General features: G+C 43.7%; 2 protein-coding genes and 1 long non-coding RNA gene across 3 annotated transcripts in view; 1 reads left to right on the top strand and 2 right to left on the bottom strand.

Annotated features, from left to right (window-relative positions):
- Positions 1 to 5,414, top strand: part of LOC138970529 (uncharacterized) — an 11,005-nt gene extending 5,591 nt beyond the window's left edge. The window contains exons 2-6 of the mRNA XM_070342990.1: positions 674 to 876; positions 988 to 1,175; positions 2,873 to 3,167; positions 3,712 to 4,061; positions 4,584 to 5,414. Of these exons, the coding sequence (XP_070199091.1) occupies positions 674 to 876; positions 988 to 1,175; positions 2,873 to 3,167; positions 3,712 to 4,061; positions 4,584 to 4,834 (1,287 nt within the window). The 3' untranslated portion in view covers positions 4,835 to 5,414. The remainder of the gene's footprint in view (positions 1 to 673; positions 877 to 987; positions 1,176 to 2,872; positions 3,168 to 3,711; positions 4,062 to 4,583) is intronic.
- Positions 5,415 to 23,081: 17,667 nt separating this feature from the next.
- On the bottom strand, positions 23,082 to 58,810 carry LOC138972039 (mucin-19-like). The gene is made up of 19 exons (XM_070344879.1): positions 58,796 to 58,810; positions 57,572 to 57,682; positions 54,757 to 56,630; positions 52,182 to 52,455; positions 51,602 to 51,739; positions 47,415 to 47,545; positions 46,379 to 46,430; positions 43,451 to 43,684; positions 41,943 to 42,372; positions 40,616 to 41,545; positions 39,310 to 39,560; positions 38,776 to 38,901; positions 37,287 to 38,448; positions 36,527 to 36,606; positions 32,951 to 33,102; positions 31,223 to 31,358; positions 26,462 to 26,530; positions 25,751 to 25,804; positions 23,082 to 23,111 (listed from the first exon to the last, which is right to left on the bottom strand). The coding sequence occupies exons 1-19, from the start codon at positions 58,808 to 58,810 to the stop codon at positions 23,082 to 23,084; spliced, it is 6,249 nt and encodes a 2,082-aa protein (XP_070200980.1).
- An 11,662-nt stretch (positions 58,811 to 70,472) lies between these two features.
- Positions 70,473 to 72,089, bottom strand: part of LOC138970524 (uncharacterized) — a 2,247-nt gene continuing 630 nt past the window's right edge. The window contains exons 2-3 of the long non-coding RNA XR_011456979.1: positions 71,071 to 71,148; positions 70,473 to 70,683 (exon numbers count right to left, since the gene is read on the bottom strand). This is a non-coding gene — a long non-coding RNA (uncharacterized lncRNA). The remainder of the gene's footprint in view (positions 70,684 to 71,070; positions 71,149 to 72,089) is intronic.

The raw sequence follows: 72,089 nt of genomic DNA, 5'->3' as shown, positions 1-72,089 counted from the left end.
GCGAGAGGGGGAGAGGGAGAGAGAGGGAGAGAGAGGGAGGGAGAGAGAGAGGGGGGAGGGAGAGAGAGAGGGGAGGGAGGGAAAGAGAGACAGAGCGAGAGGGGGGAGAGAGAGAGAGGGAGAGAGAGAGCAAAAAAGAGAGATAGAGTGGGAGAAAGAGAGAGCCGGAGAGTGGGAAGAGAGAGAGAGGGAGAGAGAGGGGGAGAGAGAGGGGGGGAGAGGGGGAGAGAGAGCGAGAGGGGGGAGGGAGAGAGAGCGAGAGGGGGGGAGGGGGAGAGAGGGGGAGAGAGGGAGGGAGTGAGGGAGAGAGAGAGAGGAGAGAGAGAGAGAGAGAGAGAGAGGCAGACACACAGACAGAGTTAGAGATACAGAGAGAGAAGAAAGAGAAAGAAACAGATAGAGACACAGGGAGAGGGAGAGAGTGTGTGCTGGTCTCAGTACATTTACAATTGCAGCCTCACACACACACACACACACACACACACACACACACACACACACACACACACACACACACACACACACACACACACACACACACACACACACTCACGAGTGTGCGTACATAGTCACACTGCTTGATGGATGTTTTGTCAGTTTCAACCAAGCAAATAATGATACTGGCGCCCCACACAAAGATACAGTATTGCGTACATGTATGTCTCTGCTGCAGGCGGTGTGTCAGAGCCTGGGTGCGGCCAATGCAGCAGAGGCCGTTCAGCTTTGCTGTTGCTCTGACCAACTGTCCCAGCCTGCATCGTACTGGCACGTGACACCCGCCGTGTTATCACAGCTGAGCACCTGGTGGCAACACAGGATGGCCTGTACTGTGGACGCTCGGCTTACTGACCAACTTTACCTGGACATCGTTGCCAGGTGAGAGAAATGACATCCATGTCAGTTACGTCGCAGTGCTAAAATAATGTTGGTATTCGACGTTTAAGTATTAATTATCATTTATCATTATCTTAATTGTTTCTGCTACAGGTTTGTTGGTCCGGCCACCACGGTGTCTGTCCCCTGCTACAACGGTGTCCGTGTGGAGGTGCGGACTACAGGACAGGCGGTGGCGGAACTGGGGCGGAGGCTGGCACTTCTGGTTCTGACCCTGCAACAGCTCGGCCTAATGAACAGAGACCCGCCACTGGTCTACATTACGGGAGCGCCAGGAACAGGTGACAAGCTCACAGCTTCTCTGACTAGATTGTTTGTTTCTTATTTTGTTTGTTTGTTGTTGTTGGTCTTGCTGCCGATTTGCGACTGTTCTCTAAACGATTTTTTTTCGAAGCAAGATGGGACACTAAGCTCAGCCGTCTGTTTCGCGTTAAAGGCCAACATCGGCGCGCGGCAGATGCTACTCTAGTTACTCGTGCTGGCAACGCTAAATTTAGCTCTGTGGCCTTCTACTATAACAAGGTTCAGTCTCCTAGGCGCAGTCTGCTAACTAATTAATGCCTCCAGTGCATGTTCCGATGTAACCCTTAGATATATATTGATAAGAAAATTTGATGATTGTGTCTGCATGGCAGGAAGCAACGGCTAGTCCACTGTTGCTGTTTTCTTTCTTTACATATTTTTGATACTGTGACCACCAAGCCCCGAACCCCCCCCCCCCCCTCCCTCTAAAGCTTAAACATGTAACAACACAACAACAACAACAAAACTCCCCAAAAAGAGAATGATAAAAAATAAAAAATTAACGCCTCCAGAAAAAGCTGGGTCTTTGTTCAAAGTCGCACAGTTTTCAAAGGGAGATTTTTTTTGACCAGAAGTCTGCCGGCAATTGATCAAAATTCGCGTTGTCTTTTTACATGGTTAACTTCACGATTATTTTGCTGCACCAACTATTGTCTGCCTTCTTATTGACAACAATCGTTTCAAAATTGTCTGAAAGTCGCACATGTGAACATCACTAATAGGACATGACGTGAATGAGGTTACACCCTACACCTGCTGACATGTGTGTGAAGGGTGCTGTGTTAATACTGCTGCTATGAAGAGAAACAAACCCACCACCACCACCACCACCACAACCACAACCACCCAGCAATTACTTACACTGCTGCTTCTTCCAATAAAAAAATAAAATAAAACATGTTGGCAATGTTCATTAATCATCATCATCATCATCATCATCATCATCATCATCATCATCATCATCATCATCATCATCATCATCATCATCATCATCATCATCATCATCATCATCCTGAACAACAACAATAATTATCGTCGTCGATGTTGTTGCGGCAAACGATACTGACAGAACAATGTTTCTGATTTCCTGACAGTGCACTGATCCCAGGTAGTTTGCTCAAATGACGTCTTAGTTGAAGGATTGACGCAGTGTTTATGACGTTGTTTGTGTCCAGTTTTACTTTATCGTCATCGTAGCAGAAGGTTCGATCCAGTTTTGTTGGAGGACGGTTTGTATTGTGCTCGCTGTTTGTGTTGTCTGATTCCGTGGAAAATGTGACAACTGAAGGAAAGGCATCAGGCTGACACGGAGAACAGTTTGAAACTGACATGTTCATTTAGTCTCCATGTAATGTACTTTTCTAAAATAGAAATGTTCTTGGCAGTTATATCATTTATGTGTGCTTATTTCTATTTTCCTGATGCTGTGTTTCGCGTGCAACAGGTGAAACGGACTTGATGTAGAAAAGCTTGCTTCCACACTGTTTCGTAGTATATTTGTATGGTTTGTTTGTAAACTTACAGGTAAGACAGTTTGGTAAGGCAGGGGTTGAGGTGGCTGATCGTGGGCCCACGTCTTCCCTAACGATGTGCAAGTCGTCTCTACGTCAAACACTGCCTTGTTTTCACATTGTCCTGCAATATATTAACCTTAATATTGTTTGTGTTTCAACAGGTAAGACGGTGGTGCTAGTGCTGCAGGGGGTGAGGTGGCTGCGACAGGGGCACGATGTGCACGTCATCTCAACACAGGACAACACCCGGGCCGTCAGCACATCCATCAAACAACAGCTGGAGATGTCGCTGAGCGCGGGCCCGACGCCTTCCCTGACACCAGGCAGCGTGTCGTACCACCTGTACGATATCTTCAACAGGGAGGGAGATGTTGATCAGGCAGTCACCGACCTCGTGGCAAGTGTGAAAAACGGCCACCTGCACGTCTTGATCGACGAGGTGTCCTTTGACAGCAGGTTTGTTTTCATAGGTGTGTGTGTTTATGTGTGTGTGTGTGTTTGTGTGTGCATGTGTGTGTGTGTGTGTGTGTGTGTTATGTGTGTATACATTATATATGTGTGTGTGTGCGTGAGAGAAAGGGAGAGAGAGAGAGATTTGTAACTGTCTGATTCATGAGAGAGAGAGAGAGAGAGAGAGAGAGAGAGAGAGAGAGAGAGAGAGAGAGAGAGAGAGAGAGAGAGAGAGAGAGAGAGTTGTAACTGTCTGATTCATGTAACTCGCACCACCGTGTTACTGTATGCGTGGAATTGCATGTTGTTATAACCACAATGTGCGTACAATCCCAGGCTAATTATGTCCTCATTGGTAAAATATCAAGTGACATCTTTGATAAAGTTGTGGATAACGCATTACTATTATCAGCTTACCATGTCTCATATGTGAGTGTGACACACATCTCTGACAACATGTCTCGTGTGAGTGTGATACACATCTCTGACAACATGTCTAATGTGAGTGTGACACACATCTCTGACAACATGTCTCCATTCTGTGTCACAGGCGTCAGGAAGGTCCCCGTCACACACGCCTTGTAACACGCCTAGCGCAGCAAGTACCACACCTGTACCTGTGGTGTGCCGGTATCGAAAACACCGAGATACCCCCAGCACTGCAGACACAGGTGTTCGCTGTCCCCCTTCGCTCGGCGCCCGCCGTCCTCCGTGAAATACAGCCCGCGATTCACAGGTATCCTGTCCACGACTACAGCGACAGCGGCGTGCCTGCCCCTGGGGACGGGCTGAGCGTGATACGGCTGAGTCACCATGGCAACGCTCACACAGGTCGGTGGCCGGTGGACTGCGCACAGTGTGGTCAGGATATCGCTGTCGAGCTGCGCCGTCTCGGTGTGGGTAAGTTGTGTAACTGATGATGATGATGATGATGATGATGATGATGGTGGTGGTGGTGGTGTTGGTGGTGGTGGTGGTGGTGGTGGTGGTGATGATGATGATGATGACGAGGATGAGGATGATGATTGTGGTAGGTTTGAGTGAAGGGTAAACCTTCCCGCTGCCTAATGGTGTTTTACCCCCCCCCCGAGAATATAATTATGTTCAATCAAATCTAAAGTCTGGTCAGTCTGCAGGGAGAAAACAATGACGTCATTTGTATTGACGTAAAAGGCAAAATTACGTCATGACGTCGAAGTTTTGCTGTCTGTGTCGAAAATGTACAGACTTTGTGAAGATTTTATAACTCAGGTGTGTATGCAGGTTTGCGTGTGTGTGTGTGGGAGGGGGGTTGGGGGTGGGTGGTGTGTGTGTGTGTTTGAGAAAACAAATGAATACACGGATAGGGTGTGTCTAAAGATGTAACGAATGTTTGCTTACATACATGAATATTTAACTGTTCCAACGGTCTTTTCCCTGCAGGGAGGAGCGTCGCCAACAGTCCCTCCCGGCTGAGCTACCGCGACGTGTTCGTCCTGACCAGAAGCGGCGATCTACATGATGACGTCACGGATGAGACAGGGCGGGTGACGTCACCAGCTAGCGGCGTGGTGCAGGGACTGAAAGATGGTGGTGTACCGGTGAGTGTGTTGGGGGATCAAGACTTCCTACACAACAGGCGAGGTGGGAGCGAGCTGTGCAGGACGTGGCGGTGGCGGCAACGGACACAGTGACAGTAGCGGTGTATGACTATGTGAAAGGCCTGGAGCGGCGCGTGGTGGCCGTGTTACAGGACAGACATCAGGATGATGATGAAGAAGGGTGGACTGATGAGTTGATTGATCGTCATGACAGGCTTCAGGCAGTATCACGCTGCACCACACAGCTCATCATGGTCCGCACGCCTCCTGTCACAACCACCACCCCGCCATCCCTTACAACAACCACTACCCCCATCACCACTACCCACGCCACAACCTAATACAACAACCACTACCACCGCCGTCACCACCACAACCACAGACACCACCAGCAACGACGACTACCACCACAGCCAAGAGGAGGAGAGGCAGGAATTAGTGTGTCTTGTCGTGACATGCCCCGCATCAACACCATCGTCACCACCTCTACCGTGAGCTTCACCACTGTCTTCACCACCACCACCACCACCAAAACCACAGCATCAACAACAACCACCACCACGACAACAACAACCGCCACCACCATCACAACACCACCAACAACAACAACAACAACAACAACAACAACAACAACAACAACAACATTAGGTTTGCCACATGGTATCGCCGATTGTTTGGCTGACCGTGCAAGATTTCCAGGTTCTATGACGCAAAATAAGAATTGACGTCATCGTGCTTGTGTTTTACGTCATTCAGATCTTGACACGGTGACTGCGCTTCACCTGTGAGATGCACGGCTTTCTTTGATGTTTCACATGAAATTTGTTTAACCTTTTATCACGGGTCAACTGTTACAACATAAATGACAGGTACTGCTTATGAACCTTGTTAGTCTAAATATGTCGTTTACAAATGTTTACTGCCTGTTTGAAAAGTAGCAAATGACATTACTCAAAAAGCACAAACAAAAACACACACAATTTGTTGTTAATAAAAATGTTTTTGCTCTTCTACCTGTCTTAATTACTCTGTGTGTGTGTGTGTGTGTGTGTGTGTGTGTGTGTGTGTGTGTGTGTCATGTGTGTGTGTGTGTCATGTGTGTGTGTGTGTGTGTGTGTGTGAGTGTGTGTGTGTGTGTCATGTGTGTGTGTGTGTATGTGTGTGTCATGTGTGTGTGTGTGTGTCATGTGTGTGTGTGTGTGTGAGTGTGATGTGTGTGTGAGTGTGGTGTGTGTGTCATGTGTGTGTATGTGTGTGTGTGTGTGTGTGTGTGTGTGTGTGGATGAGTGAGTGAGTTTGTGTGTGTGCGCGCGCATGTGTGTGTCTGGCTGCGTTACACATTTTTATTCGAAGACAACTCAAACCTGACACACTTAGTGCTTTATGATCACTGTTGTCCACAAAGTTTGGTGACCTCCCTCAAATTTCAAAGTCTTCGCTTTCACAAAAATAAAATACACAAACGGTGCATTAATTCTAAACAATTCTACAACTGAAATGAAGTTAAGAAAACCTGTTCAAGCAAAGATATAATCAGAGACATAGATAGAAGAGATGCGAAGCGCTGTCTTCCCGCTTGCGTTATCCTCGCCTACGGCAGGGGCAAGTAATCCTCCCACTAGCGCCAAGCTGGCAATTGTTCGCGTACTCTTCGCCTACGACAGGGGCAAGTAATCCTCCCATGACTGGCGCCAAGCTGGCAATTGTTGTGTTTTTAAAGAGTAATAACTGTTTCATAGAAAATCATAGATAATAAAACATGCAAAATGTTGATTATTTGCACTCAAGAGAAACAGAAAATCACAAGAAGAAGACTATTGCATTATTTGGTGATTAGAAGATGAATCCTAAAGTAAGCAATTTCGCTCATTTCTCCTTAAGAACTTTTTATCCACATGCCAGTGTATGTGCGAGAACCACTTGAGTGAGACTTATAAACATCAGATTTAATTACAGCGCGTCAAAAATTATACAAACAGATTAATGTATACACCAGTAATGCATTTGCCAGTCAAGGGAAAGCAAAGTTTCGCACAAAAGAAAATATTAGCTCCCAAACATTGCCTCCACGCACAATGGACTTCGAAACAATGGCCGCAAGAACCGAAGGAACCGTTTTTGACTCACTTCGGGAAGCCAATCCTCTCAAATGCATTCGTGTGGACACTATTGAAGCTACAGAATATGAATCAAGTTTACCGTACACTGATATCTCTCGTCTGAAGCTGGATATACCCAAAGAAATATGACAGAAAAGCACTTCAAATCGGTGTCAGAGAGCAAGCGAACAACAACTTAGTACGGGATGGCACGAGGTCACGCTGACCGAGCGCGGCCCGCGTAGCCTAAGAGTTCACGCGAGCGGCCCTCGCTTCGCATCTCTGTATGTATGTCTCTGATATAATACAGTAAGTCACCATCTTGAATTTCTCTCCATCCAGAAGGGAGATAACTGCAATTTAATCTCACGTGTAAAAAAAGACAACCTCAAAATAATCAAACCAACAAATCTTAAACCAAGCACACACTAACAAACAAAAAAGAAAGGCGCACAGCTGGCAGGTTGATCTGTGTGATAACCCCAACACAGATAGACTGATAACGTTCCAACATTGAGGATACAAAAAACAAGAATTGTTGGTTATTGAAATGTTTAATGTTTGATACAACATGTCATTCACTTGTCTTGTTTTGTCAACGCGCACACACACACACAGACATACACACATCACACACACACACACACACAGAGACAAACACACACACACACACACACACACACACACACAAACACACACATCACACACACACCCATACACACGTCACACACACACACGCGTCACACACACATAAACTACATGGCTATTAGCTACACTATGGAACTATAGCGCTCAGAGGGCAAAAGCAGTTACAGTGAGCAGTATTGGCGTTAACCGGTAATTACCGTTATTTTACCGGTTGAAATGAGAACATACCGGAACAAAAATGGCTGCCGGTATCACCTACCGGTTGATATTTGAACTACCGGGGTTTTTTTCGCTGGTAAAACAACAAAACCAGTACTCTGAGTTGGACTCTTATTACTGATTCCAAAGACCAGCCTACCGTTTGTGTCTGGACTGTTTGCAGCATAAAAGTTTGCGTACAGGTTTGAAAAAATAATAGCGCCATCACTGAGTGAGGAGGTTTAGAAGTATTTAAAATGTAATGAACAAACTAACACAGATAAATAGTTCCACAACACATACAATTTCAATGTGCTGATGGACATAACTTTCGTGAGATATCATTACTTGGTGAGCTGCACACAATGTTTACAATTTGGTTTTCAAAAATGGAGAAAAAAACACCGCACAAAAATGTTCATCCTGTTTTTACAAGAAAGTGAAAAAATTATGCGGTCAGAAAAGATTCTTTTCACAGTTTCACAAGAGATACTGTCAGACAAGAGATACTGTCAGACAAGAGATACTGTCAGACAAGAGATACTGTCAGACAAGAGATACTGTCAGACAAGAGATACTGTCAGACAAGAGATACTGTCAGACAAGAGATACTGTCAGACTCGCATTGCTGGCACAGTCATGTTTACAGATGCACTCCACCTTTCTTTCTTTATTTGGTGTTTAACGTCGTTTTCAACCACGAAGGTTATATCGCGACGGGGAAAGGGGGGATGGGGATGGGATAGAGCCACTTGTTAATTGTTTCTTGTTCACAAAAGCACTAATCAAAAATTTGCTCCAGGGGCTTGCAACGTAGTCCAAAATATGACCTTACTGGGAGAATGCAAGTTTCCAGTACAAAGGACTTAACATTTCTTACATACTGCTTGACTAAAATCTTTACAAACATTGACTATATTCTATACAAGACACACTTAACAAGGGTAAAAGGAGAAACAGAATCCGTTAGTCGCCTCTTACGACATGCTGGGGAGCATCGGGGAAATTCTTCCCCCTAACCCGCGAGGGGGGGGGGGGGGGGGGGGGGGGGGCACTCCACCTCTCAACAACCAACTTGTCACATCGTTATGCGAAACACATGAAATTATTATATTCCCATTATTATAAGTCTGACCAGATCTTAGATGGTGAGCCGCACTGTTTTTGTGTGTCTTTTGTTCTGGCATCCCCTTGACATTGCTCTGCTTCAGACAGCAAGGGGGAAACTTAACAGGGGAAGTAACACCATCCCCTTGACATTGCTCTGCTTCAGACAGCAAGGGGGAAACTTAACAGGAGAAGTAACACCATCCCCTTGACATTGCTCTGCTTCAGACAGCAAGGGGGAAACTTAACAGGGGAAGTAACACCATCCCCTTGACATTGCTCTGCTTCAGACAGCAAGGGGGAAACTTAACAGGGGAAGTAACACCATCCCCTTGACATTGTTCTGCTTCAGACAGCAAGGGGGAAACTTAACAGGGGAAGTAACACCATCCCCTTGACATTGCTCTGCTTCAGACAGCAAGGGGGAAACTTAACAGGGGAAGTAACACCATCCCCTTGACATTGCTCTGCTTCAGACAGCAAGGGGGAAACTTAACAGGGGAAGTAACACCATCCCCTTGACATTGCAGACAGCAAGGGGGAAACGTTACAGGGGAAGTAACTTTGTGGTTTTCCTGATCGCACGCATGTTTACACTGTTACTTCCCTTGGACTGATACTGTTCCCGTGCTTCTTCTGACAGAGATGTTATGGACATTGCCGTGATTATCCCAGTCCACCGCCATGGATTGCAACACTTGTGATCGTTGTTCGTATAACAGAAACAGTGACACTGGCTTTTAATAGTCGATGAATAAAGACAAGGGCACACACACACAATCACTCTTTCTCATACACTATCTCCTTCTCTCTCACACACACATATTCTCTGTCTCACACACACATATTCTCTGTCTCACACACACAATTCTCTGTCTCACACACACATATTCTCTGTCTCACACACACATATTCTCTGTCTCACACACACATATTCTCTGTCTCACACACACACTCTGTCTCACACACATTCTCTCTCACACACACAATCAATCTTTTTCATTCACTCTCTCCTTCTCTCACACACACACACACATTCTCTCTCACACACACAATCACTCTTTTTCATTCACTCTCTCCTTCTCTCACACACACATTCTCTGTCTCACACACACAATCACTCTTTTTCATTCACTCTCTCCTTCTCTCACACACACACTCACACATTCTCTGTCTAACACACACAATCACTCTTTCTCATACACTCTCTCACACACACATTCTGTCTCACACACACAATCACTCTTTCTCATACACTCTCTCACACACACATTCTGTCTCACATACACAATCACTCTTTCTCATACACTCTCTCACACACACATTCTGTCTCACACACACAATCACTCTTTCTCATACACTCTCTCACACACACATTCTGTCTCACATACACAATCACTCTTTCTCATACACTCTCTCACACACACATTCTGTCTCACACACACAATCACTCCTTCTCATACACACTCTCCTTCTCTCTCACACTCTCGCTCTCTCACACACACATTTACACACGGCAGAAAAAGGACTGTTGTAGACCAAATGTTTGCACGTTTCCTTTATTTTGTCGTGCCGAAACTGTCAACAGAAAAAGAAAACAACAAAATGTTTTAAAATTGAGAAATGCGTTCAAAATATTACACTCGCAAAAGAGCAATGTACAGATCATTATTGTTGCATACACAGACACGCCCACAAAGGAAATCTATTTTGGCAGATTTCATAAACCACAAAAACAATTTTAAACATAATTACACTATACAGCAATGTTTCAAGACCGCTTGATGTGAGAAAAAAACGAAAGAGACAACACAGGCATACACAATGTCAGTCGTGCGCATGGAGTGGACCATCTCTTGCTTCCGTTATGCAGTCAAACAAGCTAAATTCCTGACAAACTGAAGCGGCATGTCCACATCCTTAAACCGGCATGGGAATTGATTGAAAGAGAAATCTTGGTGAACAAGGCGGGTCCCCTGGAATGTGTCTGAAATTTAGCTTAAAATCGGTGCGATCTGGCTTGTTTCATCAACTTTACACAGCTTACAATCGGTGCCATCTGGCTTGTTTCATCAACTTTACACAGCTTACAATCGGTGCCATCTGGCTTGTTTCATGAACTTTACACAGCTTACAATCGGTGCGATCTGGCTTGTTTCATCAACTTTACACAGCTTACAATCGGTGCGATCTGGCTTGTTTCATGAACTTTACACAGCTTACAATCGGTGCGATCTGGCTCGTTTCATAAACTTTACACAGCTTACAATCGGTGCGATCTGGCTCGTTTCATAAACTTTACACAGCTTACAATCGGTGCGATCTGGCTTGTTTCATCAACTTTACACAGCTTACAATCGGTGCGATCTGGCTTGTTTCATCAACTTCACACAGCTTACAATCGGTGCGACCTGGCTTGTTTCATCAACTTTACACAGCTTACAATCGGTGCGATCTGGCTTGTTTCATAAACTTTACACAGCTTACAATCGGTGCTATCTGGCTTGTTTCATAAACTTTACACAGCTTACAATCGGTGCGATCTGGCTTGTTTCATCAACTTTACACAGCTTACAATCGGTGCTATCTGGCTTGTTTCATAAACTTTACATCGCTTACAATCGGTGCGATCTGGCTTGTTTCATAAACTTTACACAGCTTACAATCGGTGCTATCTGGCTTGTTTCATCAACTTTACACAGCTTACAATCGGTGCCATCTGGCTTGTTTCATCAACTTTACACAGCTTACAATCGGTGCGATCTGGCTCGTTTCATAAACTTTACACAGCTTACAATCGGTGCGATCTGGCTCGTTTCATAAACTTTACACAGCTTACAATCGGTGCGATCTGGCTCGTTTCATAAACTTTACACAGCAAAAAAACAATCAAATTTAATACATGTTTTGTATTGCCAGTAACCAACGATCATTTTAATCCTTTAACTGAATTAATATTATATGAACACACTTACTCTTTGTTTGCAAAAGTGACTCAGGCGGGCGGCATCTCATTACAAGTGACTCAGGCGGGCGGCATCTCATTACAAGTGACTGAGGCGGGCGGCATCTCATTAAAAGTGACTCAGGCGGGCGGAATCTCATTAAAAGTGACTCAGGCGGGCGGAATCTCATTAAAAGTGACTCAGGCGGGCGGAATCTCATTACAAGTGACTCAGGCGGGCGGAATCTCATTAAAAGAAGGGACAGTTTCATGAAGGATAATGGTTTTTACCAGGCAGATTGTCTTTTTCAAATTTTGTTACTCACAAGAGGATTTTATTTTCTTGGAAATCCTCGGATCCTTGGAGAATTCCCATGCCTGCTTATTATAATGCTGATACCAGATTTAACAAGTGTTGACCACAACGTGTCAACACGCCGCCAGGGGGTGGGACATGGATACCGTCTCTGGGTCTGCTCAAACAGTTGGTCTGTCCCGGGCCGGATTCCAATCTGCGACTTTAAGTCACACAAAATTGTTTAGAGAGAGAGAGAGTAGTCATCGACAGAGAGGGGAAGCTAAGAGAAAAAGAATGCCTTTAGATACATGTGTTTAGGTGCAGCCAGCTGCACTTGTGGCAGATTGACCGAGTTCTTAAAACGTGGTGACATGGGGGTGGGACATGGATACCGTCTCTGGGTCTGCACATGCAGTTGTCCCTTGTCCATCCTAGGTACGTCGAGGATTCGATTTAAGTCATTTACGTCATGCAAAACTGTTTCAAATCACATGCACACACACACACACGTGCGATTTCTCACAAGCTAATATGGCCGCGGAACTGTTTCGGGAATTCCTGTTATGATCTGATCTAAAAATAATGGATCCATTAATACTTTTAGATGGTGTGCGAGAGTGATTGAGAAGTTTCAAACCAAGAAGTACGCGTGCACCTTCAATTGAAAACGTCTCTGAAAACAGCTCAAACGGATTGAAAAATATATAGTTTACTAGTTTACACACCCATGCTTCGTGAAAACACCCATGAATAAATGTCGCACTAGCTGTTAATGGATTCTAAATTGATTCTGCACATTTCTCTGACGTCAAGTGTTAGGTTGAGACGCGCATCCTCATGTGAAACCTTTAATTTGTTTGTTTCCCGTGGCTGGCCGAATAAAGGCGTTCAAAGCTCACATCTTCCATTTTACTACTGCTAGGAACCTATTTCCAAGCTACTCACCAAATTTGAGCTCAATTGACCCCAGAGTACCAGAGATACAAGTCTAGCTCAATTGACCCCAGAGTACCAGAGATACAAGTCTAGCTCAATTGACCCCAGAGTACCAGAGATACAAGTCTAGCTCAGTTGACCCCAGAGTACCAGAGATACAAGTCTAGCTCAATTGACCCCAGAGTACCAGAGATACAAGTCTAGCTCAATTGACCCCAGAGTACCAGAGATACAAGTCTAGCTCAATTGACCCCAAAGTACCAGAGATACAAGTCTAATTCGTTGACAAACAGACAGAGTGAAATCTATACGCCGCTGTACAGTTGTATTATATAAAGGCGGCGTAATAAGGTTTTAACAGGAGCAACAAGTGTTCCTGACACACGTGTCTACACAACATGCAATCTGACACACGTGTCTACACAACAAGCAATCTGACACACGTGTCTACACAACATGCAATCTGACACACGTGTCTACACAACAAGCAATCTGACACACGTGTCTACACAACAAGCAATCTGACACACGTGTCTACACAACAAGCAATCTGACACACGTGTCTACACAACAAGCAATCTGACACACGTGTCTACACAACAAGCAATCTGACACACGTGTCTACACAACAAGCAATCTGACACACGTGTCTACACAACATGCAATCTGACACACGTGTCTACACAACAAGCAATCTGACACACGTGTCTACACAACAAGCAATCTGACACACGTGTCTACACAACAAGCAATCTGACACACGTGTCTACACAACAAGCAATCTGACACACGTGTCTACACAACAAGCAATCTGACACACGTGTCTACACAACATGCAATCTGACACACGTGTCTACACAACAAGCAATCTGACACACGTGTCTACACAACATGCAATCTGACACACGTGTCTACACAACAAGCAATCTGACACACGTGTCTACACAACAAGCAATCTGACACACGTGTCTACACAACATGCAATCTGACACACGTGTCTACACAACAAGCAATCTGACACACGTGTCTACACAACAAGCAATCTGACACACGTGTCTACACAACAAGCAATCTGACACACGTGTCTACACAACAAGCAATCTGACACACGTGTCTACACAACAAGCAATCTGACACACGTGTCTGCACAACAAGCAATCTGACACACGTGTCTACACAACAAGCAATCTGACACACGTGTCTACACAACAAGCAATCTGACACACGTGTCTACACAACAAGCAATCTGACACACGTGTCTACACAACAAGCAATCTGACACACGTGTCTACACAACAAGCAATCTGACACACGTGTCTACACAACAAGCAATCTGACACACGTGTCTACACAACAAGCAATCTGACACACTTGTCTACACAACATGCAATCTGACACACGTGTCTACACAACAAGCAATCTGACACACGTGTCTACACAACAAGCAATCTGACACACGTATCTACACAACAAGCAATCTGACACACGTGTCTACACAACAAGCACTCTGACACACGTGTCCACACAACAAGCAATCTGACACACGTGTCTACACAACAAGCAATCTGACACACGTGTCTACACAACAAGCAATCTGACACGGATTCATGTACAGAACATACAGCTGCAATACCGAGCGCTTAGGGAAAAACATGCAAGATACTTATTGTTGTGTTGTTGAGCTTAAAATCAAGTCGTGACCTTGTGGGCTGAAACTCCCCCGTACACTCGTGTTTTTGCACACGTGGATTTTTACGTGTATGACAATTTTTACCCCGCCATTTAGGCAGCCATACGCTGGGCATTTTCGTGTTTCTATAACCCACCGGACTCTGACATGGATTACAGGATCTTTTTCGTGCACACTTAGTCTTGTGCTTGCGTGTGCCCACAAAGGGGGATAAGTCACAAGCAGGTCTGCACATGAGTTGACCTGGGAGATCGGAAAAATGTCCACACTTAACCCACCAGGCGGTCGCGGCCAAGATTCAAACTCACGACCTTCCGATGACGAGGCCGACGTCTTACCACCCCGCCACAGCGCCCGTTGGGAAACAACTGTCACGGTTTTGACTGTGAAAAGGGCCAATGAAACAGTGAGGCAAACACATGCTGGTCAGTGGAAACAAGCAACCCTTGCATCACTGTCAATAGTGAGACAAACACAGTCATGCTGGTCAGTGGAAACAAGCAACCCTTGCATCACTGTCAATAGTGAGGCAAACACATGCTGGTCAGTGGAAACAAGCAACCCTTGCATCACTGTCAATAGTGAGACAAACACATGCTGGTCAGTGGAAACAAGCAACCCTTGCATCACTGTCAATAGTGAGGCAAACACATGCTGGTCAGTGGAAACAAGCAACCCTTGCATCACTGTCAATAAGTCAGCGTAATGTTATGCAGTGTCCACATATCAGCTCAATATGTCAATTTCGATGATTAAACAAAAACAAAAAAGCTCATTGTAGTTCAGTATTCATTGCCGCTATGATTGTTTGTCTTCACTCATCAGTGACAGTGGCTGCGTGTGTTTGCCTCACTGTTTCAAGGACCGCAACTCTTTCACAGCCAATCAAATAACTGTCTAGCTGCATATAGACACAAGGCACAAACTGTGGCTGGATTTCACTGTCTAGCTGCATATAGACACAAGGCACAAACTGTGGCTGGATTTCACTGTCTAGCTGCATATAGACACAAGACACAAACTGTGGCTGGATTTCACTGTCTAGCTGCATATAGACACAAGGCACACACTGTGGCTGGATTTCACTGTCTAGCTGTATATAGACACAAGGCACACACTGTGGCTGGATTTCACTGTCTAGCTGCATATAGACACAAGGCACACACTGTGGCTGGATTTCACTGTCTAGCTGCATATAGACACAAGGCACAAACTGTGGCTGGATTTCACTGTCTAGCTGCATATAGACACAAGGCACAAACTGTGGCTGGATTTCACTGTCTAGCTGCATATAGACACTAGACACAAACTGTGGCTGGATTTCACTGTCTAGCTGCATATAGACACAAGACACAAACTGTGGCTGGATTTCACTGTCTAGCTGCATATAGACACAAGACACAAACTGTGGCTGGATTTCACTGTCTAGCTGCATATAGACACAAGGCACAAACTGTGGCTGGATTTCACTGTCTAGCTGCATATAGACACAAGGCACAAACTGTGGCTGGATTTCACTGTCTAGCCGCATATAGACACAAGACACAAACTGTGGCTGGATTTCACTGTCTAGCCGCATATATAGACACTAGACACAAACTGTGGCTGGATTTCACTGTCTAGCTGCATATAGACACAAGGCACTAACTGTGGCTGGATTTCACTGTCTAGCTGTGTATAGACACAAGACACAAACTGTGGCTGGATTTCACTGTCTGGCTGCATATGAGACTGTGCCAAAAGGTGACGTTTTCATGTCAGTATGTCCCAAATGACATCACCAGTACATTTTTCATTCTATCTAATCTGTTTTCGTTCTATTTTTTCTAATAACATGCGTTAACAATTGATTGCCAACTGGAATGGAAGAGCACAAAAAGTGTAACTTGATATGTAGTTTCTCTAGAGGGAAAAACATCTTCCACTTTCATGTCAGTGTGTCCCATGCAACATACATTTGCCAAACAGCTATGTGCAAGTAGATTATTTGTTAGTGGTATAGAAAATACTGATCAACAATTAAAGTCAGTTTTCACATTCATTTTCTACCTATTTCTTATTTGTTTATTCTGTTGGCAATGGTGAAATGTCAGCAATCGTGTGTCATTCGGGACAGTAGACATGACACCTGACCTTTTGGCACAGTCTCATATAGACACAAGACACAAACTGTGGCTGGATTTCACTGTCTAGCTGCATATAGACACAAGGCACAAACTGTGGCTGGATTTCACTGTCTAGCTGCATATAGACACAAGGCACTAACTGTGGCTGGATTTCACTGTCTAGCTGCATATAGACACAAGGCACAAACTGTGGCTGGATTTCACTGTCTAGCTGCATATAGACACAAGGCACAAACTGTGGCTGGATTTCACTGTCTAGCTGCATATAGACACAAGGCACAAACTGTGGCTGGATTTCACTGTCTAGCTGCATATAGACACAAGGCACAAACTGTGGCTGGATTTCACTGTCTAGCTGCATATAGACACAAGGCACTAACTGTGGCTAGATTTCACTGTCTAGCTGCATATAGACACAAGGCACTAACTGTGGCTGGATTTCACTAGTAAACTGAGTGAAGCCATGTAACAAAGGACAGCTCTGGCACGTTAACGTCCTCCCCTCGTAGGTGACTTCAAGTACACCATCAAAGACCTTTGCAGGCTGTCACAGTGATGGCGCTAGTATTTGTTCAAACAGGTACGCAAACTTTTATGGTGCAAACAGTCCAGAAACAAACGGTAGGCTGGTCATTGGAATTGGTAAGAGTCCAACTCAGAGTACTGGTTTTGTTGTTTTACCCGCGAAAAAAACCCGGTTGTTCAAATATCGACTGGTAGGTCATACCGGCAGCCATTTTTGTTCCGGTATTTTCTCATTTCAAGCAGTAAAATACAGGTAATTACCGGTTAACGCCAATACTGCTTCAGTTTCATTTAAAATATACATCATTCCTTGACTCGGTCACATACCCAAGTCCATTGGGCGACTGTATTGTTTGGACAGTGGATGTGTTTTGCTCAATTCATTTGGCAGACTTGACATCAGTATAACTTAAAGCATTACTTGAAACAAGAAGTAAATAGTCTGCACAGGAAGCAACAAGGCCGTTGAACCTTGGCATGCGTTAACTTAAATGATCTTGTCATCTAGACATGGCATGCGTTAACTTGAATGATCTTGTCATCTAGGTATGGCATGCATTAACTTGAATGATCTTGTAATCTAGGCATGGAATGCGTTAACTTGAATGATCTTGTCATCTAGGCATAGCATGCGTTAACTTAAATGATCTTGTCATCTAGGCATGGCATGCGTTAACTTGAATGATCTTGTCATCTAGGCATGGAATGCGTCAACTTGAATGATCTTGTCATCTAGGCATGGCATGCGTTAACTTGAATGATCTTGTCATCTAGGCATGGTATGCGTTAACTTGAATGATCTTGTCATCTAGGTATGGCATGCGTTAACTTGAATGATCTTGTCATCTAGGCATGGCATGCGTTAACTTGAATGATCTTGTCATCTAGGTATGGCATGCATTAACTTGAATGATCTTGTCATCTAGGCATGGCATGCGTTAACTTGAATGATCTTGTCATCTAGGTATGGCATGCGTTAACTTGAATGATCTTGTAATCTAGGCATGGAATGCGTCAACTTGAATGATCTTGCCATCTAGGCATGGTATGCGGTAACTTGAATGATCTTGTCATCTAGGTATGGCATGCGTCAACTTGAATGATCTTGTAATCTAGGCATGGTATGCGTTAACTTGAATGATCTTGTCATCTAGGTATGGCATGCGTCAACTTGAATGATCTTGTAATCTAGGCATGGTATGCGTTAACTTGAATGATCTTGTCATCTAGGTATGGCATGCGTTAACTTGAATGATCTTGTCATCTAGGCATGGCATGCGTTAACTTGAATGATCTTGTCATCTAGGTATGGCATGCGTTAACTTGAATGATCTTGTCATCTAGGCATGGCATGCGTTAACTTGAATGATCTTGTCATCTAGGCATGGCATGCGTTAACTTGAATTATCTTGTATCTAGGCATGGCATGCGTTAACTTAAATGATCTTGTCATCTAGACATGGTATGCGTTAACTTGAATGATCTTGTAATCTAGGCATGGCATGCATTAACTTGAATGATCTTGTAATCTAGGCATGGCATGCGTTAACTTGAATGATCTTGTCATCTAGGCATGGCATGCGTTAACTTGAATGATCTTGTAATCTAGGCATGGCATGCGTTAACTTGAATGATCTTGTTATCTAGGCATACGTTTCAGTTGAATGATGTTCTAATCTGGGTAAAATCAGGTAAAAGCCTGAACATATCTGTCATGATGAAAAGAATCATTTACCAAGAGAAGGACTTAGTCTTTACATATAAGGGGTTCCGTCTGAAATGCTGTCCAACAGGCAACAAGTAAGTTCCGTCTGAAACTGGCAGTGACACATACCTTGATATGCCTGTTAGCACCGAATGGAATTCACTTCAATGTTCTTTTACATATTACATAATTAGCTGCAAGAAAGAAAAAAGAATAATGACCAGACTGATGGCTATAGTTTCACCAAGCTAAAAATGACCACACACACATGTAATTATAGTGATGCCACAGTAACAAAGAGGCTGGCACAGCAATAAGTGCACCGTGTTCACAAGTAAATACATCAACAATGCACACACGCTTCCACTGCAACACGGCCAGGCATTCAAGTTGTAACAAACTAGTATAAACAAAATTACAAATGTACACAATTTTTGTAAACAAGAAGTATTTTCCGGTAAAATTCTGAAAGCTGTCTTTGGCGTGAACCTTCCCCCACTGTGCAAAAAGTTTGGCAGATCTCACAAAATGAAGGCACATTTTTCTGTGATTTGAAAAAATATTCTGTGATTTGTCAACAGCTGATGCCAGGCGACACCCCTGAAGATGACATTGATGATTTCTACAAAAGAGCTCATAAAATTTTGAAATAAACTGTTGAATACCAAATGACATGGTTCGACCAAGGAAAAATGTCACAACCTAACTCTATAAGAGCTGACATTGAGGACTGTTCATAGGAACAACAATTTTATTGAATAGAAAAAATGACCGAGAACACTTTTCGTCAAACTGAAAACAATTCTTATCTTCAAAATAAAATTAAAACAATGAGAGAGTTGAACACACCAATTTCTTTCTCCACTTTCTAGCCAGGGCAGCCATGTTTTCTCCCTCACATTCAATAGGACATTCTCCCTCTGTGCAGTAAAACCACGTCATAACTTGAACACAAGAACCGCATCAACATTTGTAAAAACACAAATTGAGAAACGCACAGCACTTCCTGATAGAGATGCTATTTGCCCTTCCTTCATGAAAGAACACACTCTGGTGAAGTGTCAAATATAACCTCTCCTTTGCAGTTACTAGAGTCAACACCCATGATTCTTGGCAAGTCAGAACCAAGCTGTGGGCAGACTTTATCGGAACTATAACACATGTCAGCAAAATGATACTGCATACCAAGTTCAACACCCATGTTTCTTGGCAAGTCAGAGCGTCTTTATCAGCACAATATTAGCAGGCAATAATGTCAACACCCACATTCAGGCAAATCAGAACCCAAGTTGGGGAAGTTCTTATCAGCACGATGTTACAGGGTACTAATATCAACGTCCATGTTTGGCAAATCAAAAACTCAGATGGGAGATGTCTTTATCAGCCATATGTTAGCGTGTACCAGTGTCAAGGCCCACATTTAGGCAAATCAGAATTCAACTTGGAGAAGTCTGGGTCCCAATGTCAACACCCACGTTTGGGCAGGTGAGAGCCCAGCTTGGGGAAGTCCTTATCGAAGGGCGAGGGGTCCTTCTTAGCGAGACGAGGGTAGTCCTCCACCATGAGGACAATGTTGCGACAGATGGGACACGTACGTTCCCCCTGCTCCTTCACCCACTTGTCAATACACTGCACACACACACACACAACAGACGCTGTCAGCCGCGATCACAGAGATATATGTGTGTGTGTGTGTGTGTGTGTGTGTGTGTGTGTGTGTGTGTGTGTGTGTGTGTGTGTGTGTGTGTGCGCAGTATCTGTGTACATGAGTGTGTGTAGATGTATGTGCACAAGGAGTGTATGCGAGCGTGCCAGTTTGTGAGACTCTTCACGTTGCAATGGGACTTCAAGTACACTGCAACACCTGCCTGTGTACAGAACACGATGCTCACCTGTTTGTGAAAGGTGTGTCCACACTCCAGGGGGTAGCGACAGGCTTTAGTGAACTCCACCAGACAGATACAGCACTCGTCTTCTATAGCCTGCACACACACAACACATCCAGCTCATTGACTGGTCACATCGAGTGATAGCACAAAGCCTTAAAACAAATATAACAAGAAGAGCAAACGCTCGATCGAGTCACTTTCGCAGTTCTGAATATTATATGAGGCATCAGATGGACAGGAAGAAATTGCTATTCACAACACAATGAGTCACGTTCACATAAAATTTGAGCCCGGTCACTTTTATAGTTTCCGAGAAAAGCCCAACGTTAAGTTGTGTGTTGCCGAACAGAAAAGGCTAGTTATCTCCCTTGTTTTTCTGATAACGTTCGTAAAAGGCTACAGATGTAAATACTTTGATGTAAAGAATAATCCTACAAAGTTTCAATCACATCCGATGAACTTTGTCAAAGATATAAAATGTCTAATTTTTCCTTTGACGCTGACCTGTGACCTTGAAAAAGGTCAAAGGTCAACGAAACCATCGTTAAAGTGTAGAGGTCATTGGAGGTCACGACTAAACAAAATATGAGCCCGATCGCTTTGATAGTTTCCGAGAAAAGATATAAAATGTCTAATTTTTCCTTTGACGCTGACCTGTGACCTTGAAAAAGGTCAAAGGTCAACGAAACCATCGTTAAAGTGTAGAGGTCATTGGAGGTCACGACTAAACAAAATATGAGCCCGATCGCTTTGATAGTTTCCGAGAAAAGTCCAACGTTAAGGTGGTGTCTACGGACGGCCGGCCAGACGGCCGGCTGGCCGGCCGGCCGGACAGACTAACACTGACCGATTACATAGAGTCACTTTTTCTCAAGTGACTCAAAAAGTGAACTAATTAAAAGTGCCAACCAAAACAGAACTCAATTTCCTGACAATCTGGGTCTACTTCATCACAGACAATGTTAAGAAACTGACATTATAGACCAGTCACAAGTGAGGGATGTGTCTGAAACATGTGACATTATAGGCCGGTCCCTAGTGAGGGATGTGTCTGAAACACGTGACATTATAGGCCGGTCACTAGTGAGGGATGTGTCTGAAACACGTGACATTATAGGCCGGTCACTAGTGAGGGATGTGTCTGAAACACGTGACATTATAGGCCGGTCACTAGTGAGGGATGTGTCTGAAACACGTGACATTATAGGCCGGTCACTAGTGAGGGGTGTGTCTGAAACACGTGACATTATAGGCCGGTCCCTAGTGAGGAGTGTGTCTGAAACAGGTGACATTATAGGCCGGTCACTAGTGAGGGGTGTGTCTGAAACACGTGACATTATAGGCCAGTCACTGGTGAGGGATGTGTCTGAAACACGTGACATTATAGGCCGGTCACTAGTGAGGGATGTGTCTGAAACATGTGACATTATAGGCCGGTCACTAGTGAGGGATCGCGCTAGCTTTTTAAAAAACGCGTAAGTCATACGCAACGAAACGAAAAAAACGCGTCACGGACCAATATTTTTGCGTACTACGAAAACACGTACGGACACAAACAAAACACGCACGAAAGAGTTAAAGACACTCCTTATCTAAATACGGCGAGTTTTCCTGTCGAACTCCGCGCACGCCTGTCGAATAACACCCCTGCTGTCTCCAACCTTCGGGCCTTGCGAGTTTGTTTCCCGCTCTAATATGACTAGACACTTTTTCCGCCTTTTGGAAGCGCGAGATGGGAGAGCAGCTAATGTCTGTTTCATTATCCGACAAGACATTATCTGGTAATACCCTCGTTACGTTCGTTTGCGATACTTCGATGCAAAAAGAAACGGACTTTAGTTTTGACGCGCAGATTTCATGTGTGTCGTCACTTCTCGAGCCCTATAGTCAGTTTCAGGATCGGGTAATTATTAAGTCAGAGCAAAAGCGCTGCGTGAAGACAAGAAAAAGTTAAAATATTTTTGCATATGGCTTACGCGGCGTGGCGAAAAAAACGCGTCAGCGACTTTTAAAATGCGTCAAATACGCAAAACTCGTGCGTAAACGCGATCCCTGTAGTGAGGGATGTGTCTGAAACACGTGACATTATAGGCCGGTCACTAGTGAGGGATGTGTCTGAAACACGTGACATTATAGGCCGGTCACTAGCGAGGGATGTGTCTGAAACACGTGACATTATAGGCCGGTCACTAGCGAGGGATGTGTCTGAAACATGTGGACAAGGAGCAGGTGTGGAAAGCTTGCCTCACAAATAGCAAGAGGATTCACTTTTTCACAATCCATACAAACCCAGACTTTGTCACTCAAACATTCTATTTTGTATGTACGTCTGTGTTTGGTCCTGCAAACATCCTACTTCAAGTCATTTGATGAAGCCATTTTTAAAGGTACGTGCATTTACAATCCAGCGGATGCCTGAAAGTAGTATATGTGATATTTTATACACCTAAACTAATCCCTGAATAATGTAGTATATGTGATATTTTATACACCTAAACTAATCCCTGAATAAAGTAGTATATGTGATATTTTATACACCTAAACTAATCCTGAATAAAGTAGTATATGTGATATTTTATACACCTAAAATAATCCCTGAATAAAGTAGTATATGTGATATTTTATACACCTAAACTAATCCCTGAATAAAGTAGTATATGTGATATTGTATACACCTAAACTAATCCCTGAATAATGTAGTATATGTGATATTTTATACACCTAAAATAATCCCTGAATAAAGTAGTATATGTGATATTTTATACACCTAAACTAAGCCCTGAATAAAGTAGTATATGTGATATTTTATACACCTAAAATAATCCCTGAATAAAGTAGTATATGTGATATTTTATACACCTAAAATAATCCCTGAATAAAGTAGTATATATGTGATATTTTATACACCTAAACTAAGCCCTGAATAAAGTAGTATATGTGATATTTTATACACCTAAACTAATCCTGAATAAAGTAGTATATGTGATATTTTATACACCTCAACTAATCCCTGAATAAAGTAGTATATGTGATATTTTATACACCTAAACTAATCCCTGAATAAAGTAGTATATGTGATATTGTATACACCTAAAATAATCCCTGAATAAAGTAGTATATGTGATATTTTATACACCTAAACTAAGCCCTGAATAAAGTAGTATATGTGATATTTTATACACCTAAAATAATCCCTGAATAAAGTAGTATATGTGATATTTTATACACCTAAAATAATCCCTGAATAAAGTAGTATATATGTGATATTTTATACACCTAAACTAAGCCCTGAATAAAGTAGTATATGTGATATTTTATACACCTAAACTAATCCCTGAATAAAGTAGTATATGTGATATTGTATACACCTAAACTAATCCCTGAATAATGTAGTATATGTGATATTTTATACACCTAAAATAATCCCTGAATAAAGTAGTATATGTGATATTTTATACACCTAAACTAATCCTGAATAAAGTAGTATATGTGATATTTTATACACCTCAACTAATCCCTGAATAAAGTAGTATATGTGATATTTTATACACCTAAACTAATCCCTGAATAAAGTAGTATATGTGATATTGTATACACCTAAAATAATCCCTGAATAAAGTAGTATATGTGATATTTTATACACCTAAACTAAGCCCTGAATAAAGTAGTATATGTGATATTTTATACACCTAAAATAATCCCTGAATAAAGTAGTATATGTGATATTTTATACACCTAAAATAATCCCTGAATAAAGTAGTATATATGTGATATTTTATACACCTAAACTAAGCCCTGAATAAAGTAGTATATGTGATATTTTATACACCTAAACTAATCCCTGAATAAAGTAGTATATGTGATATTGTATACACCTAAACTAATCCCTGAATAATGTAGTATATGTGATATTTTATACACCTAAAATAATCCCTGAATAAAGTAGTATATGTGATATTTTATACACCTAAACTAAGCCCTGAATAAAGTAGTATATGTGATATTTTATACACCTAAAATAATCCCTGAATAAAGTAGTATATGTGATATTTTATACACCTAAAATAATCCCTGAATAAAGTAGTATATATGTGATATTTTATACACCTAAACTAAGCCCTGAATAAAGTAGTATATGTGATATTTTATACACCTAAACTAATCCTGAATAAAGTAGTATATGTGATATTTTATACACCTCAACTAATCCCTGAATAAAGTAGTATATGTGATATTTTATACACCTAAACTAATCCCTGAATAAAGTAGTATATGTGATATTGTATACACCTAAAATAATCCCTGAATAAAGTAGTATATGTGATATTTTATACACCTAAACTAAGCCCTGAATAAAGTAGTATATGTGATATTTTATACACCTAAAATAATCCCTGAATAAAGTAGTATATGTGATATTTTATACACCTAAAATAATCCCTGAATAAAGTAGTATATATGTGATATTTTATACACCTAAACTAAGCCCTGAATAAAGTAGTATATGTGATATTTTATACACCTAAACTAATCCCTGAATAAAGTAGTATATGTGATATTGTATACACCTAAACTAATCCCTGAATAATGTAGTATATGTGATATTTTATACACCTAAAATAATCCCTGAATAAAGTAGTATATGTGATATTTTATACACCTAAACTAAGCCCTGAATAAAGTAGTATATGTGATATTTTATACACCTAAAATAATCCCTGAATAAAGTAGTATATGTGATATTTTATACACCTAAACTAAGCCCTGAATAAAGTAGTATATGTGATATTTTATACACCTAAACTAATCCCTGAATAAAATTGTTTCCATTTCTCTGCATTCACCTTGAATAAAATGTTTCCTCCTTCGGTCGACGATTGCCAGCTCGCTTCAGATTTCTAGAGGAGAAAAAAACGAGCAAAATTATGCTGTCACAAACAGTAACAAGTCACACACACACACACAGCCAGACACAAGCAAAGGTCATTATTCCCACTGAGCATTCATCTTCCTTTCAAAAGATTTTGTTTAACTCGTGACAAAACATACTCATAACCTGCCACAGTAAAACCCTAGCGTCATACCGCTCAGTGCTACTCAAATCCACTACAGCAAATCACGTCATGTACGTCATTGGTATCATATCGTCCTGTGAGGTTATCCTCATGGAAATTCGGGCTGCTTTCTCCCTGGGGAAAGCGAGCTGCCATACAGTACAGCGCTCAACAAATGATTTTGTCTTTTTCCTCCATGCGTGTTTTCATCTGTCCAAGCCCTGCATGAGCCTTTTGCTGTGAACCTGGGGGTCTTCCCTGTGCTCGTTTCAGTTTGGACATCGAGGAGAGTCGGCACAAAGTTGACTCTGGAAAATAAATCCCTCGCCGAATAAGGGAATCGAACACACGCCGATAGCGACCACTGGTTTCAAGTCAGAACCGCTACAGACTGAGCAATGTCCCCGCCCCTAACATCAAGAACCCCACACAGATGTACAGGCAGATGGGCGGGCAGAATGACAGACGATGTGCAAAGGCAAACCAACATAACAACATTACCTTGTCAGCGACTGGCTTCTTGAGGTTGCCCTGCATGGCCATGCTGGTGAACACTGGCATGGCTCGATGCTGTTCACACACAAACAACAAAATAGTGTTAGGTTTTAGACACAACTCATGGCCATGCTGGTGAACACTGGCATGGCTCGATGCTGTTCACACACAAACAAAAAAATAGTGTTAGGTTTTAGACACAACTCATGGCCATGCTGGTGAACACTGGCATGGCTCGATGCTGTTCACACACAAACAAAAAAATAGTGTTAGGTTTTAGACACAACTCATGGCCATGCTGGTGAACACTGGCATGGCTCGATGCTGTTCACACACAAACAAAAAAATAGTGTTAGGTTTTAGACACAACTCATGGCCATGCTGGTGAACACTGGCATGGCTCGATGCTGTTCACACACAAACAACAAAATAGTGTTAGGTTTTAGACACAACTCATGGCCATGCTGGTGAACACTGGCATGGCTCGATGCTGTTCACACACAAACAACAAAATAGTGTTTGGTTTTAGTCACAACTCATGGCCATGCTGGTGAACACTGGCATGGCTCGATGCTGTTCACACACAAACAACAAAATAGCATGTGTGCAACTGCTGGAAAATGAAAAAACTGAAAAGGTCGTGGTCCAGGGGCCGTCAAGGCCCCGCCGGGGTGCAGGGGCAGCACCCTTGCTGGGGGGTCCAGGGGGGCAGCGTCCCCCACCCAAAAACACATTTTTGCATTTCAGGGAGAATTTGAATAGCCTCTTTTGACTAAATCTATTTCAGAACAAACAGGCTTTGCGGATATGCATAATATGAACAATCTTGTAAACCTGAAGGTATTTGTAACCACCCAGCCGAAAATGAATTTTAGCATTTTAAGAGGGACTATTTGAGCCTCTTCTGGTTTTAAAACTGAAAACAGCAACAACAACAAAATTGGGGGGGGGGGGGGGGGGGGATGCACAACATGAAAAACCTCTATACTTGAAGGTGTTTGGTTGCATGGGTCTACAAAAAACAAGGTAAACACATTTGAAGAAGTGTTTTAAAAGCCTCTCCTTGCTAACAAACTTAAAATTGGAGATGCCCATATTAAAAATCTTGTAAACTTGAAGGTGATTGATTTTATCACCTAGTTTTGTCTTTGATTTAAAAAAATGTTTACTGAATTAAAGGAAAATTACCATGCTAACAAAAAGTTTTCACAAACACAGGAAATTACAGTCACCTCCCTTGTATTACAACTTCTTTACTTGAAGCTTATGAATTTATTATTGCAGGAGGTAAATTCTCAAATAATTGTTGAACCATAGCTTCAACCAAATGAGAAACAAGTTTCAAGTCACTGAGTTTGTTTCAATTGAATACTTTCAAAAGGGCCAACTGCTCAGGTTAAAAAGAAGGTTTAGACAAAAACAGAAACCTCCAGAGTTATATCCCTTGCCATGCACATGCAATCTTCTGATGCTGCTTTTTCATTTTAGGAGTTCAATTCGCAAATGATTGTTGAATCATAGCTTGAATTAAAAGAACAATAAGTTTCAAGCAAGCTTGTTTTAGTTGCCAACTTTCTAAAGGACTCAGTGTATCTGAAGCAAAATACCACTGGTTCATAGATCAGGAATGCAAATTTTCTCTACCACATAAATCCCTGAAAGTGGGGTACAGTTGTATATAAGGAAGGCTAAATACACAGCACTTAAGATGCCACATTCACCAGTATGACATGACATCCCCCTCTTGGCACCTTTACACAGGCATGGTCAAAGGTGGCTGACCTCTCAAGCAACCCCCAACCCAAACACAATGGCCTTGCTCCAGAATTTTCAAAAAAACGGATTTTCCGTCTGCAGCCTCCTGAGAAAAACGGAAATTCCGTCCAGGACGGAAGAGTTGCACCCATGAAATAGTGTTAGGTTTTAGACACAACTCATGCTGTTCACACACAAACAATATAAAATATTGTTAGGTTTTAGACACAACTCAAATAAAACTACATGAAAACTAAACGTGCAAAAGCTAGATCCCTAGAAATGAGGCATCAAAGAACAGTGGAATGATATGACGGCTTACTAGTGCCAAAACCTGGGGTTACCCATTATCACGTGATAATTACTAATTAACGCTGTCAGTTACTGTTTTCACTCGTTAGTTACTCATTTTCACGGGATAATTAGTTATTTTCACGGGAAAATGACTAATTTTTAGTTTTGGCACTAGCAATCCGTCAGGAAGTGAGCCAAAACTAAAAATTAGTAATTAACAGGTGAAAGTTAGTAATTTTCCCGGGAAAATTAGTAATTAACACGTGAAAATGGTAATTATCAAGGGAAAATTACTAATTTTCCCTTGATAATTACAATTCTGAGGTTTTGGCACTAGTAAGCCCTATGACGGCTTACTAGTGCCAAAACCTGGGGTTACCCATTATCACGTGATAATTACTAATTAACGCTGGCAGTTACTGTTTTCACCTGTTAGTTACTCATTTTCACGGGAAAATTACTAATTTTTAGTTTTGGCACTAGCAATCCGTCAGGAAGTGAGCCAAAACTAAAAACAAGAAGGGCAAAGCCCATACGACTCACATGTTACTAAACCTAGCAATGACATCATACACTAAGAACTGCTTTACACATTTTTCCTACCAAAATACATGTGACCTTGACCCAAGGTCAAGGTCATCCAAGGTCATGCAACACAAAGCTGTTAATTCAAGACATAGGAAGTACAATGGTGCTTATTGGCTCTTTCTACCATGAGATATGGTCACTTTTAGTGGTTCACTACCTTATTTTGGTCACATTTCATAAGGGTCAAAGTGACCTTGACCATATGTGACCAAATGTGTCTCATGATGAAAGCATAACATGTGCCCCACATAATTTTTAAGTTTGAAACAGTTATCTTCCATAGTTCAGGGTCAAGGTCACTTCAAAATATGTATACAATCCAACTTTGAAGAGCTCCTGTGACCTTGACCTTGAAGCAAGGTAAACCAAACTGGTATCAAAAGATGGGGCTTACTTTGCCCTATATATCATATATAGGTGAGGTATTCAATCTCAAAAACTTCAGAGAAAATGTGAAAAATAGCTGTTTTTTAGACAACATTTATGGCCCCTGCGACCTTGACCTTGAAGCAAGGTCAAGATGCTATGTATGTTTTTTGGCGCCTTGTCATCATACACCATCTTGCCAAATTTGGTACTGATAGACTGAATAGTGTCCAAGAAATATCCAACGTTAAAGTTTTCCGGACGGACGGACGGACGGACGGACGACTCGGGTGAGTACATAGACTCACTTTTGCTTCGCATGTGAGTCAATTAGTAATTAACAGGTGAAAGTTAGTAATTATTCCGGGAAAATTAGTAATTTTCCCGGGAAAATTAGTAATAAACACGTGAAAATGGTAATTATCAAGGGAAAATTACTAATTTTCCCTTGATAATTACAATTCTGAGGTTTTGGCACTAGTAAGCCGTCATAGAATGAGGCATCAAAGAACAGTGGAATGAGGCATCAAAGAACAGTGGAACCCGTCGGTCAAGGCCTCCCCTTTAAGACTCCCCTTTAAGACTCCTCTCTTAAGATCCTGTTGTCTTAGACTTTCTGTTCATAACCTCTGTCAATTTACCCCCATTTTAAGACTCCTCTCTTAAGATCCTGTTGTCTTAGACTTTCTGTTCATAACCTCTGTCAATTTACCCCCATTTTAAGACTCCTCTCTTAAGATCCTGTTGTCTTAGACTTTCTGTTCATAACCTCTGTCAATTTACCCCCATTTTAAGACTCCTCTCTTAAGATCCTGTTGTCTTAGACTTTCTGTTCATAACCTCTGTCAATTTACCCCCATTTTAAGACTCCTCTCTTAAGATCCTGTTGTCTTAGACTTTCTGTTCATAACCTCTGTCAATTTACCCCCATTTTAAGACTCCTCTCTTAAGATCCTGTTGTCTTAGACTTTCTGTTCATAACCTCTGTCAATTTACCCCCATTTTAAGACTCCTCTCTTAAGATCCTGTTGTCTTAGACTTTCTGTTCATAACCTCTGTCAATTTACCCCCATTTTAAGACTTCTCTTTTCAGACCCGGTTTTCTTAGACTTTCTGTTCATAACCTCTGTCAATTTACCCCCATTTTAAAACTACCTCCTTCTTCAGATCTGATTTTCTCCCTTTTGTTATATCTTCATTTTGTCCCACTTTGTGTACTTAATCATGCTATGAAGCATATTTCATTTTATACACAGGGCTGGGTCTTGTACATGAATAGAGAGAAACTTGCTATGAAGCATATTTCATTTCATACACAGGGCTGGGTCTTGTACATGAATAGAGAGAAACTTGCTATGAAGCATATTTCATTTTATACACAGGGCTGGGTCTTGTACATGTTATACACAGGGCTGGGTCTTGTACATGTTATACACAGGGCTGGGTCTTGTACATGTTATACACAGGGCTGGGTCTTGTACATGTTATACACAGGGCTGGGTCTTGTACATGTTATACACAGGGCTGGGTCTTGTACATGTTATACACAGGGCTGGGTCTTGTACATGAATAGAGAGAAACTTGCTATGAAGCATATTTCATGTTATACACAGGGCTGGGTCTTGTACATGTTATACACAGGGCTGGGTCTTGTACATGTTATACACAGGGCTGGGTCTTGTACATGTTATCCACAGGGCTGGGTCTTGTACATGTTATACACAGGGCTGGGTCTTGTACATGAATAGAGAGAAACTTGCTTACAGGCGAGCGCAGTCTGTCCGGGAAGCTGAGTAGGACGACGTTACGGATGTCCCTCATGATGTCGCTGAACAGCTTGCCGTGGAAATGACCCCCGTACGATCTCTTCACCTCGTCTATCACACTGTTCACGTCATCCCTGTCACAAACACACAATGATCCACAACCCACAGTGAGATACTTCACTCAGTGAAACACACACACACACACAGCTTGGAAGGACATAGTGTGACATAATAAATCAATCTGAGACATCGTACAGAGTTCGAATCCAAGCCTCAGGAACTGCATCAGATGAAGGCTCCATCCTTTAACAACAGAATTCCCTTGCCTCCTTTGCCCCAGACTATTTTGTTATTCTTCCCTGAGCAAATGACGAAGTAGAAAAAGAAGAAGATTGGGAAGGCATGCTAGATATTTTCGTGTTTCCAAAACCAGACCTGTTTACCCCTAAAACATTGCATGTGTATTTTCTGGGAGCAAAATGAGGCAAATGTGTAGTTTTGTAATTGAATGTGTAGAATTTCTCGTCGACCTATCACAACAACAAGAACAATGATTGCTACTTTTTACCACATGTATTGATTGACTGACGGAAAAATGGGAATTGCAGACAGTGCAATGAGCATGATGTTTTCCTTTCCGCGAAGACAAGGCATGGGTAGTCCTGATGATATTTTGGCACGCACCAAACGACTGCTGGCCGAAAACATGCAGGCATGGGAATTAAAAATTGTAAAAACGGCTGAAAATTAAGGAAAAAAGAGGAAATATTTTTTGATGACCGGGGGGGGGGGGGGGGGGGTTTGTCACTAAAAGTAAAACACTACATATTTCGCACTAAAGTACGAAAAAAGAGGAATTTCTACTGCAAAAATTAAAAAAAAAAAAATAAAAAAAAATTTTTGTTTTTTGCTGAGAAAAAAAAGCGGAAATGCGATTTTTTTCGGCGGAAAATTAAAAAAAAAAGCGGAAATCCGCCAAACGGCGGACAATTCCCATCCCTGAACATGGATTGGAAAATGGATCGGTCAAGGGAGATGAAGAAAATTACGGATTGTGATATGCGTAGCCGAAACAATACCGTTTGCGTGCAGGGACGGGGCGGTGTGAGAGCACAACGGGACAAGGAACAGGTGTAAAGACGAAAAAAAAAAAAAAAAAAAATTTTTTTATTTTTTATTTATTTTTTTTTTAAATAGCGTTTGCGTAGAAAACGACAGACTTGCGTAGTTGCGTAGTATATTATTCAAATTCGTAGTTTACTACGCTCAATGTGTAGTGTAAACAGGTCTGCATAACCCACCGAACTCCGACATGGATTACAGGATCTTTTCCGTGCGCACTTTGTCTTGTGCTTGCGTGTACACACGAAGGGGGTTAAGTCACTAGCAGGTCTGCACATAAGTTGACCTGGGAGATCGGAAAAATCTCCACTCTTAACCTACCAGGCGGCAGCGACCGGGATTCGAACTCACGACCTCCCGATTAGGAGGCCGACGTCTTACCACCACGCCACTGCGCCCGTACAGGGTTGGAATCCAAGCCTCAGGAAGTGCATCAGATACAGGCTCCATCCTTTAACAACAGAACTACCTTGCCTCCCTAGCCCCACACCATTTTGTTTTTCTTATCTCAGCAAATGACGAAGTAGAAGAAGTAGAAAAAGAAGAAGAAGAAATAGTTATTCTTACAACAAAACTAAGCGTACAGTGCGTTCCCTTGACTTACGTTTTCAAGTGAGGAAAGTCCTTTTCAATGGTCAGACACAGCTTCCTGTAGGCGGTCAGTTTGGGGGCCGGTGCTGCGTGCGAAGCGGTCTGCGTCACCTTCTGTTCTGGTTCCTTGGGTCGGGCTCCCTCCGTCTTCCCCTTCTTGCCAATCTGGTGTGCACAAAAAACACTCCTTAATCACAACCACACAGCCCGCAAAGTCCAAAAAATGATGCACTCGCCTTTGGTTACTGATTCTGAAAATGTACTAGCCAGAGACCAAAATTTACTAGCCAAACCAACAATTTCTTTCAGCAACTTTACTCGCATTTGGCGAAAAGATGATCATTGTTACTTGCCAGTTACATGTTTCTAACACTCGCCACTTTCAGGCCTGCCAAAAAGCCTTCTTTACATCACCAGTGTTCATCCCGTGGTCTCCGGTCATTTATGTATCGACACAAAGCCTTCTTTACATCACCAGTGTTCATCCCGTGGTCTCCGGTCATTTATGTATCGACACAAAGCCTTCTTTACATCACCAGTGTTCATCCCGTGGTCTCCGGTCATTTATGTATCGACACAAAGCCTTCTTTACATCACCAGTGTTAATCCCTTGGTCTCCGGTCATTTATGTATCGACACAAAGCCTTCTTTACATCACCAGTGTTCATCCCGTGGTCTCCGGTCATTTATGTATCGACACAAAGCCTTCTGTACATCACCAGTGGTAATCCCGTGGTCTCCGGTCATTTATGTATCGACACAAAGCCTTCTGTACATCACCAGTGTAAATCCCTTGGTCTCCGGTCATTCATGCATTGACACATTGTTCTGACCCCAGGCCAGTCAAATGTTCGATAGCTTTGACACGGGGAATGTCTTTTGATGCAACACATTTTTTGCTGCAAGGACATTTTGACCGACATATATATTCTGAATCCATGTCCAACTGACCTATTGTCGTCTGTGTCTGAGAAATGACAAGGAGAACGTTTTCAGCACAAGGAAGATCTGTGTTGTCATCTGGTGGTGATGGCGACAACTTTCATCACACATTTACTCTTAATGCACATAAGCTTTTCTCTTTCCTACATACAGTGGAACCCCCCCTTTTAAGACCCCCCCTTTAGACCCTCCTTTAAGACCCCCCTTTTAAGACCCTCCTTTAAGACCCCCCTTTTAAGACCCCCCACTTAAGACCCCCCTTTAAGACCCCCCTTTAAGACCCCCTTTAAAGACCCCCTTTAAGGACCCCCAGGGTTCCTGTAGGGCAGAGCTGATACAATTCAATGAGTTTTCAAGGACATTTCCAGAACCAAATAAATGCTTTTCAAGGACATGATTTTCCCCAAAGCACCAAGCTTACCTTCAGTTTTTCAAGTCTGCAAACTATTAGTCATTCCGTAGTTGTTTCCCTTGCCAACTTCCGGGAAGGGAAGCAACTACGGGTAACTAGTAATAGTTAGTTCGTCTGCTTTCGTTTTCACTCGATCTTTTATTCTCCCAAAATGTGTGTACTGTATTTGACGAAAAAAAAAAGGGTGTTGCATTTTTTTAAATAAGACAAGCTGCTGACGAAATGTATAGGCAACAATTTGGAAAAAATCAAGTACTTTTCAATGACTATTTAACAAAACTCTATTTTCAAGCACTTTTCAAGGCCTGGAAAAGGTTTTCCAATTTTCAAGGAGTTTTCCAGGGTTCAAGGACTCTGTACGAACCCTGGACCCCCTTTGAAGACCCCCTTTAAGACCCCCCACTTAAGACCCCCACTTTAAGACCCCCCTTTAAGACCCCCCACTTAAGACCCCTTTTAAGACCCCCTTAATAAGACCCCCTTAATAAGACCCCTTTTAAGACCCCCCTTATAAGACCCCCCTTATAAGACCCCCTTTAAGACCCCCCCTTCAAGACCCCCCTTATAAGACCCCCACTGTAAGACCCCCACTGTAAGACCCCCCCCTTTGCTTTGTCAGATGTTCTGTTCATAACCTCGGTTACTTTACCTCTATTATAAAACTCAGACCTGGGAACCGGTGTTTTGCACTTGGAGTATTCTCAAACAAACTTGGCGTATTTTCAGAAAATCAAGTGAACTCCACACAACATTTGAACATTTCGCACGCGTCCGTTGCACCGTTAGTTAAGTTTACCAATACATTTAAAACAGCTGCATCTTTCAATGTGTAATGACAAAAGCTGTAATCATTGATCAAATGCAGACTTATCCAGCGATATTTCTTATCATTAATATAATCAGTGCCCCAGTAAATATAATCAGTGCCCCAGTAAATATACAGTGCCCCAGTAAATAGACAGTGCCCCAGTAAATAGACAGTGCCCCAGTCCATAGACAGTGCCCCAGTCCATAGACAGTGCACCAGTCCATAGACAGTGCCCCAGTCCATAGACAGTGCCCCAGTCAAGTCAATAGACAGTGCCCCAGTCCATAGACAGTGCCCCAGTCCATAGACAGTGCCCCAGTCCATAGACAGTGCCCCAGTCCATAGACAGTGCCCCAGTCAAGTCCATAGACAGTGCCCCAGTCAAGTCCATAGACAGTGCCCCAGTCCATAGACAGTGCCCCAGTCCATAGACAGTGCCCCAGTCCATAGACAGTGCCCCAGTCAAGTCCATAGACAGTGCCCCAGTCAAGTCCATAGACAGTGCCCCAGTCAAGTCCATAGACAGTGCCCCAGTCAAGTCCATAGACAGTGCCCCAGTCAAGTCCATAGACAGTGCCCCAGTCCATAGACAGTGCCCCAGTCCATAGACAGTGCCCCAGTCCATAGACAGTGCCCCAGTCCATAGACAGTGCCCCAGTCCATAGACAGTGCCCCAGTCCATAGACAGTGCCCCAGTCCATAGACAGTGCCCCAGTCCATAGACAGTGCCCCAGTCCATAGACAGTGCCCCAGTCCATAGACAGTGCCCCAGTCCATAGACAGTGCCCCAGTAAATATACAATGCCCCAGTAAATATACAGTGCCCCAGTAAATATACAGTGCCCCAGTAAATATACAGTGCCCCAGTAAATATACAGTGCCCCAGTAAATATACAGTGCCCCAGTAAATATACAGTGCCCCAGTAAATATACAGTGCCCCAGTAAATATACAGGAATGACAGGGATGCGCTTGTGAAGAAAAGTAGTCAAGGAATTTTTCTCGTCCTATTTTTTTTTTCACCCACCGTACTGATCGTAATTTTAGACAATCAGGTGTACAAAATACGGCGAAATCGTATGGGTTCCCAGGTCTGAAAATTCCTCACATAACACTTTCTACCCCACCTATGTTGACACATTTTTTTTTAGCCGAGAACAGCTGTGCTGCAGCAGATCACTCAGAATTGTAGGACTGTGTAAAAACTGTGTATCAACACACTGGAATGCAGGCGTTAGAACGACGTTACAGTAAGCAACTGAAGCCAACAGTCTGAGCGGATATATCCGTGCCTGGTCAGATAGAGCCATATGAGTGGGTACGGATATATCCGTACCTGGAAGACAATGACTTAAGACCTAATTTTGTCAGATTTGTGGAGGTCTTAAAATGGAGTTGCAATGTGCTACACCCTGCCTGCTTAGTTACCTTCTGCCATGCATCCTCCACAGGGCTCTCTGCCTGGCTCTCTGCCTGGCTCTCTTCGCCCTTTGTGTCCGACTTCCCACCTGCACACACGGCCACAACAATACAAAAATCACCCACAATTTTTAAAGCTTAAAAGCTTAATATGATACCCTTTTCTCTCAAAATTATACTCATAGGAGTTCACGATTCGTTGTGACAATGATGGCTTGCCCGCAGTGATCGCTGACATGTTTTGACCGAGGTCATTTGGGTTTTGCTTGAGGTAACGCAAGTTTAAGAAAACAAACAAGCTTAGCAAACAATGTCAGTGATCGTTAAGCAATCTGCGGTCAAGCGTGGCTCCGATGGATATATTTTTGAAAGAAAAGGGAATTACAATAGGCGCACGCTGCATAACATACACATCACGTAGTTGTTTGTCTTGACGCTAGGATAAAGCCTAGTTCTGAAAAGCTTGCATCAGTAAAAGGGGTTCTTACTCTGCCACGCTGCTTTAAAGCCCGACAAGGGTTTTGTCCATTAAACGTCTATTCTAATGAGATGACGGCAAAGTTTAAGTGCGAATTCCTCCTGGTGCCTGACATCTGTCAGTCCGTACCTGGTGTGAGCGAGTTCCTCCTGGTGCCTGACATCTGTCAGTACGTACCTGTTGTGAGCGAGCTCCTCCTTGACCTGTTGTTGGTGGGACTTTGTCAGTACGTACCTGGTGTGAGCGAGCTCCTCCTTGACCTGTTGTTGGTGGGGCTTTGTCAGTACGTACCTGGTGTGAGCGAGCTCCTCCTTGACCTGTTGTTGGTGGGGCTTTGGCGGCCCCAGTTGGACTGCTCGTTGTTGCTTATTAGCTGTCCCAGGAAGCCCTTGTTGACGTTGAGCCGCGGCCGACCTGAAGCCGACCCAGCATCGCACGCCCCTGGCAGCTTCTTGGAGAAGGAGAAACTATCGAGCTGAGGCAAGGCACTGGTCGAGGGGTTGTCTGCTTGGGGAACAACACTGGCACTGGCCGAGATGTTGAATTGAGGAGAAGTGCTGTCTTTGGACACGGCATTAGCTGAGGATTTGTTGACTTGAGGAGAAGTGCTGTCTTTGGACACGGCACTAGCTGAGGGGTTGCTGACTTGAGAAACAATACTGGCAGACTGGCCATCTTTACAAACGGCGCCAGACGCCAGGTTTTCTATGCGGCACAGTTCTGGGTTAGCCGGCTTCACCACCATGGACATGAGGCACGGGGGTCGCTTGGTTATCCCGCACCTGGTCCTGACCGGCTTTAGGGGGGCGGGGGGCCCGGGGAGGAGGGGGCGGGAAGGGGATGGGGGGTCGGTCCAGCTGGAACAGGCCAGGCGGGTGGGGTGAGAGGAGATCATGCCGCGCCTCACAGGGTAAGGGTCAATCTCGTCCTCCCAGTTCTCAGGCACGGGGAGAGGAGAGGCGCGAGACGACGCCACAGGTGGGGTCCAATGTGAGCTGGACACTGAGGCTGACACACCTGTGGGCGTTGTGCACTTTGCCCCGCTCCTACCTGTGACACCTGTGGGCGTTGTGCACCTTGCCCCGCTATCTGTTACACCTGTGGGCGTTGTGCTTCTTGACCTGGTCCAACCAGTGCCGCCCACAGGGGTGAAACCTCTGGTCTCTGACGAGGAAGAACTGCTGCGACTGCTGCGTGAGACAGAGGTCATGGGCGGGGTGGACCCTTGCTTGCGCTGAGGCTGGCGGGTAGACTTCCTCCTGCCCTCCCTTTTGCGGTGCCGTCTGGAACCGCTCACCTGCCAGTCGTCAGCGTCTCCCTCTGCTGGGTCCGACCCAAGCTCAAGGCCTGTGTCCCCAGCCCCCAGGCTTCTTTTCTTGGTGCTCAGGCCCTGCCCCTCAGTGTCGCTCGCTGCCGTCTTGCGGCCACGGTTGGTCTGTTCTCCCTCTTCTGCCTGCACGCATCAGACACGAAAATAAAACATTGTCAAAGAGAAAATAAGGTTTGCCAAATCTTCTACAGCCCAAAATGTAGACAAATGTTTCAGTTTTCTTTACCCTGATGTAAGAGACGACATGAACACCTAGAGAGGTTCAAAGGGAAGAATTCACGTGTGTTGCTATCAGCACCACAGTCAGCAAAGTGTGTCCATTTTCCATATAAAAAACACCAAGTGAGCTTCACCACAGTCAGCAAAGTGTGTCCATTTTCCATATAAAAAACACCAAGTGAGCTTCACAAGGAGTGATTCTCCAATAGTAGAAATGTTCTCATTCCTGACCTTGTCTGAGGACGCAGAGAAAGACGCTGACAGCAACTTGCACACAGGGTGAGCAGTTTCCTGGATGTCTGTGTCAGGCTTGCCTGCCCCCAGTGAGGCTAGCGCCGCGTACCGGTTGGTGGACACCTGAATAATAATAATAATAATAATAATAATAATAATGATGATAATGATAATAATGATGATGATAATGATAATAATTCACTTTTCTATACCACAAGTCAAAATAACAGCTCGACGCATTTTACAACTCCAAGACAAACATAAAAACACATGTAACAAGAAGAGCAAACGCTCGATCGAGTCACTTTCGCAGTTCTGAATATTATATGAGGCATCAGATGGACAGGAAGAAATTGCTATTCACAACACAATGAGTCACGTTCACATAAAATTTGAGCCCGGTCACTTTTATAGTTTCCGAGAAAAGCCCAACGTTAAGTTGTGTGTTGCCGAACAGAAAAGGCTAGTTATCTCCCTTGGAGGGAGTCTTATATTGGGGGGTCTTCAAAGGGGGTTCCACTGTATACAAACCTTGATGGGTTTGAGCGGCAGCAGTGCCTTGAATGCCTGAGGGGATGTCTTGGCCGGAGCTGCTAGTTTTGTGGGGCTGGACGGGACGGCAGGGGGAGGGGGAGACACAGGTCTCTGGCGCTTCTGGTTGCTGTTGTTGGTGGTGGTGGTGGGGGTGGTGATGGGGGCGGTGTTCTTACTCTCCTTTGTGGATGACGGCTGTGTTGCAGTGAAGACAAAGCCCCGTGGGATGCGTGGTGCAGTGGCTGTATCTGTAACCATAGCGATGCTTCATACCTCATCGTCGTGACCATAGTAATGTTTCATACCTCATCATTGTAACCATTGCAATGCTTCATACCTTATCGTCGTGACCATAGTAATGCTTGATACCGCATCTTTGTAACCATAGTGATGCTTGATACCTCATCATTGTAACCATAGTCAGGGTTTAACCTGGGAAAAAAAGGCAATGGGACATTTGTCCGCCTCAACCAAATTCCGATGTGACATAGTCGAAGCCAAGAAGCGCCAAAGAGGCCTGTACGCGTTTTGACCAAAGATACAAAATGGTGCAATATGGTGCCATCTCAGAATTAGCCGCTATATCGTGTTATCTCTGTGTGTGTGTGTGTGTGTGTGTGTGTGTGTGTGTGTGTGTGTGTGTGTGTGTGTGTGTGTGTGTGTGTGTGTATGTATGTGTGCGTGTGTGTGTGTATGTGTGCGTGTGTGTGTGTGTGTATGTGTATAATTATGTGCATGTGAGTGTGTGCGTGTAATCCGATGTAAAGTGTACATTTGGTGGCGCAGTGGTACGTAATGTCAATGCGCCCTTTGACGCACTGAAGGGAATTGTGATGGGACATTTTCAGATTTAATGTGCCAATGGCGCAGGGCACACTAGTAAATGAAGCCCTGCATAGTGATGCTTAATACCTCATCGTGTAACCATAGTGATGCTTGATACCTCATCATTGCAACTAGAGTGATGCTTCATACCTCACATTTGTAACCATAGTGATGCTTCATACCTCATATTTGTAACCATAGTAATACTTCATACCTCTTCATACCGCATCTTCGTCTTCCTAAAACATGGATTCCTTTTTACCCAATCAGCCTTCTAACAAAATGAATATGTACACTCCTGATTATGGACATGTGATGCCACTACCCTTTCCCAGTAAAGCCGATATAATAACGATGGAGTCCCCCCTGGTATAATATCATATAATAATAATGACAGCTTATAGAATGCAACCCACAGGGATCTGTGCTCTCAGCGCTCTAAATATTAACTATGAATAATATGAGTGTGTACACTTACCTCCCTTTGCCTTGCGGACGGCTACACCGACACCTCCCTGCAAACCCTCTTTGGCACCGGCGCTGGTACAGGTGGTGCCACCGCCAGGCCTGGCTTTCTGCGATAACAATGTGGAACTGGGCGGGGCAGGCTCCTTGTCGCTCGTGTCAAAAGCCCAAGCTTCCGACAACCCTGGGGCGCAGTCACTCTGTAGCTGTTTTCTCTCATCCTCGTCGCTCGTGTCAAAAGCCCAAGCTTCCGACAACCCTGGGGCGCAGTCACTCTGTAGCTGTTTTCTCTCATCCTCGTCGCGCTGCCTTACTGGTGTTGCAGTGGTCTTGACGGTTTGGTTCACCAAACTCTTCAGCTCCTGTCGCAGTGAAATGCTTGCATTGCTGGTAACGGATCTTCCCAACGGAGGTCCTCCGGCACCTGAAGCCACAGACGTTGTTGTTAAGTTGGCCAAAGATCCCGCAGAATTTGGACAAGAAGACCTGGGAGAGAAATATCTGTGAGGCGGAGTAGCTGCAGGAAAGCTGTTCCCAGTTCCCAAAGCACTGGACGGCACAGAGGTTGTTGGCAGACCGCCAAAAGGTCTGACACAGCCGGGAACCATGAAGTTTGCGGACAACGGAGCCATGCTCCCTGCACCAGCGGAAGCCAGAGAGGTAGTGGGCAGACAGCTAAAGGCAGACAACGGAGCACTGAAAGCAGAGAACGCAGGGCCCTGGAACTGAAAGCCTGGCTGGTTCAAACCTGAGGGAAACTGGAAGGGTGCGACCAGGGTGGGTCTCATGTTGGTTAAAGCTGGGAACGATGACTGCACCGAGACAAAGGCTGATCCCAAGCCAGACGACAGCTGTGAAGGTTGGGCTCTCTGTGCAAATCCTGGCACGGGCAATGCGGGCTTGATACCAGGCTGAAGAAGATTGTGCGGCGCTGTGGTGGCCCCTGGCAAAGAAGCATACAGAGCAGGTATGAAAACAGATGACTACTAAACTCGAGAGGAAAAAGGGAGTGTGGGTGTGTGAGCGGCGATTCGCACAATTTTTCCTGTGTAACTAAGGGGATGTCACTATGCCGTCCCTTGCTGACCATCAACTTTCTCTTTACAGTGAGAAAGAGCTACCTTTTAGCACATTCATTTTAGGCTTGACATTTTGTTTTAACATCTTACAATTTTGCCCTGCAAAAGCCAAGGGTTCTTTGTAGTGCGCAAATATACATTTTTCTCAGCTTCCCCCAGCCTAGATGTTGCACACAAAGTATCCGATTTTGTAAGAGGAACATTTTACAACAAGAGGGAATGTAAAACATAACATTAAACAGGAATCTCCTGTTTTCTTACCTGCAAGCGGTTGATGTGGCTGCGACATGGCGAGCGATGCGTGAAGCTGTGCGAGGCGTGACACCTCTTGCTGCAGGGTGTCTGCCCGGTCAAGCAGCGCCTGGTACTCCCTCAGCCTCCTGTCGATGTCTGCGGCCAGCCGGTGGTCAGCGGGGTCCTGCAGACTGCGCTGGTTGAGGGCCACCAGGGTTCGCTGCACGTCTCCCGCTCGCCGCAACGTTGCGTCCTGGCGCTCAATGGTCGCCTTGTGCTGAGCTAACACTTCGTGCATCCTGGTCTGCAAGTTCTGTGTCTGGTCTGTGTCACATCTAGCCGCATTGTGGTGGGCTAACACTTCATCTCTCTCGGTCAGCAAATCTTGTTGCTGGTCTGTGTCGCTCTTGGAGTCCTTGATAGACCCTAGGGAGGCAGGACCGTCAGCAGGCCGAGACTGAAACAAAAGGCAGCTTGTGACAAGAGGCAACATTCTGAAATACAGTGTACCATTTACACTGCATAATATTTTGGTTCACGACAATACAAAAGGTGGTGAGACCAACTTCAAGCTGGAATCATCAACTGTTTCAACGGCCATTTTCTGCCCTCAAACTGGTTAGGTACAAAACATTAAAATAAATGTTCGTTTCCTAAAACAAGGCCGTCACAAAAAGTAGAACCCTCACTTTGTTTCCTTGTTTTGATTAAAGTTTATTTTTTATTTACACAGGTGCACATATCCTTTTATTGCCCAAACATTGTGTGAACTGTGTCCCCTGGGTGTTGTATAAGAGTAACAATCCTTATAAAGTCTGCAGAATCGAAAGTTGTCATTTTGAAGAGTAAACAAGAAGAGCAAATGCTCGATCGAGTCACTTTCGCAGTTCTGAATATTATATGAGGCATCAGATGGACAGGAAGAAATTGCTATTCACAACACAATGAGTCACGTTCACATAAAATTTGAGCCCGGTCACTTTTATAGTTTCCGAGAAAAGCCCAACGTTAAGTTGTGTGTTGCCGAACAGAAAAGGCTAGTTATCTCCCTTGTTTTTCTGATAACGTTCGTAAAAGGCTACAGATGTAAATACTTTGATGTAAAGAATAATCCTACAAAGTTTCAATCACATCCGATGAACTTTGTCAAAGATATAAAATGTCTAATTTTTCCTTTGACGCTGACCTGTGACCTTGAAAAAGGTCAAAGGTCAACGAAACCATCGTTAAAGTGTAGAGGTCATTGGAGGTCACGACTAAACAAAATATGAGCCCGATCGCTTTGATAGTTTCCGAGAAAAGTCCAACGTTAAGGTGGTGTCTACGGACGGCCGGCCGGACGGCCGGACAGACTAACACTGACCGATTACATAGAGTCACTTTTTCTCAAGTGACTCAAAAACAAGTCCTAGGGTCAGGAGGGACACACAGGGTCGGGAGGGGGAAACAAAACTTTCTTGTCGTTGGCCTTACAAAGAAGGTAAAGCAGAAACACATCCAGCGTTGCAAGGAGTACAGAGCTGAGCAGAACTCACCTGGCCAGTGGCTGCTCGCTCTAGTGTCTGCTGCAGACGTCGGCTCTGTTGTGGGGACAGGGAGAGGGAGGTGGGGGTGGTGCCAGCCTGTGGAGGGCTGACAGGTGTGCCTTGACTGGGGGTGGTGCCAGCCTGTGGAGGGCTGACAGGTGTGCCTTGACTGGGGGTGGTGCCCTGCTCTGCTGGCACGTTTAACTGCTTCAGGCACAGCCTGGTCTGTTCCTCCGCTGTCCTCTGTGCAAGTCACACAAGAGAGAGAAAAAACACCCACAAAAACATTAAAATATCGTTCAGTTTGTTTGTGTACTCAGAAGTCAAATGAACTTGTCTCAAGATTGAATACCCACACTCTTGCTCAAACCCACATTGCAAAACCTCCCCCCCCCCCTTCCCTCCCCCACACTAACCTATTGAATAACCTCTACATGAAAGGACACCCTCGACACCTGTGAACAGTGTCCCTACTTTATCATGACAGCGATATTCTAGTCAATCTCACAGGCCAAGGGAACAAAAGAAAGTCTGCATTTTTGGGAGCCGACATTGCAAATACAGTGGACAGGACACATTCACCCCCCCCCCCCCCCCCCCAAGTCCTTGCTTTTTCAGGTTTTCTGTTCAAACTGTCAGTGAAATGTCCTCAATTTGAAGACCTTCCTACCTTGAACGGTTGAAAAACGACGTTAAACACCAAATAAAGAAAGAAAGACCTTCCTACCTATTATAACACCTGATTCATCAATACAAAAAATGTATTTTTTACAAGTAAAATGACTATTTCTAAGAATACTCACCTCAATTTAACTAATAGGAGTTACCTTACTTACGAGTGCTAGACTGAGAAGCGTCCTATGTTACCAGTACTAGACTGTAAACAAGGTCGCTAACTCTAGATTTCCGTCGGTATACCATTTAGGGGAGTAGTCTCCCTTTGTCGGTAGTACCTCTCTGCGCATGTGCCAATGCCCATAATCCCCAGTTTCAATTCGAAGCTATTAAGTCAATAGCGGGGTTGGTGGGAGGGTCTCTGGTTAAATTGAGGTGAGTATTCTTAGAAATAGTCATTTTACTTGTAAAAAATACATATTTCTTTCGAATACATCACCTCAATTTAACTAATAGGAGAATAGATAACAGGCTGGAGGGTTGACTTTCGATCGGTAATCTAGTGTCACCTCACCCGACTCAGCCCATTTGTCCGGAATCCCCCCTGTAAAATCGGGGGAAGAAAAGGATAGATCATCGGACTGAGAAGCAAGAAATCCTGAGTCGGGCGAGTGGCAAGTTGCATTGTTGCCACTGTGTCAACTTGCTCCAGAAAGGGACAATCGAAAGAAAGTCCCACCTGTCAATGTAGAGCTGGTTTCTACTCGATGGTCGTTACTATTCCTCTGATCACTTGTCTTTATCAATGTTGGGTTATGGTTATGACTTGCCATTATGCGCCTTGAGCGACCCAACTCCCCAGCAACGTAAAGTTCTGCAGGCGGATCAGGTGAACGACCTAAAAGATGAGGAATGGTCAGAGATAACAATTCCTCTAATACCTTGAACTTATCACCAAGGTGCGTCTCTGCGACTGATCCTCCATTTAAGGGAGATTGACAGAGTTTCCAGAGATCCTGTAGAATTCTGGTCTGAGGCACCACTTTCCATGGCAAACAATTGTGCCAGTCGCATGAATGAATATATATATATATCCTCTCTGAATTTACCTCTCTAATGAGGATGGTAGGCACAGATACCAGTGTAAATTCAGGCTGACTTAGCTGTTCCTCCTGCGTGACAGGAAGTAAGCGCAAGTGCGCTCAGCAGTACGGTCACTGTCTGCACCTTTCCTGTGCCTGTCTCAACGCATGTGGGGGCTATAAGCCTACCCTTAATGGTTATAGGTACCATTTGTCCTAGAATAGCCAGTGAAAGACAGCCAGCTGTATTGCCTTTACCCAAGGGGAAAACCTGCTTCTTACTTTGAAATTCCACACTTATAGCGTGAGGGGGTCCCCAGTGACCATGGGCATCTCTGAGCCCTTATTGGCTGAATGACCGCTCTTGTCTTACTCAAGAGGGTGCCATGCCTGGCATGCAACTCACTGAGAGGTCCCATTTGTGATTTCAGCAGGACCGTTTTCTGGCTTGATCAGCCAGGTCCTTGATCTAGGTTTTCTGTAAACATGGTTGTAGGTGGCATCTGCTGGGTTGTCTGCCCAGCATAGGTTTTGTGGGTTCTGGGACACTCCAGATTTCTGTAGAGCTCACAAGTTCTTAGATGACTATGCAGTGATGTTCTCCGGCCTATGGCCGAAGGTGCACTATCTTGGGCTGATGCAAAGTTCTGCCCCCTGGTAGTTGAACTCACAAAGATGTCTTATGTTGTGATCTCAGTAGTACTTCTGCCTAGATCACCCAAGTCCATATCTGGATTTTCAGTAGGCGTGGCTGCGAGCGGCAAGTGTTGCATTGTCTGACCAGCATAGCTTTGTGAGCTCTGGGGCACTTCAGCTGTTTGTGGAGCTGAGCTCTAGGGTGACTATGCAAAGTTGTTTTCAGGCCCCTGCCTGAGGCAGGAGGTGTACTCTCTTGGTCTGATGCATAGTTCTGACTTGACAAAGGTCTTAGTCAGCACCCGAGTTGCCACGTTTCTCGCCCAAAAACGACGCGTAGCCGTAGACTGGGAGTGAGTGAGATAGGCTGGTGTGGTATTCCTGGCTCCAGCTAGGATCTCACTGTGTCTCTACCTCAGGCTCTTCGAGCGAGGGAGAAAAGGCTGGTGTGGTATTCCTGGCTCCAGCTAGGATCTCACTGTGTCTCTACCTCAAGCTCTTAGAGTGACACAACTTATACTCACCCAATAACCTTGTGTCACCGTAGACTGGGAGCGAGGGAGATAGCCTTGTGTGGTATTCCTAGCTCCTGCTAGGATCTCACTGTGTCTCTTTCCTCCAGCTCCCTTAGCTTTTGAGTCCAGGCATCTGAGAGCCTACATATGGATGGGATGGACACATTCACCCACTGTCAAAGGTATTGCCGCACTCATTATGCCTTTCGGGGGAGGAATACCTCTAGGTCTTATCTCTGTGGTCCAGGGATCTTAGAGCTCCAGTTGTAAGAGGCAAACGAAGCTTGTCCAATTCAAGGTTCGGTTGGAAGGGGTGGCTGAGCCTTCCCAAATCCAAGTGTGTCTGTGGCCGTACCCAATACCCCTAAAGGTAGAGGAAGCTCTACTTGTTCCAGGAAAATTTGACTCAATGATGGAGGGACGTATGGTTTACCCAGTCCAAGATGTCTGGCAGCACTAATCAATCCGCATGGGCTGAGAGGTCCTCCTTGATCTATGAAATCTGGCCCATGGATCTCATAGTGCGGATGGCTGGCCAGACCTCAGACTATCTCTCAGTGTCCTTCCTGGAAAGTCCATGGAAAAACGGGCGGAGTCACCTCGGGAGACATTCCCTCTTTAGTCAAGTCTGTCCGTCTCTGAAGCATGACGTAGGTTGAGTGCTGTCCCTGTTGAAGGGTTTTGCCTTGACTTGGTTTGTTTGTTTGCTTAACGCCCAGCCGACCACGAAGCGCCATATCAGGGCGGTTCTTGACTTGGTCCAAGGATGATAACCATGAGGTTTAGTAGCCTAAGGACTGCCTGACCCTGGGGTAGGTTGTCTTCCAAAAGCTGCTGATCATCTCAGGGGCACCTGCCCAGTGATCTTAAACGGCCCATCCCTTCTCTAGGACGTCTACTGTCGTCTCTCCTGTTGATGCTTCTGCCAGAGTTGTTACCATTATCAGTCGAGATGTGACCTGTTACAGGTGTCGGACATCCTCTGTTGAGTGTCGACTGTACAATCTGACATTTCTATCATCATCCCCTGGCTGATGCGGGTGTCAGATGACATTCAGGAAGAAGGGGCAACTCTTACAAGTTGTTACGCTGAGTCCGTCCACAGGTCAAGAAAGCATTCTGTACTTGACGATCTCAGAGCACTTCTTCCCCCGTCTCTGCGTTATCTCCAACAGCTCCCCGCCTTGTGATGTAGCCTGAACATGCTCACCCGTGTTGCCCGACGCTTGTATGGCAAGATTCTTGGGCCTGTTACCCTGTTGAACAAGCTCCACTCCAAGTGTGAGTGATCTTCAGAGTCGTTTCCTCAGGCAAATGTCTTGAGACACTTTGATTCCTCTTATCTTGGTACGCAGTGTCTGTCTTGTAGCTGTGTATCCGAAGGAGACATCTAGAGACCTCAAGAGCTTGCAGTATGCATGGAAACTGATGTGACTACTATACCCTGTTCAGTTGTCCACCGCTGTTTGACTGGTGATCTGTATGCAGATTGCAGGTGCCATCTTGTTACTGGTAGGGCGGCTCCCCGGTGTGAAGGTTGTAGCCTCTAACCATTAGCTCTCCATTCCAGGTGATGAAGATAACTAGGAGGCTCTAGGCATTCTCCTCACACTCCCAGACTTCTGTGTAGCCGGGCACTGCTGAATATGGTCCGGCGTGAAGTGTTGGTCTAGTTCCAAGAGCGTTAAACATTAGGTCTTCCTCAGTCCGTCAGGAGGTGGTAGACAGGCAATGGGGGGGCGGGAGCTGTCCTTCCGGTGCTGAAGCATCGCTACAGGCAGTTTGCAGCACTGAATACTGGTAGTCAAAATGCATGAAGCCACCATCATGATGGGGAACCCTGGCAAAGATAGTGGTGGGAGGGGCCCAGTCCTGTCAACAGCCGTGTTTCGGGGTCACCTCAAGGGAGAGGTTGCAGACGAGGCTGTAGCTACCTCAGGGAGATTCTACTCATGTTACGCCCAGTGGACATCTTGCCTGACAGCTGGAGGGTCTGTCATAAGCTGTCGCAACGATCCTGGGAGTTATCAGGGCGAAAAGGAAGCCTGTCTCTTCCTGTGCTTACTGGAGGTATTCCCCCAGAGCGCCCGACATTGTCTGTTTGGTAATGTCTACATATATATAAATACATGTCAATATGACTTAATTCCCCCTCGTACTGATAACGGCATGGATGTGCCAAGAGTTTATCCAGTACCTTTCTCATGAGAGTAGCCGCTCTGTCTAGGAGGCATAGTTAATTGTGTGTTGTAACAACATCCGTTTAGCAAATATGTTATATTTTCCATAATATGAAATGATAAACATTGTATCCCTTGTATGAACCTGACTAGAGCCAGTGTTATTTAAGGGCGGCCTCTTATTGTTAGGTCCTGTTGTCTACTTCTGAGAACCTAGTCGTAGGATTAGGTGACAACAGTAGAGATGTGGCCTTGTTAAAGGTCAAAGGCTTAGGTTTTGCCTACGAACCAGGAATAAGTAGAGGCATGACAACATTATAGGAAGCTCCCCTGTGAGTATTATTCAGAGCCTTGCTCGATCTTGCATGTTGTGAAAAAACTCGGCTGAGTGTAATACTCATGTGTTAACAACCAAGTTTATTCATGCCCCTAAGGCATGGTTTCAACTGTATATTATTCATAACATGTCATTCAAGTGTAATGTACATCAATTGTGCACTGGAACAGAACATAAGTATATATGTGTGCCTGTTCTAATTGAATTTGAAGAGCTGTCTCCTGGCACTGTGGTATCAACAGATTTTAGCTGAGTGTAAATCTCAAAGTGTAAACACTTGAGTTTATCCATAAGTTAAATCTTTTACCACTCAGATAGCTGATTTAACCCAATGCCCCCTGAACCGCCCGGCATGGCCCGCCGGAAGTGCCCTATGAAATCCCTGAAACGCCCGGCATGGCCCGCTAAACACTGGGTCACCTACTTTCACTTTCGCTTTGAGCCTTACCCATAAGGCCTTGCGACCGGATGTGATTAATGCACTTCCTTCCGGCTGCTTCATTCTAGCGTTTGCAGAGTTTGAATCGATGCGATAGTGTGTTAGCTGTGAATTTTCAAAGTTTGGGATTTTTTTGTCTGACAAAAAGGCGTTGAACGAAGGTTTGGAAGTATGGTGTTCGATCATGGGGAACTCAGATGACGATTCTGACACGCCTTTCGAATGTTTTCTACTTTGAAAGGGGATGAGTCTGACATCGATCTGGGTGTTGTTATTCGACAACAGGACTTTCTGGAGGATTTTTCTGGGAGTTTTCAACATATATTGGTGTAAGGCTGACACGTTGGACGTTTTTGAAGAACACTTGCTGGATTTTTTTATTTAAACAACATTTAGTACATCGGAAGTGGACAGAACATACTTGCATATGAAACTATAGTGTATTCTCGAGTTATTCTGCCATCTTCTATATAAATGTGAGTACTCTATGATTTTATATGAATTGTTTTGTTTTGTATGTGTGCATGTTGTGCGGAGTAGTTTCCCTTTGCTCAGGATTTAGAAGGCTGCCTGCCATTTTTTTGTCAGGGGGCATTGGGTTAAACACTCCATGAAAATGGAATTTGTAACATCAACTGACTTCTTTGATACCCTTTGCCAAGAATAAAAGGATTATATCCCAATAAAGATGTCCCATCTGTGTTTGCATACACTTTAATTCTTCCTTGTCAATTTAAAAAAAAAAATTTTTTTTTTTTTTTTTTTTTTTTTTTTTTAATATATATATATATATATATATATATATATATAATGTGTATGTATGCACGCATACAAGTTTACAAGTTAATCAAGTTAAGTTGGCAAGGAAAGTATTTATCCAATTTGAAGAAGTACCACCACGTGGTCTCTGTGAGTCCACCATGATCATCTGATAAAAATACCAAAACCATAATCTGCCAACCGCAGAAAACATCGTTTCCGAGAAACATAGGAGAGAGAATTACTTGCCTTTCTCTGAGAGTAAAGGAAGTTCCCTCCGTAATATTCCCGGAGGCGCATATCTCAATCTCAGTGTTTGGTTTTCTTTCCAAGCGGGCGAGGTTTGTTGTTGTTATTCTTTGATACAACCCGCTTTCAGTTCTATCAGCGTTCAAGCGTACTGCGTTCCGTATCTACGCTGCCCGCAAAAGTCATCGCAGTTTGTAATGACCAAAGTATTCATACGCCATATGTAACATTCGCGGGCGCTCTGTGCCTTCAGTTCAATCAGCGTTCAAGCGTACTGCGTTCCGTATCTACGCTGCCCGCAAAAGTCATCGCAGTTTGTAATGACAGAAGTATTCATACGCCGTATGTAACCTTCGCGGGCGCTCGGTACTTTGTACGCCTAAAAATTCGGATCAGAAATGCGCTTCCGGTCGGGATAACGCGCATGCAGTCGCTGTAGTCGATAAAAAGCTGTTAAAACGCAAAAAACTTCCGGGTAATTTCGAAGTTGAAGGTCTTGTTCGTATTCCTACATTGATGTGTAGGGTGACCTGCCGTTGCTTTCCATTGAAAGCGGCAAGGTAAGTTATCGTTCGCGGAGTTCTATTGCGCCAATGAAACCGGTCCAACCGCTGTAAATATCTGTTCGACATTCGTAACGACTGAGTAAAGAATAGTTGTCGTTCAATTGCATGTTCACTAGTTAAAAAAGACAAGTAACGGAGCCTGTTAGGCTCTGTGTGTCAACAAGGTATCATTGATGATTGAAGTACCTTCTACTTATGACCAAGTAACTTTGTTACATTTTTAAGCCGTTTCACTTTCATTTTCACGGTTCGTTACGTTGTTCAACGTGATGAATCATTGAATGTATACGGGCGTAGTAATCGCCCTTAAAAAGGAAAGCCCAAACCGTGATTGAAGGTGAATGTTGTAGTTCCTGTGAAGGAAGTCTTCTTAGACGGGAAAGGTCTAAATACACGTCTAGCTCCCCGTAGCAAGAAATTGAAACTGGGGATTATGGGCATTGGCACATGCGCAGAGAGGTACTACCGACAAAGGGAGACTACTCCCCTAAATGGTATACCGACGGAAATCTAGAGTTAGCGACCTTGTTTACAGTCTAGTACTGGTAACATAGGACGCTTCTCAGTCTAGCACTCGTAAGTAAGGTAACTCCTATTAGTTAAATTGAGGTGATGTATTCGAAAGAAATACACTTACTCACATCCTCTGTGAGCATAACCAAACACCTTTGATTGTTGGTACACCAACCTGTAACCACTGGTGGTCCATGCACTGTGTGGGGTACAGCTCTCTCAGCTTGGTGCACACACTCTCAAACACCTTTGATTGTTGGTACACCAACCTGTAACCACTGGTGGTCCATGCACTGTGTGGGGTACAGCTCTCTCAGCTTGGTGCACACACTCTCAAACACCTGGTCGGCCAGAGTTCCCTCCCTGCTTTCCTCCGTCACACCCTCGTCCTCTCCCTCACCAGTCTCCTGAATAATAATAATAATAACAATGATAATAATGTACCATAATTTACCCATTCTTGCAATAGCTGACAGCTATTTACAATCAGGCATGGGAATTGAAAAATATAAAAAAGGCTGAAAACTTGTAAGTAATATCAAAGTCGACGGCGCGAAGCGACTACCCTTACTAGGGGGGGTCCGGGCACATGCCTCCCCGGAAAAAAATGTCTCCAAAGAACCCAAATTGTGCAATTTGGTGTCATCTGAGCTCCAAGTTTGCCATTAAATTCAGTTTACAGAATCTTTTGTTTTTTTCGGCGGAACAAAAATAAATATGGCGGAAATTTGCCTTTCGGCGAACAATTCCCATACCTGTACAATATCCTACAGGGATAGAACTGCTGTAAAAATGAAAAATCTTATTTAAGTATGCCCCCCCCCCCCCCCAACACACTCACAGACATACCTTCTCCAACTTGTCCCTGACTTGGTCTTCAGCAGCTGTTGTGTTTTCACTTTGTGCAGAGGCCTCGCACACTCCTCTGCCGTAAGAGACCGCCGAGCTATCTGACACAGTGGCCTGCACCGGTAAAGCCGCACCTGGCACTTCAGTGTCTTCTGCACTTGTCACAGGGGTTTTCTTGCTTGGCGGTGACATGGCGGCGTTCTTCACGTCGTTGCTGGCCTCTGGTGGGTGCTGGTCAACGGCTGTAGAACTCTCGCGCTCACAAGCTACAGTGCTGCACAAAGCACATTGAAACAAAATCATCCTGTTAGCGCTAACAAAAGCAAGCACAAAAAACCAAGCTGCCTGCACAAAGACAATTTCTTAGACTCAAAATGAGAGTTGTTCTTTTGATCTTTGTTCATGGGCTGAAAATCCCACTTTAATGCATTTGACTGTTCTTGCCACGCCATTCAGGCAGACATTCGCCACTTTAATGCATTTGACTGTTCTTGCCACGCCATTCAGGCAGACATTCGCCACTTTAATGCATTTGACTGTTCTTGCCACGCCATTCAGGCAGACATTCGCCACTTTAATGCATTTGACTGTTCTTGCCACGCCATTCAGGCAGACATTCGCCACTTTAATGCATTTGACTGTTCTTGCCACGCCAGTCAGGCAGACATTCGCCACTTTAATGCATTTGACTGTTCTTGCCACGCCATTCAGGCAGACATTCGCCACTTTAATGCATTTGACTGTTCTTGCCACGCCATTCAGGCAGACATTCGCCACTTTAATGCATTTGACTGTTCTTGCCACGCCATTCAGGCAGACATTCGCCACTTTAATGTATTTGACTGTTCTTGCCACGCCATTCAGGCAGACATTCGCCACTTTAATGCATTTGACTGTTCTTGCCCCGCCATTCAGGCAGACATTCGCCACTTTAATGCATTTGACTGTTCTTGCCCCGCCATTCAGGCAGACATTCGCCACTTTAATGCATTTGACTGTTCTTGCCCCGCCATTCAGGCAGACATTCGCCACTTTAATGCATTTGACTGTTCTTGCCACGCCATTCAGGCAGACATTCGCCACTTTAATGCATTTGACTGTTCTTGCCACGCCATTCAGGCAGACATTCGCCACTTTAATGCATTTGACTGTTCTTGCCACGCCATTCAGGCAGACATTCGCCACTTTAATGCATTTGACTGTTCTTGCCACGCCATTCAGGCAGACATTCGCCACTTTAATGCATTTGACTGTTCTTGCCCCGCCATTCAGGCAGACATTTGCCACTTTAATGCATTTGACTGTTCTTGCCACGCCATTCAGGCAGACATTCGCCACTTTAATGCATTTGACTGTTCTTGCCACGCCATTCAGGCAGACATTCGCCACTTTAATGCATTTGACTGTTCTTGCCCCGCCATTCAGGCAGACATTCGCCACTTTAATGCATTTGACTGTTCTTGCCACGCCATTCAGGCAGACATTCGCCACTTTAATGCATTTGACTGTTCTTGCCACGCCATTCAGGCAGACATTCGCCACTTTAATGCATTTGACTGTTCTTGCCACGCCATTCAGGCAGACATTCGCCACTTTAATGCATTTGACTGTTCTTGCCACGCCATTCAGGCAGACATTCGCCACTTTAATGCATTTGACTGTTCTTGCCCCGCCATTCAGGCAGACATTCGCCACTTTAATGCATTTGACTGTTCTTGCCACGCCATTCAGGCAGACATTCGCCACTTTAATGCATTTGACTGTTCTTGCCACGCCATTCAGGCAGACATTCGCCACTTTAATGCATTTGACTGTTCTTGCCACGCCATTCAGGCAGACATTCGCCACTTTAATGCATTTGACTGTTCTTGCCACGCCATTCAGGCAGACATTCGCCACTTTAATGCATTTGACTGTTCTTGCCACGCCATTCAGGCAGACATTCGCCACTTTAATGCATTTGACTGTTCTTGCCCCGCCATTCAGGCAGACATTCGCCACTTTAATGCATTTGACTGTTCTTGCCACGCCATTCAGGCAGACATTCGCCACTTTAATGCATTTGACTGTTCTTGCCACGCCATTCAGGCAGACATTCGCCACTTTAATGCATTTGACTGTTCTTGCCACGCCATTCAGGCAGACATTCGCCACTTTTGGGGGGTAGCATGCTGGGTATTTTCCTGTTTCTATTATCCACCGAACTGCGACTCCGTGTGCACATGGTGTTGTGCTTGTGTGTACACACAAAGGGGGATAAGGACTACCAGCAAGTCTGCACATAAGTTGACCATCGGAAAAATATCCACCCTTAACCAATCAGGGGCAGCCGGGATTTGAACCCACGACCTTCTGCATAGGAGGCCGGCGTCTTATTCACTGGGCCACTGCGCTCATCAAAAAAGTGAGAATTCAAAAGTGTCCTTGATAGATAGATGCAAGCCAAACCAAACCAAATGTAATAGGTACAGTGTGCACACATGGACATGACTTTGATGAGAAAATTAATGTGAAGCATTGAATTTTACAAGCACAAGAGAAAAAGAGTCCACAGAGTCTGACAGTTACCACTAACCTGTTCACACCGACACCTGTCTCCAAGGCAGCGTCAGTAGCCTTGACCTCTCCACTCACTGTGGCCTTGACCTCTCCATTCTCTGTGGCCTTGACCTCTCCACTCACTGTGGCCTTGCCCTCTTCAGTCTCTGTAACCTTGACCTCCCCATTCTCTGTGGCCTTGACCTCCCCATGCTCTGTGGCCTTGACCTCTCCATTCTCTGTAACCTTTACCTCCCCATTTTCCGAGCCCGAGGGCTCCTCTTCGTCAGTATCTGACTCAGGGGCAAACATGTGCAGGGTCTTCTTCTGTTGTTCTCCTTTTGATTCCTGATTGACAGCCAAGTCTTTGCCAATCTTTACAGGGTCCTCAGCCATGCTGCCTTCACTGGCTGCCTTCTCCATCACTGGTTCATCAGCTTCAATCAGGTCTGGATTCTCGTCATCACAAACTGTTCCATTTTTAGTCTCTGAGTCAGTGTCCCTGTCAGGTGGCAGCGATGGAAGATCCGTGAGGAGAGTGAGAGACTGTTGCATTTCAGCCAAGCCTTCCTTACGTTGAGCAGCTTGTTTCACACCAACAGTTGAATCAGTGTCACCAGCTTCAACACTCTTGTCTGTATCTGCACTCTGCTCTTCACCTCCCTCCCCTGTCACAACAGGTTCTCTCTCCTCTACAGTCTCTGGGTTCAGGTCTTTGTCTGTAGAGTCTCGTGAATCCAGTCTGGCCATTGACAATTCTTTGGCACTTGATATTTCACACTTCAAATCTGTATCTATTAGGTTCAGAGATGTTTCTCCTATCGGTAAAGGTTTATTCTTTGCTGGGGCTTCACACTTCACTTTCGTGTTCCCTACAGCACGAAGTTCTTGGGCGAGATGCGATTCCTCTTTTTTATTTTCAGAGCTCCTCTGACACTCTGCACCAGGCTGTGAATCAACACTACTGGACACAATTCCCTTGGAAGGTGAACTAGATACTGGACACAGGCTGGGCTCTAAAGATGAAACACCGGCTGTTGCAGACTCCACGTTTTTCTCAGGTAGCTTTCTTTGCACACAAGGTGTGGCGTGTGTCCCTCCTGATGACACTTCCCTGTCGTGATTGTCTGACGTCTGACCCCGACACTTGTTCTCCTGTTCTAAAGACAATTCTTTCTCCTCACTTTGCAACACTTCTTCCTTGTCAGCATGCCCGCACGGTGACTCAACAGACCCCTTGTCAGCATGCCCGCACGGTGACTCAACAGACCCCTTGTGCCCCCTCTCTTCAATCTTCAGTAACTGCTTGCTCTCAGAGGTCAACGTCACGCCCACAGTCTTCGTCTCTGATACTTTCCCTTTCTGTAAACAATCTGATGTTGATACGGCACATGACGCATATAACGTGTTCTCAGATGCTTTCTCTCTCTGTAAACTATCGGATGTTGACATGGCAGACAACACACTTTTTGCATTTTCCGACGGTGCATTGGTACAGGCGGCAGGTGTCTGCAGACGATCAGCAGGTTCCGTCACAACGACCTCCTGACCTACAGCCGCAGTCAGCTCCCTCTCACCAGACCATGGCAGCGAAGACGCGGCAGAAGTCAGAAGACAGCCAGCAGGAGGGACGAAGGGGACTTTGCCGATCCTGAAGCCTGGTCTGTCCGTCCTGGTTTTCAGAGGCGCTGGAAGTTCCCCCAACCTCTCCATCGCTTCTCCCACATCCAGGCGCTGTTTCTTGCGGCAGCTGCCCTCATCGGCACCAGAGGGCTGTGAGAGTGTTGCCGTGGATACCGTCGCTGTGGAAGGGGTTGCCATGTGCAGGGAAGCGGAGGCGGCAGGCAATGACAAAGGATCAGCTGAGCTGTCCACTGGGCTGGGTCCAAAAGGAAGGCTGTTGCTCCCCATCTGAACAAAGTCAGGCACAAAAAGAAAGAACAAGTTTCTAAATGCCTTACTATAGCAAAGACTCTTTCACAGTTCAAGTCGCTCATCTGAAATTGCAAACCAAAAGGAGTTAACTCAAATGAGGGAGGAGAGTTCAAGCGCATGTATCCTCATCCGCAAACCTAAATAATAAGACCATCTCCGGGAATAACTCTGGTCAGGTTCGCATGGGTTGTGAATGAGTGAATAGTCTTGCTTTTAGTGAGGCAAGCTTTCCACACGTGTTTCTTGTCCACACGGTCACTAAAACACCAAATTACAAGTGTGAGTTTTAGTGTACGGGTTGACTAGATTTCAAATGGACATATCAGGCCCTAATTTATCATTCCCGTCACTAAAACACCAAATTACAAAAATACCTGTACATTGAGACCACGACATTGGCAGCCGTGGATGTTATCCATACATTGTATGGGTTGTGAATGAGTGAATGGTCTTGCTTTTAGTGAGGCAAGATTTCCACACGTGTTTCTTGTCCACATGTTTCAAACACACGCTCGCTAGTGACTGGCCTATAATGTCACGTGGTCAAGTTTCACTCCCTGAGAGAAAGAGTATTCAGTCTTTCACAACCCATATGAAGCCGATATAGTTATTCCCAAACATTGTCTATTGTGCGCGAGTCATGGGTAGGACTGAAAACTGTCATGAAGCCTGAAGAAATTTAAGAGGGGGGGGGGGGGGTCTTGGGGCCCCCGGACACTGAAGGATTTGTATAATTAACAACCAAAAAAACATCACCAGACATTCCGAATCCGGATTTCCGGCATATACCGGAAGAATCCCACCCATGGTAAGTGTATACATTTGTGTTTGTGTGAATGGGATGGCACTTTGCGTGTTTGCCTAATGACTTTTCTGCATGCACGCAAGCTCATGCAGGTGTGTGTCTGCTGGCTTACCGTGTTCGAGGGGAGGATAGTTTCCCCTGTCGCCAGGGAGACGGTGAAATTGGGGACCTCCACCAGTTCCTTGCCGCCCTTCAGCATTCCCAGACAGTGGTCCCGCTGGGTCTGTTGGGCAACATCACGATCACAACACACATCACACAATGAGATTTTTTTTAAACATACATGCATACCGCAATGACTGCCAAAAAACACATCTTCTTCTTCTGTGTTCGTGATCAAACACACCAAATACACATTCACACACATACTGCACAACATATAAACACATGCATGCACATACACACATCTCAAACACATACACACACACTGACACACACACACACTCACAAACACAGACCTTTATGATAAAGAAACATACAAACCCTCAAACAGAAAGAAACAAGTCGCGTAAGGCGAAATAACATTTAGTCAAGCTGTCGAACTCACAGAATGAAACTGAACGCACTGCATTTTTTCACCAAGACCACATACTCGTAGTTTAGTCAGTCCACCGCTCGTGGCAAAGGCAGTGAAATCAACAAGCCAGAATAGTGCGGTAATGGTCGCGCTGAGCAGGATAACACGCTTTTCTGTATCTCTATTCTTTTTAGCGTACTGACTTTGTTTTTAATCCAAACATTTAATATCTAGATATGTTTTTGGAATCAGGGACCTACAAGGAATAAGATGAAATTGTTTCTAAATCGATTTCGGACAATTAATTTTAATCATAATTTTCATATTTTTAATCTTCAGAGCTTGAAGATGCCAGCAGACAACGTGGAATCAGTGCATGCTTTCACTGTGCCATCGTATTGAGTACACCACGTACTGACACTTCACTGTGACATAGTATTGAGTACACCACGTACTGACACTTCACTGTGACATCGTATTGAGTACACCACGTACTGACACTTCACTGTGACATAGTATTGAGTACACCACGTACTGACACTTCACTGTGACATCGTATTGAGTAAACCACGTACTGACACTTCACTGTGACATGGTATTGAGTACACCACGTACTGACACTTCACTGTGACATGGTATTGAGTACACCACGTACTGACACTTCACTGTGACATCGTCCTGAGTAATCCACGTACTGACACTTCACTGTGACATCGTATTGAGTACACCACGTACTGACACTTCACTGTGACATCGTATTGAGTTCACCACGTACTGACACTTCACTGTGACATCGTATTGAGTAAACCACGTACTGACACTTCTCTGTGACATGGTATTGAGTACACCACGTACTGACACTTCACTGTGACATCGTATTGAGTACACCACGTACTGACACTTCACTGTGACATCGTATTGAGTACACCACGTACTGACACTTCACTGTGACATCGTATTGAGTACACCACGTACTGACACTTCACTGTGACATCGTATTGAGTACACCACGTACTGACACTTCACTGTGACATCGTATTGAGTACACCACGTACTGACACTTCACTGTGACATCGTATTGAGTACACCACGTACGGACACTTCACTGTGACATCGTATTGAGTACACCACGTACTGACACTTCACTGTGACATCGTATTGAGTACACCACGTACTGACACTTCACTGTGACATCGTATTGAGTACATCACATACTGACACCAATCAAGCTGACTATACAGTGCACTTGTAGCAATCTTCATGTACTTTGGCTCAAGGCCCACTTCGCTTTGTGAAACCAGCTTGCCTCACTGTCTAAGATCCGGCCAGGCTTTAACATGGGATAAGACCATCCCTCCACTTGGTCACATACCAAACATGAACAGCCCGGGCGCTCTGTGCAGTTTAAGAAAATTTTTTTTTTAGAATTTCGTAAAACATTCACAACAGCAAGCAGTCAGTGTTGATTTTTGGTATGTGACCAAATGGAGGGATGGTTTAATCCCATGTTAAAGCCTGACCAGATGTGAAGCAAACTGGTTTGTTTTATTAGGTGGAGTGGGCCATTCAGGAGCAACACTACCTGCTATGCATGCATCAGATGGAAGAGGTGTGTTCAAAAGTGTCCACTACAAAATGCACGTCTAGAAGCGTGTGAAATGGACAGCCTTCCGTCTGGCTAACACAAGCAGTGCCGGCCATACCTTACAAAATACACTGCACAAGCAAGCACAGATATATCTATAAGCTACTGCTGCCAAGCCCCACAAGATACTGCATTGTTACAAAGCTGTAAGCAAGCTGCCAAGCAGCAGAAAAAGACATAGTTTTGTATATTGCTACAAGCAGGACAAGCTATCGGAGCAGATCTTTGTGATGGAGAACGACACCTACACCGTTCAGCATGCCGTCACTTCATTGTTAGACCAGATGGGTCAACAAAATTGACTGTTTTAGATACACATTTTATTGTTCTTTCCAATGGCGTGCAAATCTTGTTCCTTTTTAGCTCTTCTGATTTTTGAACACAGGAACCTTGATTTTGTGAATGTAATTTGTTGTGTGTGTGTATTTTAGGTTCCACCGAACAGACACTACCTTATGTAGAATCAATCTGTCTGCTGAATATGGTAGGATAATAGATGGCCTTTCCAGTCTTATAACTGGTTATACAATAAACGGTGTCATCACAAAGATCTGTTTGCTGAATATGGTAGGATAATAGATGGCCTTTCCAGTCTTATAACTGGTTATACAATAAACGGTGTCATCACAAAGATCTGTTTGCTGAATATGGTAGGATAATAGATGGCCTTTCCAGTCTTATAACTGGTTATACAATAAACGGTGTCATCACAAAGATCTGTTTGCTGAGTATGGTAGGATAATAGATGGCCTTTCCAGTCTTATAACTGGTTATACAATAAACGGTGTCATCACAAAGATCTGTTTGCTGAATATGGTAGGATAATAGATGGCCTTTCCAGTCTTATAACTGGTTATACAATAAACGGTGTCATCACAAAGATCTGCACTAAAACGTATCTGCCTGGTTTTTGTTTTTTTATGACGGGTAGTATAGAACAAGGCAATCCCATCCATATAGTTAACTTAATGTGCTGCACAGAATTACTGAAGCTGTTCTGGGCTTTTTCTTACCATGGTTCATGTTCCTTTCAACAAAAAGACAAGATGTTCATCACAAAACAATTAATACAACAATCGCACACACAATGTGCGCCCAAACCAGACCCACCGACACCCTACCAGACCCACCGACACCCTACCAGACTTCATCTCAACTATCCTGGAAAATAGTAATTCCTCAGTTAGGCTTTGACTGTCAAAATTCTTAAAGCAAAGAAAATGCATCCTTCTGGGAATTAGAAGGTGAGACACCTATGTCTTGAAACAAGAACGGCAAAGCCCATACGACTCACATGCTTGACCTCGACCTTTAGGGTAACTAAACCTAGCAATGACATCATACACTAAGAACTGCTTTACACATTTTTCCTACCAAAATACATGTGACCTTGACCCAAGGTCAAGGTCATCCAAGGTCATGCAACACAAAGCTGTTAATTCAAGACATAGGAAGTACAATGGTGCTTATTGGCTCTTTCTACCATGAGATATGGTCCCTTTTAGTGGTTCACTACCTTATTTTGGTCACATTTCATAAGGGTCAAAGTGACCTTGACCTTGATCATATGTGACCAAATGTGTCTCATGATGAAAGCATAACATGTGCCCCACATAATTTTTAAGTTTGAAACAGTTATCTTCCATAGTTCAGGGTCAAGGTCACTTCAAAATATGTATACAATCCAACTTTGAAGAGCTCCTGTGACCTTGACCTTGAAGCAAGGTAAACCAAACTGGTATCAAAAGATGGGGCTTACTTTGCCCTATATATCATATGTAGGTGAGGTATTCAATCTCAAAAACTTCAGAGAAAATGGGAAAAATGTGAAAAATAGCTGTTTTTTAGGCAACATTTATGGCCCCTGCGACCTTGACCTTGAAGCAAGGTCAAGATGCTATGTATGTTTTTTGGGGCCTTGTCATCATACACCATCTTGCCAAATTTGGTACTGATAGACTGAATAGTGTCCAAGAAATATCCAACGTTAAAGTTTTCCGGACGGACGGACGACTCGGGTGAGTACATAGACTCACTTTTGCTTCGCATGTGAGTCAAAAAGGGCCTGGCATCTCATGTTCAGTGGCTTACCATTTTAATGAAGAGTGAGAAAAACAGAGATAAACAGCAACAACATCCCAGTAACCAGCTGGAGAAAAAATATCTAGCATCGTTCAAGCCTTATGTTTATGTTACACATGCCTACCCCCCCCCCCCCCCCCCCCCCCCCCTGTCATATCAAACCAGGAATTCTCCTTTAGTCAGGTCTTATAAGACCTCCACAAATATGAGAAAATCAGGTGTTGAAAGGAGGGAGTCTGAAATTGGAGGTCAATCTACACAAGTTGTGAACAGGAAGTCTTAAAAAGCAAGGTCTTAAACTGGAGGTTCTTAACAGAGAGGTCCCACTGTACAAGGTCTTAAACTGGAAGTTCTCAACAGAGAGGTCCCCCTGTACAAGAGAACCAAAGAAGACCTAAGTGGCTAGCAAAGTGGTGGTTACCTGGATCTGGTTGATCTGCAGCACCACTTCCTGCAGGCGGCTCTGTGCCAGGGCCATGGCGCGACTGGCCCGACTCGGCACCCTGCAACAGTCAGGCAGCCTTATTGGTATTCAAGACCAAAATAGGACATTTGATACAGATCGAGACAGTCAGTGTTCCCCAACGTGAACAATGAGTGTCTCAATCTGTGTAAAATGTCATATTTTGCTCCAAAATACAAATAACATTTATGTATTGATTGTTTTGACTAAGAATTCCTTTCTTTTTCTACAACTGAACGCACAAAACCATACACTCTTTGGCAGTCACGGCTGGCCGCCTACATGAGGTTTTAATCCACGGCTGGCCGCCTACATGAGGTTTTAATCCACGGCTGGCCGCCTACATGAGGTTTTAATCCACGGCTGGCCGCCTACATGAGGTTTTAATCCACGGCTGGCCGCCTACATGAGGTTTTAATCCACGGCTGGCCGCCTACATGAGGTTTTAATCCACGGCTGGCCGCCTACATGAGGTTTTAATCCACGGCTGGCCGCCTACATGAGGTTTTAATCCACGGCTGGCCGCCTACATGAGGTTTTAATCCACGGCTGGCCGCCTACATGAGGTTTTAATCCACGGCTGGCCGCCTAAATGAGGTTTTAATCCACGGCTGGCCGCCTACATGAGGTTTTAATCCACGGCTGGCCGCCTAAATGAGGTTTTAATCTGACTCTGATATCACTTGACTCAAGGAAGGAACTTCTGATGATCATGTTTAATTGATACATTTTTTGGTGTTTGGTATTGGTATCATATAGCCCTGTGAGGTTGAAATCCGGGCTGCCTTCTCACTGGGGAGAGCGAGCTGCAATATAGTACACTGCTACTTCACTTTTTTCTTTTTCCTGCATGTGTGTTCATGTTTCCTTTTAAGCCCCGAAACTTTCGCTGTGAACCTAGGATCTTTATCGTGTGCATGTGTGCACACGGGGGTGTTCAAACATTGAGGACAGTATGCACAAAATTGACTCTGGAAAATAAATCCCACTCCTATAGTGACAATTGTGTCAAGGCAAAATGAGGGTGTCTGTGTATCCTTGTAAGCGTACACAAGGAGGAAGAGACACAGAGAGAGTACAATATATAGCGAGATAGAGACACAGAGAGAGTACAATATAGCGAGACAGAGAGACACAGAGAGAGTACAATATAGCGAGACAGAGAGACACAGAGAGAGTACAATATAGCGAGACAGAGAGACACAGAGAGAGTACAATATAGTGAGATAGAGACACAGAGAGAGTACAATATAGCGAGATAGAGACACAGAGAGAGTACAATATAGTGAGATAGAGACACAGAGAGAGTACAATATAGCGAGATAGAGACACAGAGAGAGTACAATATAGCGAGATAGAGACACAGAGAGAGTACAATATAGCGAGACAGAGAGACACAGAGAGAGTACAATATAGCGAGACAGAGAGAGTACAATATAGCGAGATAGAGACACAGAGAGAGTACAATATAGCGAGACAGAGAGACACAGAGAGAGTACAATATAGCGAGACAGAGACACACAGAGAGAGTACAATATAGCGAGACAGAGAGACACAGAGAGAGTACAATATAGCGAGACAGAGAGACACAGAGAGAGTACAATATAGCGACACAGAGAGAGTACAATATAGCGAGACAGAGAGAGTACAATATAGCGACACAGAGAGAGTACAATATAGCGAGACAGAAAGACACAGAGAGAGTACCGTTTCTTCTTCTTCGTTCGTGGGCTGCAACTCCCACGTACATTCGTGTTTTTTGCACGAGTGGAATTTTACGTGTATGACCGTTTTTTACCCCGCCATTTAGGCAGCCATACGCCGTTTTCGGAGGACGCATGCTGGGTATTATTGTGTTTCTATAACCCACCGAACTCTGACATGGATTACAGGATCTTTTTCGTGCGCACTTGGTCTTGTGCTTGCGTGTACACACGGGGGTGTTCGGACACCGAGGAGAGTTTGCACACAAAGTTGACTCTGAGAAATAAATCTCTCGCCGAACGTGGGGACGAACTCACGCTGACAGCGGCCAACTGGATACAAATCCAGCGCGCTACCGACTGAGCTACATCCCCGCCCAGAGAGAGTACAATATAGCGAGACAGAGAGAGTACAATATAGCGAGATAGAGACACAGAACTGAGAACCAAGATGAAGGACAGCGACTAACAGTGGCTGGAAGTTGGACCTCCACCAGAAGATGTCCAGTTCCAGGTTGAAGCGTTCTCTCTGCAATTGGTTGACACACACCTGGGCCCTCAGTTGACACACCTCCGCCTGTAACACACAACACGATTCATTGAACACGTGTTCACACCATCACATCTGCAACACACTAACGCTAAGACAGTTGGTTGACACACACCTGGGCCCTCAGTTGACACACCTCCGCCTGTAACACACAACACGATTCATTGAACACGTGTTCACACCATCACATCTGCAACACACTAACGCTAAGACAGTTGGTTGACACACACCTGGGCCCTCAGTTGACACACCTCCGCCTGTAACACACCACACACAACTCTGAACGCGTGTTTACACACTCAATACTATAACACACAAACACTCTGAATGTGTGTTCACACACTCACTACTGTAACGCACTAACACTAAGGCATTTAGTTGACACACACTGAATGATGCATACAACCACAACTGCGCCACAAAGTCAATGGCAGAGTGCATCAGAGCAAAACACAAAGTGTCGTCACATTATCATCAGTTACCTACTTTCAAACAAAAAAATCTACTGCATTCATCCCCCCAAAAAATAGACGACTGCTAAAAGATAGACTAGGAACCTAAATTCACATAAAAAACAAAACAAGAACAGTTAGTTAATGAAAATCAATTAGATCTGACGAGCACAAGTTATCCAGAATAATGCACAGCAAGAAATGCTGCATTTTAACGTTTACCAAATCAAGTATGCATGCTGCCAAAAACACATTAACCAAATCAAGTATGCATGCTGCCAAAGACACATTAACCAAATAATGGAAACAAGGTTAAGGGAATCCCATAACCATTTGTTATTTTTACCAAACCCACAACCGTCAGCATGAGAGAAAAGCGTTCTAACCACTGAATTTTATCAAACCCACAACCGTCAGCATGAGAGAAAAGCGTTTTAACCACTGAATTTTATCAAACCCACAACCGTCAGCATGAGAGAAAAGCGTTCTAACCACTGAATTTTACCAAACCCACAACCGTCAGCATGAGAGAAAAGCGTTCTAACCACTGTGAATTTTATCAAACCCACAACCGTCAGCATGAGAGAAAAGCGTTCTAACCACTGTGAATTTTACCAAACCCACAACCGTCAGCATGAGAGAAAAGCGTTCTAACCACTGTGAATTTTACCAAAACATGGTCCCTTTCATTCCCCCACTGTCAAGCTTAAAATTCAGCAGATACTATCAGTATCAATGACATGGCAATACAAATTGCAGTGCCAGTAATTGAGAGCAATTAACTCAGTCTGTTCAGCCTCTCATTCAAAGCTTACCTGCAACTCAAGAACTTTACGGCTAGACGAGGAACTTTCTGCCATCTTCTTCCTGTCTCCTGCTTTCTTCCTTTCCCCTGGTGCTGAACTGTAACAAGCGGGGGAAGGAGCGGGAAGCGGAAAATTATTTATTATTTTCGGATACAAAACCAACCAACCAAATGAAAAAACAACAAAACAAAAACCAGAACTAAACAAGTCGCATAAGGCGAAAATACATTTAGTCAAGCTGTCAAACTCACAGAATGAAACTGAACGCACTGCATTTTTTCAGCAAGACCGTATACTCGTAGCATCGTCAGTCCACCGCTCACGGCAAAGGCAGTGAAATTGACAATCCAGAAGAGCGGGGTAGTAGTTCCGCTGAGAAGGATAGCACGCTTTTCTTTATCTCTATTCTTTTTAACTTTCTGAGCTTGTTTTTAATCCAAACATATTATACCTATATGTTTTTGGAATCAGGAACCGACAAGGAATAAGATGAAATTGTTTTTAAATCGATTTTGAAAAATTATTTTTAATCATAATTTTTATATTTTTAATTTTCAGAGCTTATTTGTAATCCGAATATAACATATTTATATGTTTTTGGAATCAGAAAACGATAAAGAATAAGATGAAATTGTTTTTGAATTGTTTTATAAAAATATAATTTTAATTACAATTTTCAGATTTTTAATGACCAAAGTCATCAATTTAATTTTTAAGCCTTCAAGCTGAAATGCAATACCGAAGTCCGGCCTTCGTCGAAGATTGCTTGGCCAAAATTTCAATCAATTTCAATGAAAAATAAGGGTGTGACAGTGCCGCTTCAACTTTTACAAAAAGCCGGATATGACGTCATCAACAATCCTTTATCTATGGATATATATAAAGTCATGAATTTTTTTAAGACAAGTGAACAATCCTATGACAAGTTTAACAACATTTTCCGAAACATTGCGTCACATCTGGATAATCAACCGTAACGATCCAAACTTTCGCACGAAGTATCTCTAGTATGTTGGTAAAATATTCCGAAAGTTTCAAAGAAATCCACCAAGTCATTGCTAAAATGTAGCGCTTTTTGACACGATACCAATAAAAATTGACGTAAAACGTTCCGTTTTTGACCGCTCTTGCGATCGACACCTGCATCAGTAAGAATAGCATAGCACACGAAATACGCAAGGTAGCAAAACAAAACAATCTGTTCAGGGTAGATAATTGGCTTTACTTTCTTCTCGCATGTCAAAGTTGCAAAGATTTGCCTATTGTGATTTCTTGTCAATTTTTCATTCGGCTCTTCCGTTTTTGTGTGGTCGATTTTGAGGGTACCCTTACTTGAGCGGCGGTCACGTGATCCCTGTAAAAGAAATATTCAATCGAAAAGGTGATCCGGAAGGTTACGTGAACTGTCTGAACAGTTTTAATTAAATGACACAGGAATTAATGCTTTAATTTGGGTTTGAAATTTGTTGCAATAATTTTTTGGCCAACTTTACATACAACTCGGTCTGTGTGGACTTGTGCCTGAGACTGGCCGCTCTGCGTTGGTTCAAGCTGAACGTTGCCTCCCAGTTCTCTGCCCCTGAATCCTCAAGGTACGGCCGGCAGCTTGCATCCTGGTCAGACAACATAGCACAGAAAACTTAGGTCTAAACATATTGGAAAGTTTGGTATTGACTAATTTAGTGTTTTGTATCTCCTTGTCCTTGTAGAATGTCCTCAAATCAGCTATCCCGCCCGGGAGAAATAGTGTGCAGTGACAGAATGCGCCACCCATTTATTTGTTTAATCCTTGATGCGTGCATTTGTGTTTTTCAACCGTCATTTTAAGAATCTTTACCTTTCAAGGCCTAATATTTGGTCTGATTTTAAGTGGTGTTCAAAGGTGATTTTCCTTCCTAAGGCCTCCCCAAAAAATAGGTCTGTTTACGGTAATACAGGCCCAAAAAATAGGGTCGGTAGGTCGGGATTTTTTTATTTTTTTTTCCCCCTCCAAACAACCATATTTTTACGTTATTTTGCAAAAAAACCAAGATTTTTTTTCTCCCCTCAAATGCCAAAAAAAAGTCTAGGGTCGCGCGAATAAAATAGGGTCGGTCAGGTTACCGTAAACAGACCTTTTTTTGGGGGGGGCCTAAAGACAACATTAAGCGACAGCTATGCAGAGTGAATCTCTTGACATCACAACATTAAGCGACAGCTATGCAGAGTGAATCTCTTGACATCACAACATTAAGCCATAGCTATGCAGAGTGAATCTCTTGACATCACAACATTAAGCCATAGCTATGCAGAGTGAATCTCTTGACATCACAACATTAAGCCATAGCTATGCAGAGTGAATCTCTTGACATCACAACATTAAGCCATAGCTATGCAGAGTGAATCTCTTGACATCACATTAAGCGACAGCTATGTAGAGTGAATCTCTTGACATCACAACATTAAGCCATAGCTATGCAGAGTGAATCTCTTGACATCACAACATTAAGCCATAGCTATGCAGAGTGAATCTCTTGAAATCACAACATTAAGCCATAGCTATGCAGAAAGAATCTCTTGACATCACAACATTAAGCCATAGCTATGCAGAGTGAATCTCTTGACATCACAACATTAAGCCACAGCTATGCAGAGTGCATCTCTTGAAATCACAACATTAAGCCATAGCTATGCAGAAAGAATCTCTTGACATCACAACATTAAGCCATAGCTATGCAGAGTGAATCTCTTGACATCACAACATTAAGCCACAGCTATGCAGAGTGAATCTCTTGACATCACAACATTAAGCCATAGCTATGCAGAGTGAATCTCTTGGCATCACAACATTAAGCCACAGCTATGCAGAGTGAATCTCTTGACATCACAACATTAAGCCATAGCTATGCAGAGTGAATCTCTTGACATCACAACATTAAGCCATAGCTATGCAGAGTGAATCTCTTGACATCACAACATTAAGCCACAGCTATGCAGAGTGCATCTCTTGACATCACAACATTAAGCCACAGCTATGCAGAGTGAATCTCTTGACATCACAACATTAAGCCATAGCTATGCAGAGTGAATCTCTTGACATCACAACATTAAGCGACAGCTATGCAGAAAGAATCTCTTGACATCACAACATTAAGCCATAGCTATGCAGAGTGAATCTCTTGACATCACAACATTAAGCGACAGCTATGCAGAGTGAATCTCTTGACATCACAACATTAAGCCATAGCTATGCAGAGTGAATCTCTTGACATCACAACATTAAGCCATAGCTATGCAGAGTGAATCTCTTGACATCACAACATTAAGCCATAGCTATGCAGAAAGAATCTCTTGACATCACAACATTAAGCCATAGCTATGCAAAGTGAATCTCTTGACACCACAACATTGAGCCACATCTATGCAGAGTGAATCTCTTGACATCACAACATTTAAGCCATAGCTATGCAGAGTGAATCTCTTGACATCACAACATTAAGCCACAGCTATGTAGAGTGAATCTCTTGACATCACAACATTAAGCCATAGCTATGCAGAGTGAATCTCTTGACATCACAACATTAAGCGACAGCTATGCAGAGTGAATCTCTTGACATCACAACATTAAGCCACAGCTATGTAGAGTGAATCTCTTGACATCACAACATTAAGCCACAGCTATGCAGAGTGAATCTCTTGACATCACAACATCAAGCCATAGCTATGCAGAGTAAATCTCTTGACATCACAACATTAAGCGACAGCTATGCAGAAAGAATCTCTTGACATCACAACATTAAGCCATAGCTATGCAGAGTGAATCTCTTGACATCACAACATTAAGCCATAGCTATGCAGAAAGAATCTCTTGACATCACAACATTAAGCCATAGCTATGCAGAAAGAATCTCTTGACATCACAACATTAAGCCATAGCTATGCAGAGTGAATCTCTTGACATCACAACATTAAGCCACAGCTATGCAGAGTGAATCTCTTGACATCACAACATTAAGCCATAGCTATGCAGAGTGAATCTCTTGACATCACAACATCAAGCCATAGCTATGCAGAGTGAATCTCTTGACATCACAACATCAAGCCATAGCTATGCAGAGTGAATCTCTTGACATCACAACATTAAGCCATAGCTATGCAGAGTGAATCTCTTGAAATCACAACATTAAGCCATAGCTATGCAGAAAGAATCTCTTGACATCACAACATTAAGCCATAGCTGGGTCACTCTCCTGAAAACTGGTCAGATGTGTGACTTGAGTGCCCAAAAATAAAGTTAGTCAAAATTGAAATATTTTGGTGTGTTTGGTTTGTTTAACATCTCAACTTTCCAACACAAGGTTTTGAAAAGCAAGATAAACTTTTGGAAATGTTGTAATTTAAGATAATGTGTTGAAGGTTGCCTCGTCTCGCGTGAAACACAGGACACCATTAGAGGCACATTTTTACTCTTATCATAAAAAATACAAGTGATTATCATGCAATTTCCAATGAGATACAATAGAAATTGCTTCATAGAAGTACCAGAAGTTTCAAAATATACCATACACTTACATAATGGGGGGATTACTATGAGGACGCCAGATCAACAATTTCCTCATTCACAGAAAACCTTTCCAGCAAGTGATCAGAAATTGCTATCTGCAAAATTGTATGATTTAAAGAATCTCCATGAATACTTAAACAGGACTATGGACATACTTTGAAAAATCTTGGTAATACATGCAGATATTCATCAAATGACACAGAACGTCTCGCGTGTAACCATGGACACCGCAAACAAACACAGACACCAATATCAGTTAACCATGGGTTTATTTCAGTCAAAACGAAACAACTTTTTATTGAAATGTGTGTCTGCCACGTCTGTCAAGAGTTGGGACAGGCAGCACCTCAACTACTTCCTCAAACTTCACAAAAAATATCTCCTCCACAGCAGGCCACACAAACGATGATCCTTGTTTCCTAAGTAAACGGACAACCACCCCATTCCCATCCAGTGTGTCAATCTGTGGACAGACAAATGAACCTTTCTTAAAATAGAAAAATTAAAAATAGTAACTGAAAAGGTTTACAACATGAATTAAAAATACAAGGAGCAAGTGACACCAATAAACTTGGAAATGTCTACCTCAGAAAAGCAGACAACTGAAGCTCTCCATTCATACCAACTAGGGGTAATTTGGTACTTGAAATACGTGTATAAATGTAATTGATTCCATATGTAACCTGCACTTACCACGCCATGGAAAGACTTTGCTAGGAATGTCTGCACAAATCAGTATGGATACAGAAAATTAAAAAAAATGACTGCATGCAAGCAAAGTCATTCCAGTATAATAAGATTAAGATTAATGAAAAACATGTTAAAACAATTATTTACAGTAGAAACGTACCGGTCTCTCTGATCTGCTCCTGGATCAGCATTGACTGGACTGGCAGAAAGGATAGGAGCATTAGCAGCATCCTGGCATCTGAAAAAAAAGTATGCAACAGTTGGAGTCAGATATTTTAATGGCTACCACAGCTTTACATCGCACATTGAGGTACATAACAGTGCATGTTACAACCGTCAAGATCCCAAGATACACATATTGGAAATCAGAGTGGTTCTGTCCTGAACACATCCTCGTAACACAAAGAAACAAGTCGCGTAAGGCGAAATTACAACATTTAGTCAAGCTGTGGAACTCACAGAATGAAACTGAACGCACTGCATTTTTTAACAATGACCGCAGTGAAACTGACGAGCCTGTTTAGGGCGGTAGTGGTTTCGCTGTGCTGCATAGCACACTTTTCTGTGCCTCTCTTCGTTTGAACTTTCTGAGCGTGTTTTTAATCCAAACATATCATATCTATATGTTTTTGGAATCAGGAACCGACAAGGAATAAGATGGAATTGTTTTTAAATCGATTTCCGAAATTTAATTTTAATCATAATGTTTATATTTTTAATTTTCAGAGCTTGTTTTTAATCCGAATATAACATATTTATATGTTTTTGGATCAGAAAATGATGAAGAATAAAATGAACGTAGTTTTGGATCGTTTTATAAAAAAAAATGATTTAATTACAATTCAGATTTTTAATGACCAAAGTCATTAATCAATTTTTAAGCCTCCAAGCTGAAATGCAACACAAAGTCCGGCCTTCGTCGAAGATTGCTTTGCCAAAATTTCAATCAATTTGATTGAAAAATGAGGGTGTGACAGTGCCGCTTCAACTTTTACAAAAAGCCGGATATGACATCATCAAAGACATTTATCCCAAAAAAGAAAAAAAACCATCTGGGGATATCATGCCCAGGAACTCTCATGTAAAATTTCATAAAGATCGGTCCAGTGGTTTACTCTGAATCGCTCTACACACACACACACGCACAGACACACACACACATATACACCACGACTCTCG

This window comes from Littorina saxatilis, linkage group LG7 (genome assembly GCF_037325665.1).
Source record: "Littorina saxatilis isolate snail1 linkage group LG7, US_GU_Lsax_2.0, whole genome shotgun sequence".
Classification (NCBI taxonomy): domain Eukaryota; kingdom Metazoa; phylum Mollusca; class Gastropoda; order Littorinimorpha; family Littorinidae; genus Littorina; species Littorina saxatilis.
Note: the sequence above shows the minus strand (reverse complement) of the source record. Positions and strands in the feature narration are given on the sequence as shown.

What these genes read in the sequence shown, in the direction of transcription:
- LOC138972039 (XM_070344879.1), bottom strand. An exon ending in AGCGAGCAGCCACTGGCCAG is followed by an intron (nt 42,373 to 43,450) that starts GTGAGTTCTGCT and finishes CTTTTGTTTCAG; the next exon opens with TCTCGGCCTGCTGACGGTCC. An exon ending in GCCACATCAACCGCTTGCAG is followed by an intron (nt 41,546 to 41,942) that starts GTAAGAAAACAG and finishes CTTCTTTGCCAG; the next exon opens with GGGCCACCACAGCGCCGCAC.